Here is a 72,089-nt window from a genome sequence, read left to right on the forward strand (position 1 = left end):
CTTGATGTCATTCTCCCCTTTCAGTGAGAAGTCGGGGGGGCTAGGAGGGGAATATTTGTTTTGCTTTTACTTCCATGTTTGATCAGATAATAATGGAAGCAAAGAGGTCTCCCTCAAATATCACATGCCCACGAGACAGTGTGCTTTTAGCAAGTGCATCTTCATGTAACAAAGAGGAAGCTCGTCAGAGGTACATACAGGGAAAAGAAGATGGGACAAACCTGGCCAGTATTTTCTGACATTTGCTTCATTAATGTCTGCTGCTGTTCAAAAAGGCTCTAGATGTCATAGCAGTCACTGCTGCTGTGTCCAAGGACAATCTAACTTCCTGACACTCTCATTGCAGGGTTTCAAAAGCACTGAGCTAAGTAGTCTTTAAAAGCTGTGAAAGAATAAAGGGCAACTATTTAAAAACAATACTAAGTTTGACTGTGGTGAAGTGACTGCTGAAATTTTTGCTGAAATTTTGAGACCTTCTGGTTCTCATCCTCACTAATACATTGATACAGCAACTACACTGCTTTGCTGGGTTTTTCTGAACAGTAACCATTCTCTGAATGCTGTGTTTTGCTACTACTCGGTGGAGTATCCTATAGAGATGGTCACTGCCTTGACACTGCAAGTTTTAGTCATGTTGGTGCTGCATGAACTGCAAAATCTGGTGACCTTGCCACATGTGTAAATCTGCTTCAGTTGTCTGCTGTGGCTAAAAGCTCCATGATGGGACAAGGCAGGCAACTTCCTCACTGTTCCATTTTTCCACTGAGCACTCATTACTAAATGGCAAATGACTAACCTATACAGAAGTTACTTTCAGTACAGCTTGTAGAACTGGGACTTACAGGTCTGTAAATGTTTGAAAGACTACTGCAGTTTGGAGGGAGCTAGGTACACAGTTTATTATTGTATGGATTTTTCTACTCTTTAATTTCACACCAGAATGTGACTTAATCAGAAGTACCTCACTGCTTTTCATTTCCAAGCAAAATCACCTCTGTTCAGAGCTGAGCAGAAGTGCCCAGTCTTTGGTATTCTCTTCATAAAATGAAAAGAAGCTACCAACCGAGAATGTTTAATTATCGTATTTCAGGAATATTACTCTTACTTGCTTTCAATCTATAGATGCCAGGAAACAAAGTACCAATTCAAACTGCAAATCTCTTGTAAACTTGCAAATCGCTAAGAAGCTTAGTCTCCCTTGTACAGTTCTTTGCATACAACTCATTCTCACTTAAAAGAGAAAAGGAGCACTGTTAGGAAAAAAAAAAAAAAAAAAAGAAAAAGCAATATCTATCAATATCCATGCTAATAAACAAGAAAAGCAACATACAAAGAGCCCAAATATTAAGCACCAATAGAGATACTGAAGCAGTATTTGTAGCATATGGTCTTTAGGAAAAATTATTAATTGCAGCAAAGAGTTAAAAAGTGGAATGGAGCTATAAAAATGAGCTTGGTCCCTTCCTTACAATCATAAAATCATAGAATCAGCTAGGTTGGAAAAGACTTTTAAGGTCATCAAGTCCAACCATTACCCCAGGACTGCCAAGTCCATCACTGAATCATGTCACTGAGGGCTTCATATACACGTTTTTTTAACACTTCCAGGGATGGTGATGCCACCGCTTCCCTGAGCAGCTTGTTCCTGTGCCTGACTAGTCTTTCCGTTAAGAATTTTTTCCTAATACCCAATCTAAACCTCCTCTGGTGCAGCTTGAGGCCGTTACCTCTTATTCTATCACTTGTTACTTGGGAGAAGAGACCAACCCCCACCTCGCTACAACCTCTTTTCAGGTAGCTGTAGAGAGTGATAAGGTCCCCCTGATTCTTCTCTTCTCCAGGCTAAACAACTCCAGTTCCCCCACCAGACTTACTCCAGACTCTTCACCAGCTTCATTGCCCTTCTCTGGACCTGCTCCAGCACCTCAATGTCTCTCTTGTAGTGAGGGCCTCATAACTGAACACAGGATTCGAGGTGCAGCCTCACCATTGCTGAGTACAGGGGGATGATCACTGCCCTGGCCCTGCTGGCCACACTATTTCTGATACAAGCTAGGATGCTGCTGGCTTCTTAGCCACCTGGGCACAAGTTGCTCATGTTCAGTGGCTGTCAGTCAGCACCTCCGGGTTCTTTTCCACTGAGCAGATTTCCAGACACTCTTCCCCAAGCCCATAGTGTTGCATCTTCCTCCTTCCTTCTTTCCTTCCTTTTTGACCTCCTTTCCTTCCTTCCTGCCTGCCTTCCTGCCTTCTTCCTTCTGTCTTCCTGCCTGCCTTCCTGCCTTCTTCATTCTGCCTTGCTGCCTTGCTGCCTTCCTGCCTGCCTGCCTGCCCTCCTGCATTCATGCCTGCCCTCCTGCCTGCCTACCTTCATGCCTGCCTGCCTGCCTTCTTGCCTTCCTTCTTCCTTCTGCCTTCCTGCCTTCCTGCTTCTTGCCTTCCTTCCTTCTGCATTCCTGCCTGCTTTCCTGCCTGCCTTCCTGCTTACCTGCCTGCCTGCCTGCCTTTTTGCCTGCCTTCTTCCTTCTTCCTTCCTGCCTTTTTTCCTGCCTTCCATCCTTCCTGCCTGCCTGGCTGCCTGCAACAATTTCACCCATGGTCTTATACTTAAGGATACAAAGGTATAAATGTAATCCAAGATTTAGTTTATATTTTAATTTACTTGTCAATGTTGGACTTAAAAAAATCCAAATACTTTCAGGTTAGACTTTTTCTGTTCTAGTTTCTACCTATTAACAACCTAATGCTTCCCCCCTCCCCAAGTTTTCTATTAAGAATAAAAATGATTTAAATATATTATGCCTATATCCAGGCCTGCATTTGTTAAGAAAATAAGATAAACTATTTTCGTTATGTAAAATAAGTTCTTCGTAAAAAAAAGTTAAAAAAATTTATGTGTAAGTAACAGTCATAATATTCTAAGCTTTGTGATGCCATGGTAGAACAAGTAATGACACTGTTTGTCTTTCCTTTTAACTTTCTACATAATGACTCCTATTTTCCATTGAAGAATATCTTTATTGTGTAAAACATTATACAAAGATAGGACTTAAATATCATTAGCTGATGACCTCCATATGATAATGAGACACAGTATGTCCTTTATTCACGTAGCAACTCATGATATATTTTCACAGAGTGAATCTGTATTACTTTGTGTCACTTGATCAGTCACTTGATAAGCTTCTCTTGCCAAAGTTCTTGTCTCTTTTCACTTTTTATCTTCACTTCATAGGAAAAACTTTCTTCCTTTTCTCTCTTTTCTCTCTCTTCCTCTTTGTCTTTCTCTTTCTCTTCCTCTTTCTTTTTCTCTCTCTCTTTCTCTTTTTCTTTTTCTCTCTTCCTCTTTTTATTTTTCTCTCTCTTTTTCTCTTTCTCTTTCACTTCCTCTTTTTCTCTTTCTCTTTTTCTCTTTCTCTCTCTCTTTCTTTTCCTCTTTTTCTTTTTCTCTCTCTTTTTCTTTTTCTTTTCTCTTTCTCTTTCTCTCTCTCTCTCTTTCTCTTTCTCTTTGTCTCTCTTTTTCTCTTTCTCTTTTGCTCTTTCTCTCTCTTTCTCTTTTTCTCTCTCTTTCTCTTTCTCTCTCTCTTTCTCTTTCTCTCTCTCTTTCTCTTTCTCTCTCTTTCCCTTTCTCTCTTTCTCTCTCTCTTTCTTTCTCTTTCTTCCTCTTCCTTTCTCTTTCTCCTATTTCTATTTCTGTTTCTATTCCTATTTTCCTCCTCCTCTCCTCTCCTCTCCTCTCCTCTCCTCTCCTCTCCTCTCCTCTCCTCTCCTCTCCTCTCCTCTCCTCTCGTCTCCTCTCCTCTCCTCTCCTCTCCTCTTTCTTCTCTTGTCTTGTTTTTTTTCCTTCTTCTCCTCTTTTTTTCCCTCTTTTCTTCTCTTTCTTTTTTTCTCTTTCTTTTCTTTCATTCTTTTCACATCCTTATCATCCACAATAATAACATCATGATAATTAAAATTGCTTTTGAGTTCAGTTCATGTTTGGGATGAGGTTGGAAATTTCCAAGTGGAAGTTGTCAGGAATATCAACATCTTCAGCCAATGCAGAAATAAAAGTAAAAAATGCATACTTTGCATTGGTAGCACACACTTACTCTAATTTACCAGTGTGTTCTGACTGATAGTGAGATTATCTTCTTTTTAAAGAAATAACATATTAAAGTCGCTTTTTCAGAAAAATAAATCCAGCTTGATCAATCATTAACAGAATCAGCAACATCCCAGATCCAAGCCCACAGCAAGCAGGAAAGCTCACTAGACAGCAATTCAAGATGGGCGTTTTTTTCCCCAGCTAGAAGAAGACTCCCAGTACCATCACATACACTCTTAGTGGTGTTGCATGGTTTGGGCTCAGCTAGATCTGATGTATCTCCAGGCTAAGCTTTCTGTCACTCACCTACTACTAGGTTCAGTGCCTTGATAGCAGATGAACGGAAAAGATCATTATGGTCAGTAAATGGTTGTCATCAACTGAAGTCACGACAAGGTTTTGGCTTTTATGATCACAGAACCTTTGAGGTTCTGAGGATCAAGAACTGCTAGGGAGGGATGTGATAGCTCTGGCAAAGTGAGGCAAAAGCAATTTTTTCAAAGGCAGGCCAACCTGAGGAGAACAGCTTTAAACTCGGAAAGTGGAGAGTGAGACTAAAGAGATAAACAGTAAAAAGAGTGGGAAGCAAAAGGTGCAGAGCTTAGGTAACAAGAAAGCTAAGGAATGATGAAACAGGTGTCAAGGTCTGACTAGATAAAACCCAGGTTGACATATTTTGTTCATGATCCCCACAGTGAAATCAAGACCCAAACAAAGTCAAGCACTGCAATTGCTCAGTTAGTTTATTATAAAAAGATTAAGAGATTATTATTATAGAAAAGATAGCGATAAGACAGGTTGAAAAAAAAAGATGGAAATTAAGCAAGAATTTGGAGGGCAGAGAGAGGTAGTCACCATTGTGGATCCAGCGGCATCCTGAGGATCCGTAGTTGCTGTCTTCAGTGACATGGGTGACCCCATGGTCCATAGCCATCATCGGAAGTGGGTGGCCACAACAGTGATTACTTTTTCCCCTTTTATTATATGTTGATGGGGGTATCTCTGTTCTTAATGTCACGTACTACACGTTTCTGGTGGATCACGTGCATCCAGTTTCACTGGTCTTGCAGCCAGCTCTTCAACTTCACATGTCTGTTGCAATCCTTGGGATAATGGGCAGCAATTCCTCACACCAGTCCTTGAGATCATGAACAGTGGAGTCCCATCTCAGCTCCTCACACCCATCTTCAAGATAGTGAACCTCAGCTTCTCATAACAGTCTTTGAGACAGTGGGTGGTGGAGGCTAATTTGAGTTCAGTCTCTCACAACAGGGTGAAAGTGGACCAACCGCAAGTACTGGTCCATAAACATAGTGCAGGCTGAAAGCAAGCAAGAGTGACTAGAGCCCCAGCCAGGCAATTGGGATGTTGTTTGAAAACTGAGATATGATAGGACAGATGCAACATGCAACATGCATTGAGCGATGGACAGGTGCAAGATCTTCAAGAGAGACAGAATAAGGAGAAAGGCTGCCCTTACTGTGAAGGACCAGTTTGGATATATGAGGCTCCTCTCTGAGACAGGGAAGAGAAAGGGTGAGAGCTCACCAGGTCAGGTCAGAGGATCATGCCAGTAAGGGTGACACCACGGTGGGTTTGTGTCCACCCAACCAAGGTGAAGAAGTGGATAAAGCTTTTTCAAACCATAGGAGGAAGTTTCTCTGTGACAAATCCTATATCCCCTGGGGGACTGTAAATTGCCTGACATCTGCTAGCAGGGCAGTGCAATGAGCTTTAAGCAGTCAACTGTTCACTAAGAAGAAAGAACAGGTGGTGGATGTGATAGCCAGTGGCTGGCTTGTCTGTAGTGAGCATAATATAGCTGAATGATTATGAAACACAATCTAAACTAATTTAGTCTTCCCAGAAAGCCATGACAGTGCCAGAGCAAATAGCGCAAAGGTATGTGTTAGTCTGTAAAGGCAGCTGACTTTTTCACTCTAAAATTTACCAAGTGATTACATAGTTATAATTATATGCTCAGGTCACGGTTTTCAAGATCTCCCAGGAGCCACGTGGGGTTTAGAAGAGTAAAATAAAATAAAATAATAATAATAAAAGAAAGAGGTTCAGCTTGGAAGAAGGATTTCTTAACATGCAACAACCCAATGAAAAGTCTGTCATCTATAAGGTACTGAAATGGCAGGCCTCCTTTGTTGTTCTACATGTGCACATAGTATGTGTTGCATTTTTAATAATTTTTATTTTCATAGCAAGGGTTACTCCCTTGAAGCCACATCAGAATCACATAAGGACTCTCATTATGGTTTACTGCATTTAAAGCTTTGTTTAAGTAAATTAACTGTGTTAATTTCTACTTATGAGAGGTAAATAATCTATCTTGGTTTTTTTCAATAGAAATAAGAAAGTAGAAGAATTTTGGGCAAAAGACACTGTGAAAGTGCATTTACTTACTTATATGCTTACATAGGAATACATTATGTTCCTAAATGAAATACAGAACTGTTTGTACTGAAGTCTCACAAATACTAAAAATCTTCAGAATCATAGAATAATAGAATTGCTTGGGTTGGAAGGGACCTTCAAAGATCATCTAGTTCCAAGCCCTCTGCCATGCACAGGGATATCTTTCACTAGATCAGATTGCTTAAGGCCCCACACAATCTGACTTTGAACATTTCCAATGATGGGGCTTCTACTTCTCTGGGCAATTGGTTCCAGTGTTTCAACACCTGCATCATAAAAAATTTCGTCCTTATATCCAATGTAAATCTACTGGCTTTCAGTTTAAAAACATTGACCCTTGTCCAGTTACTACAGGCCCTGCTAAAAGATTTCTCTCTCAATTTTTATTATAAGCCTCCATTTATATACTGAAAGGCTGCAATAATGTTTCCCTATAGCTTTCACTTCTTCAGGCTGAATTTTCTCAGCCTTTCTTCCCTAACTCTTCAGCTCTCTCCACCAATCTTCACAGGAGAGGTGTGCCATCCCTCTGATAATTTTTGTGGCTCTCCAACAGGTCCATGTCTTTCTTGTATTGGGAACTCTAAAACTGGATGGAGTACTCCAGGTGAGTTCTCACAAAAGTAGAGGCATAGAATTGCCTCCCTACCTAGCCACACTTCTTCTGCTGCACTCCCAGATGCTATTAGCTTTCTGGGCTGCAAGCACGCATTGTTGGCTCATGTCCAATTTTTCATCTATCGTTATCCCCAAGTCCTTCTCTGCAGGTCTCCTCTCAAGCAATTCATCACCCAGCCTCTACTGATAGTAAGGATTGCCTCAACAAGATGCAAGACCTTGCATTTGGCCTTGTTGAACTTCATGAGGTACTTATGGGCCCAGTTCTCAAGCCTGTCAAGGCACTTCTGGATGGCATCCCTTCCCTTGTGTGTACCAACTGCACCACTGAGTTTGGTGTGATCCACTTGTTGAAGTTGACTTGTTGAAGGTAGACTCAATCCCACTATGTCATTAATAAAGATATCAAATAGTATTAGTCCCAGTGTGAACCGTTGAGTACACTACTCACCATTGGCTTCCATTTGGAGTTTGTACTCTACCGGTGCCGCCATCCAGCCAATTACTTATCTATGTTACAATCCATCAATCAAATCCATATTTCTCCAATTTAGAGGTAGGAATTTTGGGGACAATATCAAAGGTCTTACAGAAGTCCAGGTAGATGACATGAGTTGCTCTTCCCTTGTCCACTGATACAGTCACTTCTTTGTAGATGGCCACAAGATTAGTCAGGCACAATTTGCCTTTTGTGAAGACATGTTGGCCGTCTCTCATGTCTTCCATATGCTTCAACATAACTTCCAGGAGGATCTGTTCCATAATCTCTCTGGGCACAGAGGTGAGGTTGACTGGTGGAGAGGTCCCAGGCTCCTTCTTTTCACCTTTTTTAAATAGGGGTATTGTTTCACTTTTCTCCAGTCACTGGGTACTTAGCTTGACTGCCATGATTTTTCAAATATTTTGGAGAGCAACTTGGCAACTACATGTGCCAGTTCCCTCAATATCCTGAATGCATTTTGTCAGGTCCCATGAATTTGTCTATGTTCAGGTTCCTCAGGTGATCTTGAACCTGATCTTTTACAATGGATAAGAATTTCTACCCCCAGCTGAGGTTCAGTGCCTCGGAGATATAAAACTGAATACCAGCAAAAACTGAGACAAAGAAATTGTTGACTTTATAGTCTTCTCCATGTCATTGTCACCAGTTTTCCTGTGAACAGGCAGATTGTTTTCCTTTGTAAAGACTAGAGATTTAACTATTGTGATGCTAAAATGGAAATCTAGGATAGAATTTAAGCAGTTGGATACAATGATATTCTCCGTATTCTTAAAGATAGTACATATATCTTCACTGCATTGGCACAGCTATAGATGCAGTGAGGATTTGAGTAGAAAGTTGCTGCAAAATGAGTACAAATTAGGATATGTTAATTGATAACACAACTAAAGCTGTTTTGGCACAATCCTATGTCTACAATGAATTCAACTAAATAAGGTCACAAATAGAAAATTATCTTTTCAGTTTTGTTAAGTGCCTTTACTGGGAAAAGAATAAAGTCCACACAGTATTTCTTAATATCTATAAAGCACAACTTTTAAATGCAATTGTATTATAATTGTAAAAAGCACTTATTTCCCATCTGATTTGGAAAATGTGTTTCATTTATGTTTATATTTGTTCAAAAAATATTGAGAGACTTTTGGTCTTTGTATTCTTTGTTAATATAAGAAATGTATGGAGTTACTTATGCAAGAATTGCTGACTTGCATAAATGTCTGTCTTTGTCTCTTCTGATGTCTTTGTTTCAGCCATTATCAAACTGATTTTTTTTTTTTTTTTTTTGTCGTTCTGTGTCACAGCAAGTCTCATGAGAAATCAAACATACTTTTCCTTTTGGTATTCTTGACAAGAAATCCATTTGCTTATTTCTATGAGAGATGATGTGCTTGAGCAGAATAAGCACAGTTCATAGAATGACAGAATCATAGAAGAGTTTGGGTTGGAAGAGACAAGCAAAGCTCATCTAGTCCAACCCCCCTGCAATGAGCAGGGACATCTTCAACAAGATCAGGTTGCCCAAATTCACATCCAGCCTGGCCTTGAATATCTCCAGGGATGGGGTATCCACCACCTCTCTCAGTGACCTGTGCCAGTGTTTTATCATCCTCGTAAAAAAATTTCCTCCTCACATCCAACCTGAATTTACTCTTAGTTTAAAACCGTCACCCCTCATCTTATTGCAACAGGTCCTGTTAAGAAGTCTTTTCCCATCTTTCTTATAGGCCCCTTTAAAGAACTGAAAAGCCACAATCAGATCTTCCCTGAGCCTTCTCTTCTCCAGGCTGAAAAAGCCCAACTTTCTCAGCATTTCCTCATAGAAGAAGTGCACCATCCCTCTGATCATTTTTGTGGCCCTTCTCTGGACCTTTTCGAACAGGTCCATGTCTTTCTTGTACTGAGGACTTCAGAGCTGGACACAGCACTCCAGCTGAGGTCTCACCAGAGGAGAGCAAAGGGGCAGAATCACCTCCCTTGACCTGCTGCCACACTCCTTTGGGTGCAGCCCAGGATAAAATTGACGTTTTGGACTGCAAGCACACACTGCCAGATCATGTCCAATCCTTCTTTCACCAGTACCCCCAAGTCCTCCTTCTCAGGGGTACTCTCAATCCATTCATCCCTCAGCCTATATTGATACTGGAGAGTGCCCTGACGCAGGTGCAGGACCTTGCACTTGTCGTTGTTGGATCTCATGATGTTCGCATGGGCCCACCTCTCGAGTCTGCCCAGGTCCCTCTGGATAGCTTCCTGTCCCTCAGGCATGTCAAAAGCACCACTCAGCTTGTGTCATCTGCAGACTTTCTGATAGTGCACTCAATCTCACTGTCTATGTTGTTGATGAAGGTATTAAACAGTACTAGTCCCAGTACACACCCCTGAAAGACATCACTTGTCACTGGTGTCCATCCAGACACTGAGCCATTGTTCACTACCCTCTGGATGCGACCATCCAGCCAATTCCTCATCCATCAAACAGTCCACCCATAAAATCTATCTCTCCAGTTTAGAAAGAAAGATGTTGTAGGGGGCTGTGTCAAAGACTTTGCAGAAGTCCAGACAGACAGCATTCGTAGCTCTTCCTTTGTCATCATTCTGTTCCTCACCGAACTCACGGTCTTGAAGTATATTCTATGGCACAATGACAAATCCCACATGGTAAGATTAGAAGATAATATACTGATAGTAATCTATTGCAAGTAGTCAGTTTTCTTGATCAACAGTAATCTAATTACACACCCACTGAAAAATAAACTTTATTATTTTTGTTGTTCTTGTTATTATCACACTTACCATAATATTCCATGACTTTTCCAGTATGATTATTACACTGGAAACAACAATGGAAATGCTCTTCATTTTTCTTACTTAAGTGACTAAGTTCAAAAGCTGATTATGATACTCATACATTTGACATCCTACAAAGCTAATACTTGAGCCCTAAATACAGTGTAAAAATAGCCCCAAACAGCCCCTTTTTTTTCCATAGAAGCAGAATCTGACTGCTGGTAGGTTATCTCTTATGGTAGGTTTCATCTATTACTTTGAATCTTGCCTAAAATATACATAGCTCCTTTGTATTATTATATTCTGTCACACACTACAGCTTTATTTAACACTGCTTTGGAATGACAAAGCAAACACAAGCTGTTAATTGAAAAAAGTTGGAGGTCTGAATGCTCAATATCTTTAAAAATCAGAGATTCAGTGTTCAGAAAAAAAAGAAAAAGTAGCATAATTTATGATTTGAAATTAAAGTTAAGCCAGATAGCAATCATAGTAATAATATAATATTATTAATAATAATAACTAATTTTTAATTAATAATAATTATACAATTCTAGTTTAGCCAGGTTTAATTCTGTCACTTGGAAAAGAGAACTCATTTCTACCCATGAGATGACCTTAGCATTAATGGTGATTACTACAGAGACTTCTTTTATGGAAAATAAGTCAGATCTTATCATAGAGCATAATACAAAGGTTTTTTTTCAAATCTACTTTCATAAAAATTAAAAAAAAAAAAAAGAAATGTACTGCTTAACTTAGTTTTTAATGAAAAAGCCTGTTTCACATGTTTCCTTTTTGGTATTCTGCAATAAACCTTTTCCATGAGATAAACTCATGACTGGTGTCAATGCCTGCCCATATCTGTCTTAATACCTGTAAGAATTCCAATCTCCTACTCCAGGCACCACATGACCCAAAAAAACCCACTCAATGTTTAATATCTACAGTGAACATGTACAATTTCTGCCAGTGTTCAGGAGTTGAAGTATGGCATTTACACAAAATAAGGGAATAAAAAAAGTAGTGGAGTAATCAGCAGGTTTAATTATTTAATAATATTTAGTATTTAATAACAAAATTCTTTGAAATATTTCATGATGCAAAATAAGACAGAGCTTAAAACAATTTTACAAAGCTCCAACTTTTCTCCAAAACAAATATATTCTAAAAGCTTTAAACCAAGATTATGTGTATCTCCCAGCAAATTTAGCTTGCATTAAGTTTTGCTGCTCTTTAGCATTAGTCTGAATCAATTTATACAGAATTTATTATTTCTCATATTAGAGAAAAAAAAAACGAAAAAACAATTTTTCTTTGTGTTACTTTCGATCAGGGAAAAGTCTTATTTAGTTTCAAACTTTATTCTGCTCCTGTTAGGTGGAAATAATAATGCGGCTTATTTTACCCTTTTTCTTCCCATCCTCTACAGTTTAAAAGTGGGGTATTTCAATGTTTAAAAAGTGGCTTCTCTAAAAAAATTTCTTTCTTTTTCAAGTCTCATGTTTGGGAGATGGGAGTGCCTAGGAGGAGATATCACATACATATTGGATGGGAAAGCTGAAAACAAGGAAGTTTATGCTACTGACAGGTACTAAGGTGGCACCCTTGCAATATCCAGCACATCCCAGTTTTTTGCTTACACTTGGATTTGATATGGCTTAGCTGTCTGCTTGCTCATTTCCTGAGCTTTTGCATCAAACACTCTTTGTGGAAGAGAGTCTGCATACATTTATTTATTAGTCAGATTTTTTTTCCACCTACACAGGCCTTGAGCGACATGTTTGCTGAGGAACACAAACCAGAACATTATATGGGAGACTGAGTGAAAATAGAAATTTTCTTCTCTTTTTGCTCATGCTGCAGAGAACCAGTTTGATCTCTCACTCAGATTTGTCTCACGGGCCCCAGGCTGCACCACCATTAACTTCTCAATGTTGGCTTTATCATGATGCTTTAATAAACTACCTTTTACCCCACTATATTCCTTAAACTTATTTTAAATGTTTTCACAAAATTTTGCTACCCTAGCAGCAATTGTTTTTGTTTCATTTTCAAATATTGTGCACATCAATCGCTGTCAGTATTTTTCAAGAATACAGATATTCAGCTTATTGTTTGAGATTATCATCTATTTTTTCATTTTAATCTTTCCATTATTACAATGTTGTTTAGATGAAAACCAGGTAATGATACATATTTCGTTTTTTAAGATGTATTGTCATAATTCTTGACAGTTATTGAGAATTAAGTGGATATTGCATAATAGTAATGGATTACATTGGCAAAGACAATCCTTGCTGGAGCTATCTGTTAAGATCTGATTAATTTGATCAGAGAAATATGAAACTAATCTTACTGCATCTTGTATAAAACAGAAATAACTTTCCTAGAATTTCACAGATGTGTAAAATATTAATTTGTCATATCATCGCTGCTCAAAGGAGCAGTCTGAGGCATACTTTACTGATGTAAGTCAAAAGAATGACACTGCTTTCTTCTTAGCACTACCTTTATATTATGAGTAGAAATGATAAAAGTGTTGCTTACTTCAAAAGTGTACGAACAAGACCAAAGTAGTAATTTTTTTTCTTTTAACTCAAAGATTTTTAATTTTTAATATGTTTCATGTGACTTTGAATAAAACTGAGAAATGTTCAAAGGATTTTCTTCATGACCAGAAATATGTATATTATCTTGTTTTAAGTAAAGCACCTCTACATTTATTAATATTCTAACTCAATACAGGAATTTGCTATAGAAAACTGGCTCTCTTCCCCACAAGGATACCTCTTGCAGTTGGACCATTTGCAGACAAAGACTTGGCCAGTCCCCTATGGGGAGACCAGAAGACAATCTCTCCATAGGGAGAAGTAGGTCTTACACAGAAGAGAGTAAGTCCTAGCATACTAACTGGACGGTAACACTGAAGGCTCACCCCACAAGCCTGACACCTGCCTGCTCTTTGAAAACAGTTGTATAACTTTCTCCATGAGTAAGTGGCTGTCATCCTCCAAGCATTCAAGACAGAGAACCTTTCTGGGCCTTAAAACTTATAGTTTTAGCCCATCACAAATTATTACAAGTGTCTGCTCTTTCCTAACACTTGGGAAAGCTTCAGAAATCCTGTAAGTAACTAACCTAGCTTGAACTTCATGAGTTGAAATATCAGCGTACTTTCTGGCTTTAGACTGTTCCCCAAATCTAAATAAGGCAGTACAAACTGCTTATGTTTATGTAATTAAGTATTATTTATTACCATTTCCTTCTATGTGTTTTATGTTTTAAAGTGTGCCTTTTAAGCTTAAATTATGGGAGTTATCATAATAATAAATTACTTCGTAGAGAAAAAACAAACAAACAAAAAATTATAATCTCCTGTTATTATTCATCACTGTATTCTTCAAAAAAGACATTTTCAGGCCTTTATAAAGCGTATTGCACAGAATCTCAGGATGACTGAGGCTGAAAGGGACCTCTGCGGTTGTGTGGTCTAAACTGTCTGCTCAAGCAGGGTTACCTGGTGCTGTTGCTGCTGTCTGTGTCCAGGCAGCTTTTGAGTATCTCCAAAGACAGAGAGTCTAGAGTGTCCCTGAGCAACCTGGTGTAGTGCTCAGTCACTCCCACTGTACTAAAGTGATGTTCAGAGAAATCCTTCTGTGCTTCAGTTTGTACCAATTGCCTCTTGTCCTGTCAGTGAGCACCAGTGAAAACAGCTCTGTCTTTACAGTCGCACTTCCTTAGCTACGTACTTACATTGAAAAGATCCCCCTGGGCCACCTTCTTCTCCAGGCTGAATAGTCACAGCTCTCAGCCTTTCCTTGTAGCAGAAATGTTCCCGTCCCTTCAACATCTTCATGGCCCTGACTCTCTCCAATATGTTCATGTCTATCTTATACTAAAGGACACCAGACTCCAGGTGTGGCCTCACCAGTGCTGATGAGAGAGGAAGCATCACCTTCTTTCATCTGCTGGCAAAACTTCATCTAATCATTCTAGGATCCCATTATGCCTTCATTGTGAAAAAGGCACTTTGCTGGCTCGTATCTAACTTGATGCCTACCAGGATCCCTAGGTCCTTTTCTGCCAAGCTGCTTCCCAGCTAGGTTGTCACATTTACTAGCAAATTCCATTTAATCATTGATTCGCCAGTGATATCCCAAAATATTTCCATTTTAGAATGAGATATTTCATACTGAAAGTACCTATTTCTTTCTGCTGACTGTAAAAGGAGCTTGAAGTGACTAGCTCAGATGTTGACATCCACAGCTGGACTTGAAGGCTGAGGTTCTTAATGACTTCTTTGCCTCGGTCTTCACTGGCAAAGGCTCTGACAGCATCACCCAAGTCTTGGAAGGCAGACACGGGACTGTGAGAATGAAGACCCTAGGCCCACTGTAGGAGAGGATCTGGTTCGAGGCCATCTTAAAAACCTAAACGTACACAAATCCATGGGTCCTGATGAAATCCATCCACAGGTCCTGAAGGAGCTGGCAAATGAAGTTGCTAAGCCACTGTCCATCATATTTGAAAAATCATGGCAGTCAAGTGAAGTTTCCGACGACTGGAAAAAGGGAAATATAAGCCCCATTTTCAAGAAGGGGAAAATGGATGACCCGGGGAATTACAGACCAGGCAGTCTGACCTCTGTGCCTGGCAAAATCTTAGAGCAGATTCTCCTGGAAGGCATGCTAAGGCACATGAAAAACAAGGAGGTGCTCGGTGATAGCCAGCATGGCTTCACTAAGGGGAAATCCTGCCTGACCAATTTGGTGACCTTCTATGATGGGGCTAGGAAACTGATGGACAGGGGCAGAGCAGTTGATGTCATCTACCTGGATTTGTGCAAAGTCTTCGACACTGTCCCGCATGACATCCTTGTCTCTAAATTGGAGAGACATCAATTTGATGGGTGGACCACTCGGTGGATAAAGAACCGGTTGGATGGCCGCACGCAAAGAGTTGTGGTCAATGGCTCGATGTCCAGCTGACGACCGGTAACGAGTGGTGTTCCTCAGGGATCGGTGTTGGGACCGGTCTTGTTCAACATCTTTGTCAGTGACATGGACAGTGGGATTGAGGGCGCCCTCAGCAAGTTTGCCAATGACACCAAGATGTGTGGTTCGGTTGATACGCTGGAGGGAAGGAATGCCATTCAGAGGGACCTCAACACGCTTGTGAGGTGGGCTGATGCCAACCTTATGAAGTTGAACCATGCCAAGTGCAAGGTCCTACACCTGGGTCGGAGCAATCCCAGGCACGGCTACAGGTTGGGCAGAGAAGAGATTCAGAGCAGCCTAGCAGAGAAGGACTTGGGGGTGTTGGTCGATGAAAAAATGAACATGAGTCGGCTTCAGTGTGCGCTCGCAGCCCAGAAAGCCAACTGTATCCTGGGCTGCATCCAGAGGAGCGTGACCAGCAGGTCGAAGGATGTCATCTACCTGCATTTGTGCAAAGCGTTCGACATTGTCCCACAATACATCTTTGTCTCTAAATTGGAGAGACATCAATTTGATGGGTGGACCACTTGGTGGATAAAGAACTGGCTGGACGGCTGCACGCAAAGAGTTGTGGTCAATGGCTCGATGTCCAGCTGGAGACCGGTAACGAGTGGTGTCCCTCAGGGATCGGTGTTGGGACTGGTCTTGTTCAACATAGAATCATAGAATCATAGAATAGTTAGGATTGGAAAAGACCTTAAGATCATCAAGTTCCAACCCCCCTGACATGGGCAGGAACACTTCACACTTAACCATGCCACCCAAGACCCCATCCAGCCTGGCCTTGAACACTGCCAAGGATGGAGCATTCACAACCTCCCTGGGCAACCCATTCCAGTGCCTCACCACCCTAACACTAAAGAATTTCTTCCTTATAGCCAATCTAAACTTCCCCTGTTTAACTTTGAACCCGTTACCCCTTGTCCTGTCACTACAGACCCTGATGAAAAGCCCATCCCCAGCATCCTTGTAGGCTCCCTTCAGATACTGGAAGGCTGCTAGGAGGTCTGCACGCAGCCTTCTCTTCTCCAGGCTCAACAGCCCCGACTTTCTCAGCCTGTCTCCATACGGGAGGTGCTCCAGTCCCCTGATCATCCTCGTGGCCCTCCTCTGGACTTGTTCCAACAGTTCCATGTCCTTTTTATGTTGAGGACACCAGAACTGCACACAATACTCCAAATGAGGTCTCACGAGAGCAGAGTAGAGAGGCAGGATCACCTCCTTCTACCTGCTGGTCACTCTCCCCTTGATGCAGCCCAGGATACAGTCTTTGTCGGTGACATGGACAGTGGGATTGAGGGCGCCCTCAGCAAGTTTGCCAATGACACCAAGATGTGTGGTTCGGTTGATACGCCGGAGGGAAGGGATGCCATCCAGAGGGACCTTGACACGCTTGTGAAGTAGGCTGATGCCAATCTTATGAAGTTGAACCATGTCAAGTGCAAGGTCCTACACCTGGGTTGGAGCAATCCCAGGCACAGGTACAGGTTGGGCAGAGAAAAGATTCAGAGCAGCCCTGCAGAGAAGGACTTGGGAGTGTTGGTCGATGAGAAACTCAACTTGAGCCAGCAGTGTGCTCTCGCAGCCCAGAAAGCCAACCGTATCCTGGGCTGCATCCAAAGGAGTGTGACCAGCAGGTCAAAGGAGGTGATCCTTCCTCTCTACTCTGCTCTCATGAGACCTCACTTGGAGTATTGTGTGCAGTTCTGGTGTCCTCAACATAAAAAGGACATGGAGCTGTTGGAACAAGTCCAGAGGAGGGCCACGAGGATGATCAGGGGACTGGAGCACCTCCCATATGAAGACAGGCTGAGAAAGTTGGGGCTGTTCAACCTGGAGAAGAGAAGGCTGCGTGCAGACCTCCTAGCAGCCTTCCAGTATCTGAAGGGAGCCTACAAGGATGCTGGGGATGGACTATTCATCAGGGACTGTAGTGACAGGACAAGGGGTAACGGGTTCAAAGTTAAACAGGGGAAGTTTAGATTGGCTATAAGGAAGAAATTCTTTACTGAGAGGGTGGTGAGGCACTGGAATGGGTTGCCCAGGGAGGCTGTGAGTGCTCCATCCTCGGTGGTGTTCAAGGCCAGGTTGGATGAGGCCTTGGGTGACATGGTTTAGTGTGAAGTGTTCCTGCCCATGGCAGGGGGTTGGAACTTGATGATCTTAAGGTCTTTTCCAGTCCTAACTATTCTATGATTCTATGATTCTATAACTTCATAAATCCTAGCCTTGGTGCCTGATCTATATTTGCTATCATGTTAGGCCTTGGCAAGTATTTTTGTTCTTATATATAAAGTTTCATACTCATTCAATTCAACCCCTGAATGCAAAAACAGTTTGAAGAAATAGATAATATTAGGAAAACACGCAAACCCCAAAACTTGGCTGCTTTGAAACGGAAAATTGCTTTTCTATCTTACCTGTAATACAGAGACTACAAAATTCAAGTGTGCTAGTAGCTCTGAATTGTCAGAGCCTTCTTGCAGAAATTGCTGATCAGTGATAAACAGCTGCAATTGCCTTTTAGTACCAGATGACCTTCCAGACTAATGTTGAAACCTATTTAGACAGTTCATTGTAATTTTAAGTGAGGAGGGCAATGAGGCGCATACTGTGAATAAAATCTGTGCCACTCAAGCAATCCTATCTCCAGGACATCTCACTGAAGAGGTCTTCATGAATTCCATTTATCTGTCCATACATCTTTCCCTTTTTTCCACCTACTCCCTAGATAATCGCATGGTTTCAGAAAGGTGTGTAACAGGCCTTATTCTCTGTTGAGTTGATTAAATTTTTTCTGACAGTTTTAAATTCCTATTCTTTCAATAAATATCATTCTGAAAGGTGATACAAAAGATAGGTATCTATCCTGTTTCTCTCTCCAGTAATAGTAAAATTACATATATAAATTACATCTATTTAGTTTCACTTTTTCTGACCACTTTCATTTATAAAGACAGACATGAAAAAACAAAAAGTATCCAGTGAAATATTGTGAAAAAGCCTTACCAAAGTCTATCCAATCATCCCATCTCAATATATATTGAGCTAACAATCTAAACTCATTACATTACTCCTGCATGTGACTTTTGCTGTCAAAATGATGTCAACTGCATTCAAAGCACTCAGTGGGCACAGAAGTGATCACTAGTCACTCCTTTGGAAATGTCCCAGTGAGCAACACTCCAAAGCATGTCACTATTTCTGAAAATTTATACCTTTTTTTTTCTGAAAATGTCGTATCTTGTCCTAATAAGCAATAATTATGTTGGGGGCCCCAGAGCTGAACGCAGTACTCAGGTGCGGTTTCATGAGAGTGATTAGATGTGGAGAATCATCTCCATCAACCTGTTGGTCATGCTCCTTTTGAAGCAGCCCAGCACACAGATGGCTTTCTGTGCTGCGAGCTCACATTGACGTCAGCTCAAGTTGAGCTTCTTATCAACCAACATATCTAAGGTCTTCTCCTAAGGGCTGCTCTCAATCCATTTCTCTCCCAGCCTGTAGTTATGCCTAGGGTTGCTCCAACCTAGTTTCATAATAATAAATTAATTTAATAATTAATTTAATACCTGTTTTATTTTATGTTTTATTTCTCTTTATAGAAATGGCAAACAGTGTTTAAATGCATTGTCCATGTATGTGTTACAGTGGACCATGGTGACACTTTGTTCTGTATGAGAAAAAAATCTAGCTTTACTCAGTCTCAACAGTTTTCCCTGTCTTTCAAATTCATTATAGATTTAACATATCTGCAGTAGGTGATCAGTGATAGAATTGAGTCTTGCTTAGATTGTAAATCAGCTTTTAAATTATCAAGCAACTTTTCAAATAATGGAATCACTTTGTCAAAACTGACATGTATTCTCAGACATTCAGGTATTTTTCTCCAATTTACATAATGTTATTCCCAGTGGTACACTCCCTTATAAATACTGTGTTTCTCTATCAGTAGGACATAATGAAATATATTTGTCTAAATTAACTCAGTAGTTACTGCTATTTATTCTGGGGACAGCAGTGAATAATACTTAATGCAGGTTGAGTACCAAAGCCTTTTGTATTGCACATAGACACATTCTATATTATTTACAACCCCTACTTTAGCCATTTCACAGGGTGATGGTTGTGGAGATTTTTCTCTTTAATATGAATATATGAAATTTGCAGATAAGAATGATATTTAAACACTACATGGTCTTTGTCTAATTTAATGTCAAGATTTTTTCATCCTTTGCATTGATTTCTTTGCAATATTAAACAAAACCTAATATTTATCCCTTGAAAGAACCTTCCCTGCCTGTTTATCTCCCTACTGACCATTTTTCATTCACTATTAAGAATGGCCTTGTCACATATTTTTATCTGCCCACAGGGTAAGACATCATTTTCCTTCTTTTGAATTCATTCTGTTTTCCTTTAGGTTGTCATTCGGACTTGATAGGATCACCTATACACACTTAGTATTTTTTCATTGATTTTCTTCAAATTTTCGTAGCTGTCCACTAAAAAGACTAGTAATAGCTACCCTGCCATTCTTGTGAAGCTACACCTTTTTAGCATGACAAATATTGTCCTCTGTGAGTGAGGTGGGGTTTTGTTTGTGGTTTTTTTTTTTTTTTTTTTTCTGCGTATCTACGGTTTCTTTTGTCAGGTTTGATTTTTTTCCTTTGTTTTTCACAGTATCTGATACCATTTGTTCCAAGGCAAGGCTTCTAAATGCAATAATAAGAAAAACTAATTCATCCATTCATCAATGAACCAGTGCTACCCACACCCTGGCTTAAAAACATGGTATGAAATGTGATCGATACACTTGCAATCTTATGGGAGGAAGCAACATAGATTAAACAGTGAACCAGGAGAGGAACTTTCCTAATATTAGGAAAACTTTCTTCACAAAGAGGCTTGATCAGGTATTGGAACTCACTGCCCATAGAATTGGTGGAATCACCATCCCTGGAAGTGTTCAAAAAATGTGTAGATGAGGCGCTTAGTGACATGGTTAGTGGTGGACTTTACAGTGCTGGAATAATGGTTGGACTTGTTCAATATCTTTGTCAGTGACATGGACAGTGGGATTGAGGGCGCCCTCAGCAAGTTTGCCAATGACACCAAGCTGTGTGGTTCGGTTGATACGCCGGAGGGAAGGGATGCCACCCAGAGGGACCTTGACATGCTTGTGTGGTGGGCAGACGCCAACCTTATGAAGTTGAACCATGCCAAGTGCAAGGTCCTACACCTGGGTCAGGGCAATCCCAGGCACGGCTACAGGTTGGGCAGAGAAGAGATTCAGAGCAGCCCTGCAGAGAAGGACTTGGGGGTGTTGGTCGATGAGAAAATGAACATGAGCCGGCTTCAGCATGCACTCGCAGCCCAGAAAGCCAACCGTATCCTGGGCTGCATCCAAAGGAGTGTGACCAGCAGGTCAAAGGAAGTGATCCTTCCTCTCTACTCTGCTCTCATGAGACCTCACTTGGAGTATTGTGTGCAGTTCTGGTGTCCTCAACATAAAAAGGACATGGAGCTGTTGGAACAAGTCCAGAGGAGGGCCACGAGGATGATCAGGGGACTGGAGCACCTCCCGTATGGAGACAGGCTGAGAAAGTTGGGGCTGTTCAGCCTGGAGAAGAGAAGGCTGCGTGCAGACCTCCTAGCAGCCTTCCAGTATCTGAAGGGGGCCTACAAGGATGCTGGGGAGGGACTATTCATCAGGGACTGTAGTGACAGGACAAGGGGTAACGGGTTCAAAGTTAAACAGGGGAAGTTTAGATTGGCTATAAGGAAGAAATTCTTTACTGAGAGGGTGGTGAGGCACTGGAATGGGTTGCCCAGAGAGGTTGTGAATGCTCCATCCTTGGCAGTGTTCAAGGGCAGGTTGGATGAGGCCTTGGGTGGCATGGTTTAGTGTGAGGTTTCCCTGCCCATGGCAGGGGGTTGGAACTTGATGATCTTAAGGTCTTTTCCAATCCTAACTATTCTATGATTCTATGATTCTATGATCTTAAAGGTCTTTTTCAACCTAGCTGATTGTATGATTCTATGATCTGGCAAATGAAAGACGTAGCATTTCCAAAATGCTGCAATGCAGTCCAGAAGCCTTAGAAAGTATAAAGAAATACCAACATTAGAAAGGAATTTTATTCATCTCTTTTACTAGAACAAATGCCTTCTTACAAGAATAAATATTTGGGGAGACATCTCACATTTCTTGCATTGACATTATTTTGTTTGGAGGTAAAGTAATTGTGTTTCCTGTGTGAAAGTCTCTTCCTAGATGAAGAAGAAATGTTCTTTATATGGGCTGAAAAGTTTTGCGAAATGCACGTAAATCACTAAATTCATTGAAACAAGATTTTGCTGATCATAAAGGCTTTGCAACGTTCAAAACCAAATAGTTATTGCCTTTAAAAACAAGACTGAAAATTCTGTAAGGGATAATTTCTGCTTGGGATTCCAGCAGGTAGGAAGTGTACTGATGGTGAAAGAGTAAACAAAAGTTAGGATGACTAAGCTGGTTATACTCACATCAAGCCCAAGGGGAAAAAAAAAAAATGGAAAACTTAATAAAGTAATTAAAAAAAAGGTAAAATAGAATTGTTGGAAGTCTATATCAATGTAATAATCTTTAAAATATTTTTTCCTTCTTCCAAAATCTATCACAAGTGAATGAACAAGTTCACTTAAAAAATACAGATAGCATCCTGGTTTTGCCTGGAATAGAGTTCACTTTCTTCCTAGTAGCAGGTACAGTGCTGTGTTTTGGCTTTAGTCTGACAATAATGCCAATAACACACCCAAGTCTTTCTCCTCGGGGCTGCTCTCAATCTCAAATCTCAAATGCATTTGCAGTAATCACCTTCCTTAGGAATATTTCCTTCAGCAAATAGTTCAGTGTTTGATGTATATGTCTACCCTCATTAAACACATATTGGCCCTACATGCTTGTTTGATCCTGTTCAGTTCTTTAGTCAGTTGTTTTGTTCAGAATTTAACACAAAGCCTTTGAGTCAATAGAGAATATTATAAAGTTTTAAAAGACATCTGTGACATACATACCAGTAACTCTTTCTTCATGTTGGATACAGTGATGTTTATGGCAGTTAGAAGTAGTCTGTGATCCTTGCCTGAAATGCATATATACGGTTTTGACCATTAGTAGTGGAATCAGATTTCAGAGCTGATTTTTTCTGCAGAGTGAGACCCCATAGAATTTAGCTTTAATATCCTGTCTCATTTTAAAATCTTCATTCGGTTAAGGGTTTCTGAGCAATTGGTAACAGCTTCACCATCACAAATATTTTATCACGTTTTCTTTTATTAGCTGCCCACAGAACAGAATGTGAGTCAGCATTTTTTTCTGGGTTGCTCAGAGAGATTTTCTTTTTAAATACTATTTTTTAATACAACCAAAGCAGAGCCCTAAAGCCACCTCGACAATACTAAGAAATAGAGTAAGTATGTTGAGAAGTTAAAACTTTATTCCTAGCTTGTTAGATTTTTATGTATAGAGTTTTTATTTTGTTGCAGTATCTAATGTTTTTTCAGACTAAGATAATTCATAACATACAGTAGGTGATGATAAGAATATCCTGTACAGATTATCAGGTACATCAAGGGTTTAGATCTCGTCTGTGACCTTGAAACTACCAAGTATTAGATTTTTCAGGGCTGCTCAATAATTAAATTCCCAAGGGTTTTAGTTAGAGTTATGGGACTTAGCACTCCCTAACACCAATTCTTAACATATATCAACTGTAGTCACAACTGGAATGAAACACTGCCCCATTTTCAGAACGAATGTCTCAGTCACAGCACCATAAAACATTCTGCATCATGAAATGAAGTATCCTATTTGACTGAAAATACTGAGACACCTTAAATGGGTATAATGCAGTTTTTCAAACTAGTGTTGATCAAGGACTCTGGCATTTTGTTGTAAAATAAAGTGTCAGTAGTCTCTGATATTCATAAATAACTTCAGTTTCAAAATGGATCTGCAGATATCTCTTCAAGTAAGTAAAAAGTTAGCACTGTGCAGTGTCAAAGGATAGTCTTAAAGGACAGACTGCCACTGGGATGTCATTCACGTTATCACTCACAGCAGCCCCTTTGCTTTTCCTCATATATTTTGACTAAGTTGTGAAACCTGATCTAGCGTAACAATTAAAATGCAAAATAACGCTTTTTATAGTGATGATTCGGGGTTTTTTACATGATAACAAATACCTCTTTTTTTCCCTCTAATCAGAACCATTTCATTCAATTTCATTTATGTCTTTTAATCTTGGTTTCTAATGCTACTGTATGAAGCTCTATCTCAGCAACTGAAAACACTTCCAAAGCGGTTGGCATGCCAAAAACATCAAAAAGTTTACTTAAGAAGATCTTCACATATTTAGCCCATAAATGTTAAGTGATTTTCATCAAAGCTATTCAACTAACTCAGAAAGTTTGGCGGGGGGATTTAACATTCTCTTTCTTAGAGCAAGCCATTTGTGACTGCATATTAAGAATTTCTGTTAGTCACGATGGTCCAGCAAAGTCAAAAGAAAGAGTGCTAGTAATTTTGGTGGGCTTTGAGAAGAGCACTGACACTGGATACAGTAGCTATTGGATAGTTGTGTCTTCTCTACAAATAGCTAAGTGGCTTTCCTTAGACCATGCTTCTGTTTTCCACATACTTTGCAAATATGTCAGTAATTACTCTTTAAAGATAATTTACAAAGCAATAATATATTAGTTTGGTACAATAATTATGGTGTATCTTTCTCTGTTAAAATTAAGATACTGATCAGTACTACTCAGTACATTAATTATTTGCTTCAGACCAGAGCTATATGGCTATCAATGGAATAACAAAAATTTAAGAGAAAAATAATCTTGTGCTAACACTTTTTTCATTTTCAAGGTCTGAAACATGACAGTAAGCATAATCTAACAGGTGTTTCACCTCATAACATTGAAAGATTTTCTTATAAGCAAAAAACAAAAAACACTTTAGCAAAAAAGAAAATACTATTCAGTTTCTTGAACCACAGAGGACTTGATTCTCACTAAATATAAATCACTTTAGCTTCTTGGACATGAAGGCCACATTCTCAACAGTATAATTTGTTGATGCTATGACAGTTTACTCCAAATAATGATCTGGCCTCTTGGGCCTTCAATTTCCTGGTACTTTATAATGGATAAAATGTGTCAAACAAACATTATCTTCATCCTTGAAGATGATTCTATCTTAAAGTACAGGAAAGAAGATAATATAAATCAACAGAATCAGCTAGCTTGTTTTCGGCTTGTTTTACTTCAGGTTTGCTTGGATTATGGTTTTTATATTATTAGCTTTTAAATCAGTAGCAAAATACCCATTTACTTCAGTAGCTTGGGATCTTGCCCAAAAGACATTTAGAATAAAAATAAAGCCTATAATGCTAACCCTCTTGATAATTAGCTCCTCAAGCAGTGGGAGGAGAAGAAATTTTCTGAACACTGAAAGTGTCTGAACACACTGGCAGGTAGATACAGGAGAGCACAGGGTAGGGTGGCACTGTTGGTGATAGATGTCTTAATTACTGTGAACTCAATCTCTGTGTGCAGAGGTAATCCCCAGGCTGCATCAACAGCCATTCTGGTTTCCATGACCATATGAAAGTATGTGAGTCAACTTCCTATATTAAAGTTAGGAGTTTTACATTGCTCAGCTGCCATTCTAGCGTGCCAATCAAAACAACATCTTCACTGTATAAGCTTGCAACACAAATCCAGCTTAAATATCAAGTTTGTCCCTAGATATAGAATCAAGTTTGTGCCTTAGTTACTTCATCTTAGGCTGATAAAAAAAGTCATATTTCATCAGCAGTCATGTACAAGTAAAAATCCTGACTCCAGATTCATCATATGTATCTCTCTTTGAATTCATAAGGGGAAAAAAAAAAGGACATTCTTTCTACTTTCTGGAAGCTCTACCCAAGCCTTTGTCAGTCAACTGTTTCTCTGAAATACTGTTCTCAAATATTACCTATATCTTCAGGAGGCAATGGTGATATGTGTTATTTTGGAACTATTTCTAACTTCTAGACAAGTGCTACTTATTTCCATTTTATGTCTATCTATCTGCAACACTCTTCCAGACCTAACTCATTTCTCGGTAGGCAGTCATTTGTCACCTCCATTGCTTTATTTTGAAACTGCACATCTTTCTCTAGGCACTAGACTGTGTTTGGTGAAAGTAATGAAGACTCCAGTCACTTACATAAGTTTTCCTGCTGAAGGTGAACTCTTGAACTACAGACATAGAACACATTTTCTGCACTTTGCTTTGCAGAAGCCACTGCAGGCCAGTTTCATCTTTCAGCCATACTTATGCTTGTTGGCATTATTTCAAAATAAGAAACATGAGAGAATGTGGAGAACTTCTTCACAAATCATTAGTGTTATTATGATACACATGTAAGTATGGTGGCTAAAACTTTTGTCTAGTTGAATGAAACAGTATTCAATACACTTTATGAGGTAGATATGACTGAAATTACTTACCCTGTTTTAAAATATTTATAGCCCATATGAGACTAATTATGAACATTTGGTATTTTAAGAAAAGTAGTAACAAATAGTCTAAAATATCATTTGACTTGATTTAATATTTTTTACTCAGGATATCCAAAACTTCAAAGAAAAATCTTGTCCTTTGCCTTATTTTTTTTTTCCTATATATGACTTTATAGTTGGTCCAGCTTTCAAAAAAACTCATATACATTTTCTCCCAATGAAAAAATATTATCATTAATCACAATTGCAAGATTACTGTGGAATACATAACTACATAAATACATATATATTTATGCATACAGTATCCATTTGACTTTCTAGAAAAAAATAATTATATTGCTCTAAGTATGAGATTTACGTAGGCATGGGCTTTCAAAATCTGACACAACAAAAGGAAGACATGAGAAAGAAACTAAACAAATTTAAGGACTGTGTAGAAACCTCATGTATAATCCAAACCATGAAAAACAGCTTTTTTATTTCTATTCTATTATTTTCAATTAGGTAAGGTTGCACTAGGTGACTTTTGTGTTGACCACTGCTATGACTTTCAATTCTCTAGCAAAAAGGGACAGAATATAGGCTAGGAGAAGTAACTGGGAATCACTGTAGTTTCTTTTAATAGGTAGCATTACTTTTGTAATGTTTAGTTGGCAAATAAGCTAATAAAGGTTAGCCTACGCAAATTAACAAAGTCTTCACTGTAAATTGTCAAGCTCCCTCAGGCTCACTTTAATTCTATACGTTATTAAAGCCAATGGAGCTATGTTGATTTGCATTATCTGAGACTGACACAAGTCTTTATCATGACAGCAAACTGGTTATCTGTCCTGGGTTCAGCAGTAGCAGTCAGTTTTTCTCCTTCTTAGTAGCTGTTGCAGCACTGTGGTTTTGACTTTTGGCCTAGGAACAAAGCTGATAACACCGATGTTTAGACTGACCAAGGACTTTGTGAGTCTCATGCTCTGCCAGGGAGGAGGAGGAGGGGCCGGGAGGGAGTGGGGACAGGACACCTGACCCAAACTAGCCAAAGAGGTATTCCATACCACAGCACGTCATGCCGGGGGATGTAACTGGGAGCTACCCGGAAGGGCACGTCCTCTTTCTGTCGGGCTCTCTTTTCCGGCAGGCGGTATCGTATTCTCTTCCCTTGTTATTTCTCTTATCATTATTATTATTGGTGGCAGCAGTAGTGATTTGTGTTATACCTTAGTTATTAAACTGTTCTTATCTCAACCCGTGGGAGTTACATTCTTTTGATTCTCCTTCCCATCCCTCCAGGAGCGGACGGAAGAACGGTGGGGGGGGAAGTGGACTTTGTGGCTCTGATTTACGGCCTGGGCTTAAACCACGACAGTTCTATTTTGGCGCCCAACGTGGGGCACGAAGGGTTGAGATAACGACAGATCTGACCGGAGTGTGTCTAATCGTATTTGTGATAAGCATTCAGTGTTTTGGATTTATAGTCACTCGTCACAATGCTGATTTATTGGCTCTCAAAGTTGTTGGTTTTGATCTCACAGTCTCAATATGCCGTAGCTTACTTAGAGCCAGTATTTGCTGTGTTAGTGTTTTTCAAGTGTGGGGCTTGGGCTAAGGTTATTGTCTCATTGTATTTTATGGTAATGACTTGTAATACAATAGAAAAATTGATCATGAAACTGATCTGGCTTATGTTCCCAGTGTGGTCACCACCTTTATACTTTGGGAGGTATATAATACAAATGCTTAGCAACTATACATCTTTTTTCTCCTTCCTGGGTGGTCAACCTAGGAAGGAGACATTCTCTTAGCCTCCCAGTGCCCCTCCCAGACCCTTTACAGCATCGTTTGAGAGTTTTGAAATTTTTGAATGGCCTTTTAATGTTGTTGAGACCTGTTTGCTGATTGTGATGGGGGTCACCATGTTGGCACGCATACAGAGTGTGTTTTGTCCACAACCATTACGTCTGATCTCAAGAGTTAAGCAGAGTCGGGTTTGGGTCTTGTCTGGGGTTAGACGACAAAATAGGGGGACCGAGAGATTTTCCCCGAGGCTGGACAGCCATGAGTGGCAGGGTGTGTGGGATAGTATGGGCAAGTATTTAGGTCAGTTGGCCCCTCCAGTGTTTTGGAATTTCACCACCGAACAACTGCAAAATCCAGAAGAATCAGTAAAACACTTAAATGAGGTGTGTTGTCATCCTGGTCATACCAGAGAGGGACAAATCATGTCAACGTGCTGGGGCTTGGCCTATGCTTACCGGGCCTTGTTCAACACTATCCAGCACCTTCAAAAGGAAAGAAATGTCCCTGGATCTGAGGGTGAAGCAACAGACAGCGCAGCTACTCCAGCTCCGAGCACAGCAGCTACACCACCTCCAGCTACAAGTACAGCCACTACTCAAACTTCGACTGCAACAGACAGTGCAGCTACCCCAGCGACAAGTACAGCCACTACTCAAACTTCAACTGCAACAGACAGCGAAGCTACCCCAGTTCCGACCACAGCAGCTACACCACCCCCAGCGACAAGTACAGCCGCTACTCAAACTTCAACTGCAACAGACAGCGAAGCTACCCCAGCCCCAACCACAGCAGCTACACCACCCCCAGCGACAAGTACAGTTGCTACTCAAAGCACAGTGATAATGACTGCAGCTAAACCAGAGGACCAATTCGTACCAATATCGATTGCCCCCATACACAAGAGAAAAAGCAAAAAAGAGGCAAGAAGGGTGAAGCAAGATGAAGAAACAATGTATTCACCACCCGGGCCACCATCTGATCAGGAGTCATCATCCCATGACGAAGAAGAAGAAGAAGAGGTGACTTCTCGACCTCGGACCTCAACCGAGCTACAGAATATGCGAAAAGATTTTACCCGTCAGCCAGGGGAGCACATCATCACCTGGTTGCTACGATGCTGGGACAATGGGGCTGATGGTCACGAACTAGGAGGTATGGAAGCCAAGCAGCTGGGATCACTTGCTAGAGAAGGGGGAATTGACAAAGTAATTGCAAGAGAGAAAAAGTCCCTCAGTCTTTGAAGGCGGCTCTTGGCAGCTGTGAAAGAAAGGTTTCCATACAAGGACGATGTTACGAGTCGTTCAGCCAAGTGGACTACTTTAGACAAAGGCATCCAGTCTCTGAGGGAATCAGCCATCGTGGAGATGATCTATCACATCAAACCGAATAACGGAGATGTATCCATAGACCCAGATGAAGTCGAATGTACACGACCCATGTGGCGAAAACTTACACAGAATGCACCGTCATCATATGCCCATTCATTGGCAACAGTAACCTGGAATGACATAGTACCACTAACAGTGGATGAAATGATTCATAAACTCCGAGAGTTTGAAGACAATCTCACCCCTTCCATCATCTCAGCTGTGGAAAAACTGTCCAAGGATGTCAGACAATTGAGGGACGATCTATCTGATTTATCCAGCTCCTCACGTGTACCAACACACGTCTCAGCTGTTAACAAAAGACGTCCTATTGTTCAAGACAGAAGATATAGAAGACAAACACCACGGGCCACCCTATGGTTTTACCTGCGGGATCATGGAGAAGACATGACGAAGTCGGATGGAAAACCTACTTCAGCTTTGGAGGAACGGGTGCATGAATTGAAAATAGGAACAAGGGTCAAGACTAATCATCCCATGAGAGCTGCGGCTTCAGTCTCTGGTGAGGAGGTTCCCAGATGGAGCGGAAGAGCTGATTTTACTCCAGCTCCTGTGATAACGAAGAATAATCCCTTTCAATACGACTTAGGTGTCCAACGTTGTGATGACTATTAGAGGGACCCTGCCTCCAGCCAGGTGGAGGTAGGGGACAATCGGATTTACTGGACTGTGTGGGTCAGATCGCCTGGCGCATCAGTCCCACAGAAGTATAAAGCTCTCGTAGATACCGGTGCACAATGTACCTTGATGCCGTCAAGCTGTCAAGGGGTGGAACCCACCTATATCTCTGGAGTGACAGGAGGATCCCAAGAGTTGACTGTACTGGAGGCTGAGATCAGCCTGACTGGAAGGAAATGGCAAAAGCACCCCATTGTGACTGGTCCAGAGGCTCCATGCATCCTCGGCATAGATTACCTCAGGAGAGGGTACTTCAAAGACCGAAAAGGGTACCGATGGGCTTTTGGTATTGCTGCTTTGGAGACTGAGGAAACTGAGCAGCTGTCCACCTTGCCTGGTCTCTCAGAGGATCCCTCTGTTGTGGGGTTGCTGAAGGTCGAAGAACAACAAATGCCAATCGCGACCACAACAGTGCACCGGCGGCAGTATCGCACCAACCGAGACTCCCTGATTCCCATCCATAAACTGATCCGTAGTCTGGAGAGTCAGGGAGTGATCAGCAGGACCCGCTCACCCTTTAATAGCCCCATATGGCCAGTGCAAAAGTCTAACGGAGAGTGGAGACTAACAGTAGACTATCGTGGCCTGAATGAAGTCACACCACCATTGAGTGCTGCCCTACCGGACATGCTAGAACTTCAGTATGAACTGGAGTCAAAGGCAGCCAAGTGGTATGCCACGATTGACATTGCCAATGCATTCTTCTCAATTCCTTTGGCAGCAGAGTGCAGGCCACAGTTTGCTTTTACTTGGAGGGGCGTCCAGTACACTTGGAACCGACTGCCCTAGGGGTGGAAACACAGCCCTACCATCTGCCATGGACTGATCCAGAATGCACTGGAACAGGGGCAAGCTCCAGAACACCTGCAGTACATTGATGACATTATTGTGTGGGGTGATACAGCGGAAGAAGTCTTTGAGAAAGGGAGGGAAATAATCCAAATCCTGCTGAAAGCTGGTTTTGCCATAAAACGGAGTAAGGTCAAGGGACCTGCACAGGAGATTCAATTTTTGGGAATAAAATGGCAAGATGGACGTCGCCAGATCCCTACAGATGTGATAAACAAAATAATAGCAATGTCTCCACCAACTAATAAGAAAGAAACACAAGCTTTCTTGGGTGCTGTGGGGTTCTGGAGAATGCACATCCCAAATTACAGTTCGATTGTAAGCCCTCTCTATCATGTAACCCGGAAGAAGAATGATTTTAAATGGGGCCCTGAGCAACAACAAGCCTTTGAGCAAATTAAACGTGAGATAGTTCATGCAGTAGCCCTTGGACCAGTCCGGACTGGGCCAGATGTGAAAAATGTACTGTACACCGCAGCCGGGGAGAATGGTCCTACCTGGAGCCTCTGGCAGAAAGCTCCAGGGGAGACTCGAGGTCGACCCCTCGGCTTTTGGAGTCGGGAATACAAAGGATCTGAGGCCAGCTGTACCCCAACTGAGAAAGAGATACTGGCAGCCTATGAAGGGGTTCGAGCTGCTTCGGAGGTGATTGGCACTGAAGCACAGCTCCTCCTGGCACCCAGGTTGCCCATTCTGGGCTGGATGTTCAAAGGCAGGGTCTCCTCTACACATCATGCAACCGATGCGACATGGAGTAAATGGGCTGCACTAATTACACAACAAGCTCGAATAGGAAATCCCAGTCGTCCAGGCATTCTAGAAGTCATCATGGACTGGCCAGAGGGCAAAGATTTTGGAATGTCACCAGAGGAGGAGGTGATGCGTGCTGAAGAGGCCCCACCATATAATAAACTGTCAGAAAGTGAAAGGCAGTACGCCTTGTTTACTGATGGGTCCTGCCGTATTGTGGGAAAACATCGGAGATGGAAGGCAGCCGTATGGAGCCCTCAACGACAAGTTGCAGAAACTGCTGAAGGAGAGGGTGAATCGAGCCAGTTTGCCAAGGTGAAAGCCATCCAGCTGGCCCTGGACATTGCTGAACGAGAAAAGTGGCCAGTACTTTATCTCTATACTGACTCATGGATGGTGGCAAATGCCCTGTGGGGGTGGTTGCAGCAATGGAAGCAGAGCAACTGGCAACACAGAGGTAAACCCATCTGGGCTGCTGCACTGTGGCAAGATATCGCTGCCCGGGTGCAGAACCTGGTGGTGAAGGTACGCCATGTAGACGCCCATGTGTACCCAAGAGTCGGGCCACTGAGGAACACCAGAACAACCAACAAGTGGATAAAGCTGCTAAGATTGAAGTGGCTCAGATGGACTTAGATTGGCAACATAAGGGTGAATTATTTTTGGCCCGGTGGGCCCATGACACTTCAGGCCATCAGGGCAGAGATGCAACATACAGATGGGCCCGTGATCGAGGGGTGGACTTAACAATGGACACTATTGCCCAGGTTATTCATGAGTGTGAAACATGTGCTGCAATTAAACAAGCCAAACGGTTAAAGCCTCTTTGGTATGGAGGACGATGGCTGAAGTATAAATACGGGGAGGCCTGGCAGATTGATTATATCACACTCCCATCAACCCGCCAAGGCAAGCGCCATGTGCTTACCATGGTGGAAGCAACCACCGGATGGCTGGAAACATATGCTGTGCCCCATGCCACTGCCCAGAACACTATCCTGGGCCTTGAGAACCAGATTTTGTGGCGACATGGCACCCCAGACAGAATTGAATCAGACAATGGGACTCATTTCCGGAATAACCTTATAGACACTTGGGCCAAAGAGCATGGCATTGAGTGGGTATATCACATCCCCTACCATGCACCAGCCTCTGGGAAAATCAAAGGGTACAATGGGCTGTTAAAAACCACACTGAGAGCAATGGGTGGGGGAACTTTCAAGCATTGGGATACACACTTACCAAAGGCCACCTGGTTGGTCAACACCAGAGGATCTGCCAACAGGGCTGGCCCAGCCCAGTCAGAACTTTTACATATTGTAGAGGGGGACAAAGTTCCTGTGGTGCACATGAAGAATTTGCTGGGGAAGACAGTCTGGCTTATTCCTGCTTCAGGTAAAGGCAAACCCACTCGTGGGATTGCTTTTGCTCAGGGACCTGGATATACTTGGTGGGTAATGCGGGAAGATGGGGAAGTCCGATGTGTACCTCAAGGGGATTTGATTTTAGGGGAAAACAGACAATGAACTCAATTGTACGCTGTTGCCTGCTATAGCCCATCAACTAGAAGTCTGCAAGGCACCAGCGACTGGCCCTGACTTCCCTCCGACCATCATCCCAACAGAGAATGGACTTTGATAGAACCGGACGAGTTCTACAGTAAAGGAATGATCAGCATCAGCAGGCAACGATCCAACACTGCACACAGCCTCTCCTGCCCTGAAAGACTGTTACAAGAGATGGAGCCCCAACATCATGAACCGAATGGACTCAGTAGCTTTATAGGAATTGGTCCGTGCACTAAGATAACAGTGCACTGAGATGAGAGTGGGGGTATATGGAAAATGTGGGATCTGAGCATGATGTGAATGGTATGGAATAAGGGGTGGATACTGGCCTGGGTTCAGCAGTAGCAGTCAGCTTTTCTCCTTCTTAGTAGCTGTTGCAGCACTGTGGTTTTGACTTTTGGCCTAGGAACAAAGCTGATAACACCGATGTTTAGACTGACCAAGGACTGTGTGAGTCTCATGCTCTGCCAGGGAGGAGGAGGAGGGGCCGGGAGGGAGCGGGGACAGGACACCTGACCCAAACTAGCCAAAGAGGTATTCCATACCACAGCACGTCATGCCGGGGGATGTAACTGGGAGCTACCCGGAAGGGCACGTCCTCTTTCTGTCGGGCTCTCTTTTCCGGCGGGCAGTATCGTATTCTCTTCCCTTGTTATTTCTCTTATCATTATGATTATTGGTGGCAGCAGTAGTGATTTGTGTTATACCTTAGTTATTAAACTGTTCTTATCTCAACCCGTGGGAGTTACATTCTTTTGATTCTCCTCCCCATCCCTCCAGGAGCGGACGGAAGAAAAGTGGGGGGGGGGAAGTGGACTTTGTTGCTCTGATTTACGGCCTGGGCTTAAACCACGACATTATCTAACACACCACTAAGGTTTAAAAGTTTATAGTTGCACTCCCCAATTCTAGTTGGAAAGTATTTACCAAACCCTGAAGTTTCTGCAGGTAGGAGAAACAAGAATTTTATGTGCTCCTGATGAGTATGTACTTTTGGATCATAAATGTCAGTAAGACCACCATGTATCTGTTTCACTGCATATGCTACCCTGAGTAAAAGATTTCCAGCCATTTCCCATTGGCTGCCTTTTCAATTCTAAACAGAAATTTATCTACTTTACATCAATTAATATCAGTGTTGCTTGTTGCCCTGTCATTTCATAATTTGTTTAGAAATTCATACTCTGCTGCATCCACATGTTCTGAAACTCCAGCACCATTTCCTGAAATCTGGTTAATTGGTGTTATCTCTGCAGCTATCTACTGATGGCTGGAGACAGTAGTTTTGACTGCTTATTGCTTATTGTGTGCTAGAAAAACAAAAACAATAACATGATAGGCTGTTCTTTTATTTTATTATTTCCACTACTTTTCAGGAAAAAAAAAAAAAAGGGAATTTTGCTTTGCTTTACTTTAGCCTTGGTTTGTGTTGTTAGGATGCACCATAAAATTAGAAGAAATTAGAAACCTCAGAATGTAATGCACCTGTTCAAATGTGCAAAACCAAACAAGCCTATGGCTACCGAAGAAGTGCAAGGAGATGGTTTACAATCTTGTTCCACTACATATTCTCTATGAGTTTGGTTGAAAAGCATCCTGGCACTACACTTTAAAGATTCTTTCAGGTACTGTTTCACAGGAATAAAAGTATGTGAAGCAATACATTACAATCACGTCTTTTCATGTGTTCAGGAATGGATCTTATGAATGAACACTGCACTCTCATACTCTAAACAAGCTGATGCATGTATTCGAGCTCCAGACTTTCTGCCTACTTTGAAAAAGTAGTAAAAAGCATTTGTCAGTAGGCTGCTGTAGGATAGGTGAGCCTTTCATCTGAGCAATGTCTTTTACTCCACATCCAGTCTTATTTCAGAGAGAAAGTGACCTCACTTAACTGGCAATGGAAGGTATTCAGTGTGTTCTTCATGGCCATGTGTTCTTCAGTGCTGCGTACCTTTTTGGTCTCAGACACTTATGATGAGAAATGCTGAGCTGATCTAAAATCAAAGCATTTGAGTGAAAACAATAGCACTCTTAAGAAGTCTGTTTACATTTTACAGTAAAATCTATGAACCTAGGAAACTTAAGGGGAGGGTGAGGATGTTACAAATCAGTTAGTATAAAGTCTAGGCTTCACTTGAACAAGCGATGATCGGAGATTTCTGAGAAAGGAGATGTTAAAAACTTATGATAACTGATAGCAGGAGAAGGACTTCTGGTATGCCTTGAAAACTTAATTTTCACAAGTGGTATATTGTTCTGCTGACAAGAAGCGTACGCAACAAAATGACCACACACTGGCTGTAGAACATGCACAGTTTATTAAATAAGCACACTAAAGTGAATAAGCACACCAAAGGAAACAAGCACACTAACGCGAATCGGGTATATATCTCTCTCTATATAGCAAATAAGTACAATAAAACAAATCAGACAGATATAAGTAAAGCACAGAGGAAAATTAGCAATGAATCAAATCATTGCTGCATAGAAAGAACAGAGATTAAGAAGAAATACATCATCAATTACCATTGAATCATCATCCAGGCCCACACTTCAAGCTGGGAAGCCCTGTTGCTGCCGATGCTGGGAGTCTCAAGTAATTGGATAAATTCCTACACAGTGCACCCACCCATAGGTGAAGCTTCAGATTCAGCCACAAGAGGGTCCTGCTTTTATACCCTTAGAAAAACAACCAACTTTATGCCAGCTCAGTAATTGTTTACTTGTGAGGCCATGCAGTTTCTCATGGTCTCACTGTTGTCCACACAGACAGTGTTACCTAGGTGGCCCGGTGCAGCCAAGTATTAAGTTCATAGACCAGCTGCACACCTATGCTTCTCTGTCTTTTTCCAACAAACAGTAATGGTAAAGATATATACTCTATCAAATACAGTTTGATAAAAAAAAAAACAACTTTGTTATGTCTCTTAGTCATGAGAGGGAATGAACTAGATTCCCATCCATTACATGGAGTATACAAATAGTCAAGAAAGTGTAGTAAACTCTGTAGGACATGTTTTCAGAGCCCATTGCACCTAAGCACTGAGCACAGGAATTAAAAATGGGAGGTGGCAGTGGTTGGATATTCCTTCCAGCAGCGAATGGGATACCCGTATGCTGACCTTGCATATTATCACAGGTTATTTTTTGATAGCCAGGTGCTCATATTTGGGACGTTGGAAAGATACAGCCAAGGCCTACCTATGTTTCAAACTAATGCTGTTTGTTTGACAACCACAGGGCAACAATGGGCCAAAGATTGCCTAGTTCATTTCACATAAAATCCTAGATTTCTTTGTTTGACAACCACAGGGCAACAATGGGCCAAAGATTGCCTAGTTCATTTCACATAAAATCCTAGATTTCTTCCGATTACTGATATAAACAGGAATTGCCTTATAGTTAAAACTGTAAAAATAAATTCAAACATATTCATTTCTGAAATTCCTTTTTTTTCTTCCCCAAACTGAAATTTATGTAATTCTTTGCTTTAACAGAAAAATGCTTTTCAAAGAAACATCTTACGAAAAATCATATTAGAATTAATGAACCCATGTTACCTCCTGTGAAAGATGTTGCTTGGCTGTCTCTGAAACTGGTACCATAATCAAGACATTTAATATAATCTGTGGCTTAAATTACTATATTTTTCCTGTGGACATAAACATCTCTTTGGGGATTGTTAAAGCACAAATCGTTACATTCACCACTTCAACATTTGTGTGTGTGTGTGTGAGATCTCACATAATCTTTGTCAATTTCAGTTATCTAATCATGCAACATTACACTGTAATGACTTATATAAATACGCAAACATTGCTACTGAGGGATGCCCAAGCACAGCTCATGAGTAAGCACAGTGCAGAGTCCCAGTTTCTGCCCCTGGGTAGCACAGAGCAGCCGTCAGGCTTAGAGCTCAGTGACACACAGTGATGGAGGCACAAGGCTGGAAGGTAAAGGCGTCAGAAAGAAGCAAGGGCTGGCTTTTCACCATGGCAGAAGAGAGGGTGAATGCCAGCCAGCCTGGGCACAGACACAAATGCTAAGCAGCTGTGACAAGGCTCACAGAGGGACAGCCTCTGCTGAAAAGCAGCTCCTCAGGGAAGGAGGGCAGACCAAGCTTCCGGCTTCTTATCAGTGATGTAGCTGACCTTCAACTTGCCCTACAGAGCACCTTAATGTGTGCTGCTGAGCATCTGACTGAGATCCCCATGAGCGGGGTATGTACCCATGGTGCTGACAGAGCATGGGATCTTGCTTAAATTTTTCACAAACATTGCAGAGGTTCTGCTAGCTTTACTGGATGAGATGGTCTTCCATTTTTGCCTGCTAATATCCTTAGGGAAACTCTGCAACGTCAATTGAACTTTTTTATTTGGGGAAGAGGAACTGTTAAAATTACCTTGTTTCTTTAACTTTGAATGTAAAAGCCTTATTTAGTGAGAAAAAAAAGAAAAATATAATTTCATAATTTCCAGTATATAAATCACAAGTTATGACACATCTCAAGAAATACTGGCATTTTCAAGCTGAGGTAAAGGTTTTGCAGTACTATATGATTCACCAGCAAATTCTAGCATACCTTCTATCTCAGTTAATTCCTTTGCATGAAAAATGCAAGTTTACTTTTAAAAATGATTGACAGAAGCAACTTTCTTCCAATACTCTTTTTCTGATAACTTGCCTGCAGTTTCAATAAACCTTATTTTATTTATGTGTAGCTATAGAGCAAAGCAAAAGTGAACGATCTGTGTTAACAGTAGTAACAACTTCTTTATAAAGCACTGGAACTGTCTATCATGTTCAGTGAATATAAATATCAGATTTATGTAAAAATATCTGAAATTATATTTTCCAGTTCAAATGAAAAGATGACACTGGCTTCTCATACTCATTTTAATTATTTTAGAATCTAATGAATTAAAAAGCACTTTCCATGAATCTTATTATGGAATACATATAATTCCATTATGGAAAACTATTTTTTTCACATTTTCACATCTAGACACAGAAGATGATCAAGTGTGCTCTAGTAAATTGCTTTTCACAAAGAAAGATCACATGTAGCATTTGGGTTCATATGTGAACCCAAACCTGAATATTTGTCTTTGTACTGAGGTGTTTAGAAATAGGAAACAGAAGGTCAGTTCTGATTTATCTTCAAAGCCCCCACTTACAATATAAGTGATATTTAGCTCCTCTCTTTTGATAAAAGCAGCACTATTTTCTTCTACTGTGAAGGAAAAATAAATTCAAAACAATTCAAAGCTGGCTTTGTAAACTGAGGAGCTGGCTTATTTTGTGAAAAGATTGACTAATGATGGTACTTACAAGAAAAAACAAAACCACTCAAATGTGACAAAAAGAAGCTAAAGCATGTAAGACTTAGCCAAGATCCACAGGTGATGTAAAGCATGGATCAGTTTACACCAGTTGAAGATGAGGCTGTTGGTTTCCAAACCTTCACAAGGTTAAGATGATGAAGGCTACCACAGTTGCACCTTCATTTCAGATGCTCATATGCCCACTGCCAAATTCACTTGACTACTCCAGCATTCAGCTTACAAATACCTGTACTGTGGTGTCATCACACCAAGTGACACACATGTAACAGTAATAACATTAAATTACTTCCCATGCAACTTAGGCAAAGTTGACAAAGTCGAATTTTTCTAGGGCTCTACATGTCTGGAATAAAAATCTTAGTGAACTACAGCAGCTCTCAAAGCACATAATAGCTTAAAGAATTTGTAAATCTTGGGTACTCACTAAAGTAGCTCCCAGAGAACTGATGACTGACTGTATAGCCAGCATTAGGTGAATCAGAACCAGCACATCAGCTTTCATCACCACTCAAGCACAAATACAACTGGCTATATTTTCATACTTTCTACAGTCAGTTAGGCTATAGGCCACAGCTAAACTTCATGCGGCTGTATGTTCCCAGCATCAAGAACTAACGTTTAACACAAGGAAAATTGTGCAGACTACATGCAAATGTCTAGCATATTTTAACTAACTCTCTGCAGGAGTTTTAGTATGCAGGCAATTAGAGGTTCACACCCCAACTTCTTCCCCATTAATTGGCTTAGGTAGACAAGCCCTTTCTGAACAGAGCCACAGAAACAGAGATGATGTGCATTTGGATAAATTCCAAGGTCAAATTTTTCCAGACACAGTAGGGGAGCAAAAATATAAAAATAAAAACTATAAAACGGATTGCATACCTCCAAACTGTTCAGCAAGATTTCCAGCAGGAAACCCAAGGGAACATCTGGGTGCAAAGAAGGGAAATTATGCTCAGCTGTGCAGCTCTTGCAGTCTGCTGAACAAAATTCATAAGTGCTGGCTACACAGGAGGCTTACAAAAGGCCTACATCATGTCCACCATTATAAGGGGAAGTTTTATAATGCCAAGCAACTCTAGTCAGTATGTCTGTTTGCTCTTTTTTATTGGGCATTTGTCTAAGGAGCAGGATTTATCTCTTCTAAGATTATTATGAATTTGCTGGTTTTGCTAAATATTCATAGCTAAAACCTGGATGCTTCTTGTTTGATCTGGGAGTTGTTTTCAATAAAATCTCAAGAGTTTTTTTATTAGCTCTGTTTTATCTTCTGATGTGGTAACAGTGAATTTGTGCCTTGTGTCCCAGTAGACATGTTCAAAGAGAAAAAGTTTAAGCTTGGAAAGATGAAGGATACAGAATAAGTTAGGAAAGGAGAGAAAACAGGCTCAAATGGCAAATAAAATGAAAGCTAGAAAGAGTTTTATTTAAGGATTATAACTTATTCCTGTATATATATAAAGTATATATATATAAAATATATATAGAAGTAGTATATTATATTTACCTATATCTATATATTATAGAAGTGTACTAAAAGCCTTGGTCCTACACTGAAGCAAGCTATTGCATGTTTGGTTATACAAGCCACAGATAAAAAGATTGTACTGTGCTCCATGACAGGTTGGCAAGAAGAAACACACAAAAAGACTTTCTGTGGCCTGTCAGAACTGGGTGCACTCTCACGTTTTGACTTGCCTATAGAAAAGCAAAAGGAGTAGGAAACCCATACTCTGCTCCATGTCAGTTACACTGTGGTTGAATCATTTCCCAGAAAACTCATTAATATTAATCTTGTCTGGTTTCAGTTAAGATGATACTTGACCAAATGTCCTCACCCCACTGAAAGCCATCCTTACTAACAGATCAGAAAGAGGGTAAGAATGAATAAGGGAAGTTCTGCTCAGCTGAAATCGTCCTTGCAAGGAATCGAGAATTCTGTTCATTTCAGGGGTTATTTTTCTCTCTTTCTTTTTTGATTACCCTTCATAGCACCTGCTCAGAATTTAGAATTTTAGCATACTTCAATATAATCACTGTCTTTTCATTTTATCATCAAAATAAAGAGTTAATCTGAAATCTTTAAGTTTGAGTGTTTAATTTTCTAAATAACTTACCTTTGTCACTTAATTTGGTCTGATCTTGAAAAAGATATTTGAAGATTTTTAGGAGGTTTTTTAAATGTCTGTTAAATGTGAACTTCCCCAGTGTTCTTTGTCTGTTTTCAAGCAAGTCTTTCTTCACACGTAATTATATAAAAAAAAAAAAAAACCACAAAAAAACCCCCACCACAACACAGTTGTTCTGTTTTGAATTCAAGTATTTGTCTCTGACCTTTGCAAAACTTGTAAAATCACAAGGAGATAAGCATGAAAGAAATCATGTGCTATTCAAGTACTTAAAGTCCAGAGAAATGCACTGAAGTAGAAAGGGGATTAATAGAAGAAGGAGGGTGAGGCCAAGCCATACAGTGTTGGTAGAAGAAGGATTAGTAAGCACACTGAACCAGGAGAGAAATTAGCAGTGTTTATTAGGGTTAGACACAGCTGTAGATAGAACAGAATCTCAGCAGAGGAGAGGCACCAGAAAGAGAGAACAGGTACAATACATGAAGTATTGCAGCTTCACTTTCTGGGTGGAACTGCTATTAGAGAAAACATGGGAACACAGAGGGAAACTGCTGAGTAGAGAGCAAGATACAATAGTTAAACACAGAAAAGGAAGGCATGGGGGTGGGGGAAGGCATTGAAAGAAAAGGTTCAAAAAGCTGGTGCCTTAGACAAGTTTTACCTTTTTGTGGTAATGAATTAAATCTGGCTGGTATATATACAAAGTGAGTGAACATTTGGGAAGCACTTAGAAGTCAATGAGCTCTAGATGGTTACTCTCTTTTGTGCAGATCATGAGAGAAGAACATTAGTGTCTGCAGCCAGATTTGTTCGCTTTTCCAGTTAGAGTGTTGAACTGCAGGGTTCTGAGGCATTTCTGGGGGTGGAAGGGGCAGCCTGGAGGTTTGTATTACTTGTTTTTATTCTTCTCTCTCTCCACTCATCCTCTCTCTTCTCAACTCCCCCCCCCCCCCCCCCATCCTCCCTCCCCACCCCTTCTCTCTCTCTTTAGTGCGAGCTGGGTATCCCATCACAGGACTGGGGACATCAGCGTGCGCAGCCAGACAGCTCTCAGGCAGAGCCGGCTCTGCTGGATCTGCTGCCATGCAGCTCCTTGGGCTGCTGCTCCTCTCTCTGCCACCACTGCTTAGCCTGCTCGGCCAAGCTGGAGCTCAGTTCCCTCGCCAGTGTGCTACAGTTGAGTCCCTGCGGAGCGGCATGTGTTGCCCAGACTATTTCCCTGTGTTTGGGCCAGGTACTGACCGGTGTGGTGTGTCTACGGGCCGGGGCCGGTGCGTCCAGGTGACTGTCGACTCACGACCCCATGGTCCACAGTACATCCATGATGGGCGAGATGACCGTGAGCAATGGCCAATACGCTTCTTCAACCAAACCTGCCAGTGCAACGGCAACTTCTCTGGTTACAACTGTGGGTCGTGTCGCCCTGGCTGGACCGGGCCCACCTGTACCCAGCGAATCAATATAGGTAAGACCATCAGAAATATGATATGAAAATTGCCTACTGGCAGCGCTTGCTTCTAATTGCACGTAATGTATTTCTTTTCTTTAAAAAAATAATAATAAAAAAAAATGCCCCTTATATTTATTCAGCAAATGTACATTGCCATAAGGGTCATTTAGGCAGCTGCTAGATGAATTGTTGAAACCTATATTTACTGCCTGATAAAAGGAATACACAAAACCTGTACTGTAGTGCACGACTAGGATCAAGTCCATTAAAGAATAGAACACTTAAGCTGAAAAAATTGTATTCTTTGGAATTATTCAAGAGCAAAACAATGTCTATTGTGTGTATGCACATGTGTGTAAGTGTGTTTGTGAGCATGTCTGGGAATAATACATATCTAGATATCATGTTTAATACCTTGTGACTACTTTAATTCTTTTGATTCAAAATCCCTTTATACATTTCTAAATGATGGGCTTGGCCTTGTAAATTTTTACTTAAATGCTGCTGTCCATGTCACTAAAACCTTAGCTCCTGACTAACAGCTGTTCAGATGAATAAGCACAGGGGCTGGTGGCCATTTCTGAGAGTTTGCCAGTTTTGGTTTAGTCTAGAATATCAGTAAACAGATGTCGAAATTTTTTTGAATGGTTATGAAATTCTTGTGGGACTAGAAAATACTGAATATTTTTGGCAGATTGGAAAAGACAAGCAGGCTTGGGGACAGCTTGTTGTTCTCAAGTCAAAATCATCTGAATGGACAAGATTTCAGTCTTTATTAGTGAAAGTTTGAAGGTGTTATTGAAATCTTGTAAATTCCATAATCCCCCAGATGAGTGATAGGTCCTGTTGACATGAGAAACAACGGACACCTCACACAAATGTACAGTGTCTCTTGCAGAAACAGAAATAAGCACCACCAGTATTTTCAGAAGATAGGAAAACCTCCATGTATGTGAGTGCTTGTTCGAGCAAGGATTAATAAAGGACTGCTTATCTATTCAAAATCTTAACTATAAGATTCCTTAAAAACAACTTATTGAGGGCTGTGGCAAAGACCTTAGGATTTTATTCATCCTTTGAGCTCCAAGAAGCAAACTAGGAAATATGATTCATGAACTGGATTTGCTAAGCCAGGTTGCACCCTCTGATGTGCTGGCCCACTCTCATTAACAATGCTGTTAACTCAGAAAAATAACCAAGAAATAAATGTTAATATATACACAAATTTAGCAAAGTAAATCTGGAGGTAGGCAAAAAGCAGCGTTAGCTGATTTTCTAGGGCATACAAGAGCAGTTTTTACTTTTCTTGCTTATTAAATCCTTTACTACTCAGTCAAATGCAAAGAAAATCAGATTTATCATGCATGACAACATGGATGTCCTGGGTTCAGCTTTTTCTACTTCTTAGTAGCTGGTGCAAGTGCTGTGTTTTCAACTTTAGTTTGAGAACAGTGCTGATAACACACTGGTGGTTTTAGTTGTTGCTAAGTAATGCTTACTTTGATTGATGACTTTTCAGTCTCTTATGCTCTGACAGTGAGGAAGGGCACAAGAAGCCAGAAGGAAACAGAGACAGATCACACGACCCAAACTAGCCAAAGGGATATTCCATACCACAACACATCATGCCCAGTATACAAAATGGGCAGAGTCACCCAGAAGGACCCACTGCTCAGGTCGGGCTGGGTATTGGTCAGCGGGTGCTGAACAATTGTATTGTGCATCACTGGTATTTATTGTTTTCTTTTCCTTTTTCCCCTTTTAGTTTTATATTCTTTTCCCTTGTTATTCCCCTTATCATTATTACTATTGGTGGCAGCAGGAGTAGTTTTGTGTTATACCTTATTTACTGGACTGTTCTTATCTCAACCCTTGGGACTTAAATTCTTTCAATTCTTCTCCCCATCTCTCCAGGTGCAGGGGGAAAGAAGGCAGGGTGGAACTGAACTAATGGCTGCATGATTCTGAGTTAGTGGCTGGGCTTAAACCATGAAAGTCCTAAACAGGGGAAATTAGCTTCTTATTATGCTTTGAGTTTCCACATAGAAATTACTATGTTTGCCCATCCATGGAACTTGACCCAGCTACTCAGACTTCAAAAAAAACCATTGGATTGCTGTTGGCATATCCACATAAAATAGCTGTAAAGTGTAATTTGGTGCCATTGTATCTTCTAAATTCATGACTAACTTAAATAATAGTCGATTTCTTTTATTGTGGTTCAGGCTCATATTTTGAAAAATGAAAAGGTTAAGGTGCCTACGTAAACCAAAATTAGATGAATATTTTTAGTGCTCTGCTTAAAATCAGCAACAAAACCCCTTCAGTGACCAGGGCTAGCCTGTCAGTTCAGTAGTTCTACAAAACAGAAAAACATGTATAAGGATACAGAGTCCCTGGATGAGATTTATGTTTCATAAAAGTACTTCTATAAACTCCAATGAAGTCAAAATATCCCCCACTGAATTAACTTCATATAGTGAAAAGTAATTCAGTTTTTTTCTTCATACTGATTCATGCTGAAAACTTGTTCCTTCTTGTATCAATACAGTCAATCTCTCATTAGGACAACTACAGATATTACAGTATTTTTTGTAATGAACATGAGTGTATGTTGAGGAACAGCTGTGAGTTCTACCTGTGTCTTAGTCTAAACTTCGTCCAAAATCTCCTCAGTCCAGGTGAAAGAGTGGTGGATTGGAAGCAAAGTGATGTGAATTCTGTTCCTCTTGATGATATACTGGTATTTCAACAAGTCAATTTTCTTCCTTGTTTCACTATGTCTGGACAATGATATTTTTAAATGGCTTTGAGATATACTGCTAATAAGGACAAATATATGGCTATTGTTTATAATGTCAGGTAATGACACTAAAGACAGATGTTGTACTGTGTGAAATTCACAACTTATAATTCACTGATGAATCTGCCATTTTTCCTGCAAAGTTTTAAGCATAAACAACATACTGCGCTAAACTGTCATGTAGCAGAGCTTCTGATTATTATGAATTGCCATATAGTATTCTTTTCTTGCAAAGTATTACCACAGGAAACCTTCATGATATTAGATGAAGTTCCAATGACAAAAACTGTCTTTGTTATTTCTCTCACAGGATGGAAAGATAATCTGTAAAAAGCTTCTAAAAGCACTAACCCCACAAGTTTTGGGGGCTCACTTTTATTTCGCTCATCCTTTCTGATAATAAATAACATTTTCTATTTATGCTCAATATTCTCTGAATTGTTTTAATAAAAATGGATGAAAGCTTGAAGAAAAAAGGGACTTACCTGGAATTATTAGAAGCAAAAGTAATTAGTCCTGTGAGATTAGACTTAAATGTTTATTACTTTAGTAACCTGCTTCTTCTATATCCTTACAGTCAGGAGGAATCTTTTGGATCTGAGTGCAGAAGAAAGGAGGCGTTTTGTGAATGCTTTACACCAAGCCAAGGTGACAATCCATCCTGATATTGTTATCGCCACACGAAGACGTGAGGAAATATTTGGACCAGACGGCAACACACCACAGTTCGAGAACATCTCCATTTATAACTACTTTGTGTGGTCTCACTATTATTCTGTCAGGAAGACTTTCCTTGGTGTAGGGCAGCAGAGTTTTGGAGGAGTGGATTTCTCTCATGAGGGACCAGCTTTTGTCACATGGCATAGATACCATTTACTGCAGCTTGAAAGAGACATGCAGGTAAATTTTGTGTTAATGTTAAACCATGTGTTCATGCTATGTTTTGTACAGTTAAAGAAGTTCTCACATTCCAATAGGCAAAAATCATAGCAGTTCTTTCTATGCATTGAAATAATTCTGCTTCAATTTCTCTAACTCTTTTGGTATACTAAACTATGCATTTAAGTTTTAGACTGTCATTGTTACAGAGATGCTAAAATATTTCAGAGTAATGAAAAATGTAAAAGTTACATTAAAATCTCCTGTAAAAATAGATACAATTTCTAGAAATATCCATAGAAGGCATTTTATTGGACCAAGAATTGTTATTGTCAGTGTTATTTTTAATATCAAGGCCCTGCTTTTGACTAAGTTAGGCTAATAAAAGCAGCAGTATTTCTAAAGAAAAGTACTACAGAGATGTCTTGGGGATTCAGAATCACATTTTATTTGTATAATTAGTGTAACTGGTTAGAAAAATCAGTGTTTTGTTATACTCTGTTCCACAAACCAGTGATTCCCTGTCTCCTTTTTCTTGTGGGGACCTATCTATAAAAGGAAAACAGTATTTTATGAACCATCACGCTTCTTAAGAAGAGAGCATTAAGTTTTCAAGGTCAGATTTAAACAGTCTTTGAAGTCGCTTCAAGTGTTTCCACTAGCTTCAATGGCTCTGCCTCAGGCTGAGCCACAAACTCCCTTCAAAAACTCATATTTGACATTAGTGGCATTTAATTATGTGGAAGTCCTGAGGAGTTCTAGATCTCTGCAATATAACATATATTCCTATTTGCATTGGTAAACTTGATCATTAGTTAAGCTACTCTTGCTGACCAACACATCTTGGTATACAAATACTGGAAGCCAGGACACAGAACACAGCCAGGACTCCAGAACTGTTTAACTCCAACCCATACTAGAAACAAACAATGACAATTTGAAGGGCTAGTAGCCCTTTTCCTTATTTTTCCATTTCCTCATTTTTTCCACAGTTGTCTTAGATATTCTGTGTGCTACAAACACTGCTGCTGTTGATGGGCCTTTCGATATGTTGGGAAATGGGGTATCAGTATTAATTGATGTTTCTTACTACTCACAATATGGTTTCATGGAAGAATTACTGTCTTATTAATGATGGAGACCCATAACTCAATGCAGTAGTTTAACTACCTGTTCTTTGGAAAAAAGGCATCAATGTGAAAACCTACCTAAAGCTTTTAAATAGAATTCATAGATTTTCCATAGATTTCCTCTCCTCCACAGAGGCAGGACTCTGACTCTCACTAAGATGTATTTTTAACATCTGTCTAGCAATGAATATTATAGCTGTCTGGGTCACACATATATTAAATGTCATATTTGTGTGGTTTAGAACATGCTTCAGGACCCCACTTTCGGACTGCCCTACTGGAACTTTGCAACAGGACAAAACATCTGTGATATCTGCTCAGACGACTTGATGGGAGCTAGAAGCAATTTTGATGTTTCTCTTATCAGCCAGAACTCAATCTTCTCTCAGTGGCGAGTGATATGTGAAAATGTAGAAGACTATGAAACTTTGGGAACTATATGTAACAGTAAGTATGACTACTGGCAGATATTTGGAAAGAAAATCCTTTTGATCATAAATAACTATAATAATTTACATTGCAATGGCTTTTTTCAGGAAAAAAAAAAGTATTAAAGTGGTTTTGAATATTCTAGATCCAAGTTTCATCAGTCTTCTGAGATAGTACATACTTATCATCTGTCTTTCACTGAGGCTCCAAGCAGTTCAAAATTCAGTCAGGAGCTTGTAGCAGAGGAAGACCTAAATGCTTTGACTTCCCTTTTTATACAGCATCTATTCATCTCCTCTGCCATAAATAATTAAATCTGGCAGTGTCATTTCTTAACTGAAGCCTGAGTTTTCTTCTGACAACTCTGACAACTCTATTTATCACTTTCATGGAATTCTACTCCTAAAAAGAGAACTAATGAATCCCCATGTTAACTATGTGGAGCATATTTTCAATGTGAAGAATACTGAATCCTAAAATGTTTACTTCAGCTGCAACTAAAAAATTGCAGCAAGACTATTGTATATTCATCACCTGCAAGCCACAACTCAGCATCTTCATGGAAATAGGGGGGGGAAATATGGAAAACACCACAATATTTGGTTAGTTACCTAAAGAATTAGCTGTAGTCCTTTCTTCAGCTACTCTCTCAAGACATCCTTAAAACTTTTTTTCTGAGTCTCATCAAGAAATCACATTGAAAAACTATAGAAAAATTTCCCAGAGCACTTACAGAACCACAGATTTCAGTGAGAGGCTTACCAATGTTTTGGGTTTTTTTAATTCTTAGTGCAAAGGACCCAGCACGTAGGACCCCATGAAGATTCAGATTCTTTGCCTGACATGAGGAACTGACCTATTCATACATAATAAACACCATTTTGGGGGGGCGGATTTTCTATTTCTTCTTCCTGGTTCCGTCATTAGAAGGATGCATTCTGCAGCCTACAGTTTAGCACCAGTAGTTTCCTCTCTCTTCTCTCCATCCCAGGCACTGAGGGTGGTCCCATTCGAAGAAATCCTGCTGGAAATGTTGCACGGCCTATGGTACAGCGTCTCCCAGAGCCTGAGGATGTTGCTCAGTGTTTGGAAGTTGGTGTATTTGACACTCCTCCTTTCTATTCTAATTCAACAGACAGTTTCCGTAACACAGTAGAAGGTAAACATAGCAAATAAAAGGACCTAGAACATAGCAAATAAAAGGAACTAGAACAATGATAAAGAAACCAAGGAAGTAGGCTTGCCATTTTTCTTGTTGGAAGTATGGGTTTGGAAACAGTCTACTGGATAGTAAGAACACATTGTTCTTAAAATTGAGTATTAGCTTAGTATTAAGTGGAAATAACCTCTGGGTAACTTAGTTCATAACTTACGTCAGTTCTTTAAATGCATAAAAGCCTGAATAGTCTGTCATTGGTGTACTATGTAGCTGAGATCAGGTCCTTACAACCCAATAATAAGTTGTCATTGCTGAAAACAGACAGCCTTTGTCTGCAGATTGATGCAGATGCATCCTTAAATGAGGCAAAGAAGTGCTCAGAGCAGTTACCCTTGTATCTCCAGCTCTTTTGAAGAGGCATAACTCCTAAAATGGGGAGGATCTGCTCCACTTTCTTTTTCTTGGAGAACAAAAAACAAGAGTCTGAACCAACCATTTAAGTATCATAATCAAAGAATCACAGAATGGTTTGTGTTGGAACGGACATTAAAGATCATCTGATTCCAGCACCCCTGCCATGGGCAGGGACACCTTCCACTTGACCAGGTTGCTCAAAGCCACATCCACACTTCAGGGATTTCTCCTGTTTTCAAGTTTGGCCAAAGCTTGAAAACAGGAAACGTTTTAACAGCACTTCAGATTCTGACATCAGACATGAGGGTTGAGACTTGCTGGGTACTAACAGAGTTACATAGGGTATCTTCACTGAAAAAAGAAAGTTTATGAAGCTATCTGAGATGTGTTCACAGTAAGCATGGAAACGATGTATGGAAATATAACAGCTGCCTCATTCGAAAACATTTAGAAAACACATGCAACTATTTCAATTATGTTGAAAGATATGTAGGTCCCAAATATATACCTTTATTTTCATGCTATGTTTTATATGGGGTTTTGGCCATTTTTCAATTAGAACCCAGCAGCCTCGCACTCCACATTCTCAGCATTCTCTTGGAAAGGCTATTGAAGTCTAAAAATTATGCATGCTAGGGACATTTCTCAAATTCCAGTACATAGAGAACTTGTTAGCCATTTATGTTAAGCAAAGCAACAAAACAACATAGCATTTCAGAGGGAAAAGGGTCCAGATGGTCTGCAAGTCTTCACTGGGATTTTTTGTGTTCTTTGTTTGCATATTCAGGTTACAGCGATCCTTCAGGGAAATATGACCCAGCAGTTCGAAGTCTTCACAACTTGGCTCACCTATTTTTGAATGGGACAGGAGGACAGACACATTTATCACCAAATGATCCTATTTTTGTCCTCCTGCACACGTTTACAGATGCTGTGTTTGATGAGTGGCTGAGAAGATATTCTGCAGGTAAGATGCTGTCATGGACAGAGATGGTATGGGTGGTTGTCGGTCTCGGTAGACACATGAGCTCAGCTGCTTCTTGTGGGACAGAAAGATGCCCCTAAGATTAGGAGAGAGGACTGGAATTTTAACTAGTTAGTATAGTTAACAAAGACAGTAACAACAAGCAAGTTCCCTTCCTCACCCCACTGACACACATTTTCAAATCACTGTCTCTGAAGACACTTGGCCAGAAATACCAAGTACAATTCAAGAAATCGGAATGTGCAGATATATCATCTCCATAGAGCAAAGACAGCATAACCATGGAAGGTGCAATTACTTCATGGACATTCCGTTATTGTAAATAATGGAAAATGGAGTAAATACCTATGTTTTTGCCAAGCAAGATCAGATATCATGCACACCCCAAGAATTAATTTTGACAACTTTTGTTATTTACTGCCAGCATTCCATAACCATTTCCATATCCTTTCAAATGATGTTTACTGTTTCTGCTCTTACTTCTTTAACTCCAAAAAGAAGAGTGAAAAAGAATAAGAGATGAAGTGGAGGAGAGGGAAGGAGGAAGGAAAGACAGAACCACAAAATCACACAGCATCACAGAATGGTTGAGGCTGGAAGGGACCACTGGAGGTTATCTAATCCAACCTCCCTGCTCTGGCAGGGTCACCTGGAGGACATTGCTCAGGATTGTGTCCAGATGGCTCTTGAATATCTCCAGTGTAGGAGACTTCATAATCTCTTTGGGAAACCTATTCCAGTGCTCGGACACCCCCACAGTAAAGAAGCTCTTCCTCATGTTCAGGTGGAACTTCTGGTGGTTTAGTTTATGCCCATTGCCGCTTGCCCTATTGCCTGGCACCACCAAGACAACTCTGGCCTCATCCTCTTGACACCCTCTCTTCAGATATTCACATATATTTATCTGATTTCCTCTGAGCTTCTCTTCTCTAGGCTGAACAGGCCCACCTCCATCAGCCTCTCCTCATTTGAGAGATACTCCAGACCCTTAATCATTCTAGTAGCCTTTCTCTGGACTTGCTCCAGGAACTCCATGTCTCTCTTGTGCTGGGGAGCCCAGAGCTGGACACAGTACTTCAGGTGAGGTCTCACCAGAGCTGAGTAGAGAGGGAGGATTGTCTCCCTTGAGCTGCTGGCAATGCTCATCCCGATGCAGCCCAGGATACCACTGGCCTTCTTGGCTAAAATAACACATGGCTGGCTCATCAACTTGTTGCCCACCAGGTCACTCTCCACAGAGCTACTTTCCAGTGGGTCAGCTCCAGCCTGCACTGTTGCATGGGGTTTCTCCTCTCCCTGTGCAGGACCCTGCACTTTTCTCCAGTTTCAAAAGGTTCCTCTCTGCTCATCTCTCCAGCCTGCCCAGACCCTTCTGAAAGACAGCACAGCACTCTAGGCTACCAGCAACTACTCTTGGTTTCATATCATCAATAAACTTGCTGAGGAGGCACTCTATCCAAGTCACTGATGAGTAAGTTAAAGAATACTGGACCCATTATTGACCCTTGGGTGACACCAGTAGTTACAGATCTCAAACTAGACTCTGTACCAATGACCACAACTCCCTGAGACCAGCCATTCAGCCAGTTTGCAATCCACCCCACCATCAGCCTCTTTGCAATCACCTCATCCAGCTTACCTATGAGGATGTCATGGAAGACAGTGTAAAAAGCCTTGCTTGAAGTCCAGGCAGACAATATTTACAGCTCTTCCCCTCATCAATCCAGCCAGTTGTCCCATATTAGAAGGCAAGCAGGTTGGTTAAGCATGATTTCCCTTTAGTTAATCCATGCTGACTACTCTTGATCACCTCCTTATCTTCCACATGCTTAGAGATGGCCTTCAGGATGAGCTGTTCCATCACCTTTCCAGGAATTGAGGAGAGGCTGGCTGGCATGTAGTTCCCAGAGTCCTACTTCTTGCCCTTGTTGAAGACTGGGCTGACATTTGCTTTCTTCCAGTCCTCAGGCACCTCTCCTAATTGCCATGCCCTTTCAAAGATGATCTGCACATTCTGATAACATCCCTATATTAATCCCAAGTGCCTGCCCCTGTTTTCACCTCCTGTATATCTCCTGCTTGTATGTGAGTTTTGACAGGAGTTCCTTGTTCATCCATCGGGTCTCCCCTTTTTTTAATTTCTTTCACATGGGTATGCACTGTTCTGGAGCCTCTGGCTAGAGGAAGTGGCCTTTGAACTAGCTCTCCTGGACCTTTCTTCCCTGCAGGGACCGTTCCCATGGGATTCTTCCAAGAAGGTCCTCAAAGAGACCAAATTTAGCTCTTCTGAAAGCCAGGGTTGTGATTTTATTTATTGCCCCACTTTCTGCTTGCATGATAATGAACTGCACAATCTCATGGTCACAGAAGGAAGGAACTCCAAAGTTAAAAAAAAAAAAAAAAAAGGGGAGATTGGCATCAGTGAACTGGGGAGAGAATTCTGTGTAAACCTAATGTCTATGAATTAGCTTGCACAAAGCAGCTGTATTCCTTTTAGGACAATCCAGACCTCTTCCTTCTACAGAAGACAGCTTCTGTTGCACAACTGAGACTTCTTTGTACAGCTTCCACGACCTGCCTCATGTATTTTTCCCATGTCAGAGAGCAATTTTATCATAACATTGCAAAAAAATTCCAGCGGAGTTCATATCAGCTGCCCTCCTGAACTGCATGAAAGAGCTCTTCAGATTGGCAAAAAATCTCTTCAGATTGTAGCAAAAAAGTTTTCCAATATATGCATATTTCTCCTTTTCCATGCTGAAGAAAAGACCAATAAAGGCACAAAGTTTTACAATTTACTGGTGGTTTCTGTTGAAAACCAGGGTTATCATTAGTGATCTTGCTTTTGGACAAAGCAGAGCCATTCACTCTGGATCTGTCACACTGGAAAACCAATCCTTCTGGATTAACTTCAGTTAGGAACAAAAGAAAAAAAATAAAAATAAAATTGAGGTACTCAAAACCCTGGCTCACTTTTCGAAAAATAATGAAGTAGAGCAAATTATTTTGATTTTATTTACCAAAATGCGATTTGACTTTCATTTTAGATATCTCAACTTATCCACTGGAGAATGCCCCTATTGGACATAACCGACAGTACAACATGGTGCCTTTCTGGCCTCCAGTTACCAATAATGAAATGTTCGTCACTGCACCGGAAAACCTGGGATACAGCTATGAAGTTGAGTGGCCAGGTAAACTGTCCAACCTAGATGCTTCTTTTTTTCTCAACACTTCTTTCTCCCTTGAAGTTTATGCATCATATTAACAAAGTTGTTTCAAATTTCACAAATAATACTTGACGCCTTTGTAAAGGTTTATTTCTCTTTACTTTCCTTTCTTTACAAATCAGTATGTTTGGGATTTAGTACAGATATATAGCTACTGATTACAGATTGTTCCTAAATGAAGCGCCCACTATCCACTTCAGTTTTTGGAGAAGTTCTCATTCGGATCTAAACCTTGTGGAAGGTCCTTATTCCTATAACTTATGCCTCCATTAAATTACTACAGAGAATGCAAATCCCTCATAAACCATATATCAGAAGAAATATCCAGGACTGTTTTTAAACTCTAACACAAGAGACTGAAATTTTCCCATATTTTGGACAAAAATATTATCAACCAAAATTTTAACTAGTTCTACTTCACAACTCATGAAATAATGACAGATATAGAGCTTTGGTCTCCTTGGTCTGATGTTTATACGTATACTTCACATTTACTTTTAATAACTTCGTTTTTGCTTTGCTTCCTGTAGGTCGGGCTCTCCGTGTCACAGAGATGATAACTATTGCAATAGTGACTGCACTGGTTCTTGTTGCAATTATCTTCGCTGCTGCTGTGTGTATCATACGTGTCAAGAAAAATAAGGATGAGCTGCATCAGCCTCTTCTTACTGACCAGTATCAGCACTACTCAGATGATTACGATGGTATACCGACACCAAGCCAGTCTGTTGTTTGAAGCACTTTTCTGCATCTGACCGAAACTGTTTATTTTGCTGTATTTCATATATAGTGGTCATCCATTTGCTTTAAAATAAAGAGCATAAACTGCCTGCTGTCTTGACATGTTTGCTTCAGACTTCACATCCTCTTATCCTCTTTCATCACACCTAGGAATGAATAAGTCACTTTTGTAATACTAATTCTGTGTTGGTTTTAATAGAATTCCACTAGTTTTTTAGGGCTGCAAGCCTTTTTCATGTATATTTCTGCAAAATCTGGTAAAATTTAGTTAACTTGGTTACAGCCAATGTCATCTGACCTAGCCATTACACCCAGGTACTTTTGTGAAATGGTCAAGTCCAAAATGGGACAGAAGCAGAGTCCAAAATACGAGTAAACACCTTGCCTAGGTGAGTGGAAATGTGTTTCAAAATAGCCAGCATGCCAGGTAGGGAGCTACAAAGGAATTCTGAAAGCAAAGCGAGTTCGGAATCAAACTTTATTCACAGAATGTAGTTTTGATCTTATTGTTGCTTTTAGGTAGATCTGTGAAAAGAGATTCACCACTGAGAAGACACTCCAGCATTTGGATGCTTTAGCTGTATGTTCGAACACAGCTGTCTGAAGGGGACATTCATCTGAAAGGACAGCTGGGAGCAGCCTTCTTTTTATTTTGATTTTTCACTCTCTTGCTCTCTTCCTCTCTTCTACTGTCCCTGTGTCAAGGCATTCTCCTCAGCAATGAGAGACCTTGCTTCAATTCTCTACCATGGGAATTTAAACCCATACCTCTTGTACTTTGAGAGAAGGCCCTACATATTATGTTGTAGAATAGACTTGGAAAAATAGTCATATGCAACTGCTGTTGTATTTATTCAGCATAAGCCAGTAGGAGAGTAACAAACTGACATTTACCTTTTTACAGCCTGAGGTAGGGCTTGAGCAATTTGGTTTCAAGACTCACCTCTTCTCTCTCATTATAATCGGGTACCAATATATCATCTCTCTGTCTTCCTATGATGGCTTATTGAATCTAATTTAGCAGTTATTAGCTGACATACAGAGACATTCCTGAGTTCAGACTACTGAATCACATATCATGTACTGAACCCTCTAATTGTCAGACTATAAGGTCAAGATGTTGCTTGTCTCTCTTTCTGCCTAGCCCTAGCTTCAACAGACATGGCAAGTAATCTGGTTTCACAGAATCATAGAATAGTTAAGGTTAGAAAGGACCTTAAGATCATCTAGTTCCAACCTCTCTGCCATGGGCAGGGACACCACACAATAAACCATATCTGTCCAACCTGGCCTTGAACACTGCCAGGGATGGAGCATTCACAACTTCCCTGGGCAACCCATTCCAGTGCCTCACCACCCTCCCAGTAAAGAATTTCTTCCTTAGATCCAATCTAAACTTCCCCTGTTTAAGTTTGAACCCGTTACCCCTTGTCCTATCACTACAGTCACTGATGAATAGTCCATCCCCAGCATCCTTGTAGGCCCCCTTCAGATACTGGAAGGCTGCTAGGAGGTCTCCACGCAGCCTTCTCTTCTCCAGGCTCAACAGCCCCAACTTTCTCAGCCTGTCTTCATACGGGAGGTGCTCCAGTCCCCTGATCATCCTCGTGGCCCTCCTCTGGACTTGTTCCAACAGTTCCATGTCCTTTTGATGTTGAGGACACCAGAAATGTACGCAATACTGCAAGTGAGGTCTCACAAGAGCTGAGTAGAATTTCAATCTAAGGCAGCTCTCTTAGACACAAGTTATCAGGCAAAAGCAAGGGTCATGCCTTCTGTGCACTGGGTTAAGCTCAGAGGTTTCAGTGAGTACCAGCTGTGCTCAAAGTACACTTAGTTGAAAAGAGGTAAGTAATTGATACATTGAGAATGATGTAAATAGGAAGACAAGTACTCTTGGCTAGGTGAGTGGAAGATAGGTTATAATCTTAACTCATTTTACCAAGCATGAGGCAGGGACAACAACAAAAATTTACACACACAACTGATGTTTATGAAGGAAACTTTCACCTGTGGCACTCACGGCACCAAGGTAAAGTAGACATAGGTCTTTAGTTGCACTCTTGGTTTTACTTACAGTCTAGCCAATCAGTCTTTCAGGTACACAAGCAGCAGCTTGGATTTCAATTTAAACATCTGTCTCTGCCATTCTTGCTTGTACTGAGCACCAACTTAACAAGACATCCACTTTAGGGATTTCAGTGGATTAAAGTAGGGTGCTCTAATGAACTCTGGATTTAGGTCAAGAGACCTGGATTTTATTCTTAACTCTGTTACTGACCTGTTGAATGTTCTTAGTTAGCATATTTTTACCTCTGGGACTCATTAATGAAGTGAAGATAATACAGCTTCTTTTGTAAAGTGTTTTTACTTCAGTGGATGAAAAGAAGCTTACTGAAGCTTGATAAGAGAAGGAAAATGGCATGAGAAAATCAGAACTTGTGAAGAGGACATGAGGTATTGCAGCTATTCAATTCACAAAGCAAAAGCATACACTCATGTTTTGAGCAGGTCATAAGTCTTGTAGGTCAGAGAAAGAGAAAACATGACTGCTATAAACAGCTGCCACACATTAATAAAGGAAGCAAGATAGATTTTTATAACAGGCTTAAATAGAAAATGAACAGCAAGCACAGGAATTAAAGAGGGAGGGAAAGTGGAGAACTGTGTGTGTGAGACCCATTATTGTTAAAAGTCTCACAAGTCCTTCCTTCTTTGGTCACTATTTGCAGTACTCTGAACTATGTCTAGGTATGGGTAAAAAGTTCCTGCCATTCATTGAAGCTGCATGGTGTTCTTGAGCTAATCTGATGGGGAAAAACTGTTTTAGGTTTGCAATCTGAAATGGCCAGCATATGAAAAAGTTGAAAAATAAAAATAAACACCAGAAAATTGAGTGTGTGATAACTATAGCCACGGAGCCACGAGGAGCAGCACCAGCTCTGACTGGTTAAAAACCTGCTCCTGGGACCACGAGCGAACAGGAGTGCGGCGAACAGGGCGAGTCGAGGCAGTTTGCGTGGCAGTTCGAGTGGGACTGGTCTGGGAGCTCTGCTCTGGCTGCCCCAGTGATGGCCAGCGTAGGCACCCAGACAGAGCCGATGAGAGGGGAGGCTGCAGTGCAGAGCTCAGAGTGTAGAGAGTTCCTGCACTGGTCTTGTGCGGGAACGGTGCACAACGGGCAGGGCTGTACTCGGTGCTCCCTGGTGGAGGTCCTCCTGCAGCAGGTGGCTCACTGCGGGATGCTGTCAATAGGCTGCAAAATGTCAGGGAAGCTGAGAGGAAGCAGAACTGCCTCCTCCAGGCCCAAACTGTGCAGGGGCCTCAAGCGTCCCCTACAGCTCATGGAGCAGTGGAGGAGGACGTCAACCCAGGAAGCTGGGAAATAGTAACAACAAAAAACAACCAAAAAAAGAGGAAGAGGACAATTAAAAACAAGGGGCTTCCTCCTAAAGCTGTTGTCCACACTCAGAACCGCTTTGCTGTCCTGCAGGGGGCTAACAAGGAAGGTCACTTGCACCAGAAACAACCGTCTGGTGCACCAGTAAAGAAGATCACCACTGGTGCTGCCAGGAAAAAGAAATGGGTCATAGTGGTAGGGGACTCTACTTTGAAAGGGACAGAGGTACTCATCTGTCAGCCTGACCCGGTCTCGAGGGAGGTGTGTTGTCTACCTGGGGAACAGATCAGGGATGTTGCAGAGAGGCTGCCTGCTCTAGTGAGTCCCACAGACTATTACCCACTTCTGGTGATCCATGTGGGTGCTAGTGATGTTGATAGCAGTAGCCTGGAGAACATAAAGAAGGACTACAGAGCCCTGGGAGAGGTGGTTAAGGGCTCTGGAGCTCAGATTGTCTTTTCATCAATTCTCCAGGATACAGGGGAGGACCTTCCAAAAGCTAGGAGTACTGGCCAAATTAATAAACGGTTAAAAGGGTGGTGCCATAGTCAGGGGTTTGGGTGTTTTGAATACGGGACCCAAGTTAGTAGGCCAGGTCTACTGGGGGCTGGTGGAGCTGATCTGACAAAGAAGGGGAAGAGTGGTTTTGGTAGGAGGCTTGCCAGGCTGGTCAAGGTTTCTTTAAACTAGATGTGTTGCAGGAGGGGGGCATCGTTCCATCCCATCACACCCAGTCAGTTGCCAGCACCTACAATAAATGCTCGGAGCGATGCAGAGATATTCCAGCCACTCCAGCCAATGAGCCGGCTTCATTTGGAGCTCTGCTCTGGTGCCTCTATACAAACGCCCGTAGCATGGGAAACAAACAAGAGGAATTAGAGATGTGTGCACGGCTGCGGGAGTATGATATAGTAGGCATCATAGAAACATGGTGGGATGGGTCCTGCGACTGGAGTGTTGGAATGGAAGGTTACAGGCTCTTTAGAAAAGACAGGCCTGGCAGGCGGGGAGGGGGAGTTGCTATTTATGTTAGGGATAGGGTGGAGAGTATGGAACTCTGTCTGGGAACGGGTGAGCAGTCGACAGAGTTTGTGGATCAAGGTTAAAGGGAGAACAGCAATGGCGGACATTACTGTGGGGATCTGTTACAGACCGCCTGATCAAGAGGAATCTGTGGATGAAGTGCTCTATAGACAGATAGGAACAGCCTCACGCTTGCAGGTCCTCGTTCTCATGGGAGACTTCAACCACTCTGACATCTGTTGGAGTGAAGGTACGGCCCGGCACAAGCAATCCAGGAGGTTCCTCGATTGTGTGGAAGACAACTTCCTTCTGCAAGTAATAGAGGAGCCGACAGGGAGAGGTGCCATGCTTGACCTCGTGCTCACCAACAGGGAAGGGCTGGTTGGAAATGTGACGCTCCAGGGCAGCCTTGGTTGCAGTGAACATGAGATGGTCAAATTCGAGATCCTCAGGACAGTGAGGAGAGCGTGCAGCAAGCTCATTGGCCTGGACTTTAAGAGAGCAGACTTTGGCCTCTTCAGGAACCTGCTTAGTAAGGTTCCATGGGATACAGCCCTAGAGGGCAGGGGGGGCCAAGACTCATGGTTGTTATTCAAGGATCACCTGCTCCAAGCTCAGGAGTGTTGCATCCCAACTAGAAGGAAGTGCAGCAGGAGGGCCAGTAGACCTCCTTGGATGGATAAGGAGCTGCTCAGGAAAATTCAAAGGAAAAAAGAGGCTTATAGAAGGTGGAAGCAGGGACAAGCAGCCTGGGAAGAATACAGGGATGTTGTCCAGGAAGCTAGGGACCAGGTGAGGAAGGCTAAGGCCCAGTTAGAATTGAACTTGGCTAGGGATGTTACAGATAACAGGAAGGGATTCTATAGGTACGTAGCGAATAAAAGACAGACTAGGGAGAACGTAGGCCCCCTTCGGAAGATATCGGGAGAACTGGCTACCCAGGATTTTGAGAAGGCTGAGTTTCTTAATGACTTCTTTGCCTCGGTCTTCACTGGCAAAGGCTCTGACCGCACCACCCAAGTCTTGGAAGGCAAATGCAGGGACTGTGAGAATGAAGACCCTAGGCCCACTGTAGCAGAGGATCTGGCTCGAGGCCATCTTAAAAATCTAAACGTACACAAGTCCATGGGACCTGATGACATCCATCCGCGGGTCCTGAAGGAGCTGGCAAATGAAGTTGCTAAGCCACTGGCCATCATATTTGAAAAATCATGGCAGTCAAGTGAAGTTCCCGACGACTGGAAAAAGGGAAATATAACCCCCATTTTCAAGAAGGGGAAAATGGATGACCCGGGGAATTACAGACCAGTCAGTCTCACCTCTGTGCCTGGCTAACTCTTGGAGCAGATTCTCCTGGAAGGCATGCTAAGATACATGAAAAACAAGGAGGTGCTTGGTGACAGCCAGCATGGCTTCACAAATGGGAAATCCTGCCTGACCAGTTTGGTGGCCTTCTGTGATGGGGCTACAGAGCTGATGGACAGGGGCAGAGCAGTTGATGTCATCTACCTGGATTTGTGCAAAGCATTCGACACTGTCCCACATGACATCCTTGTCTCTAAATTGGAGAGACATCAATTTGATGGGTGGACCACTTGGTGGATAAAGAACTGGCTGGATGGCCGCATGCAAAGAGTTGTGGTCAATGGCTCAATGTCTGGCTGGAGACCAGTAACGAGTGGTGTCCCTCAGGGATCAGTGTTGGGACCGGTCTTGTTCAACATCTTTGTCGGTGACATGGACAGTGGGATTGAGGGCGCCCTCAGCAAGTTTGCCAATGACACCAAGCTGTGTGGTTCGGTTGATACGCCGGAGGGAAGGGATGCCATCCAGAGGGACCTCAACACGCTTGTGAGGTGGGCTGATGCCAACCTTATGAAGTTTAACCACCTATGTGGTACTAGTGTAAAAACAGAGAAGGCTATTGTTCATATGATGAAGCATAATTTTTTCAATAAATGTATGTGTATCCTAGAAATTTAAAAGATGCTATAAGTTGGCTGCCTACAATACAATAAAGGCAGCATCTGGGAGAAATTTTCCCCTGCAAACTGGTATTTCTACACAAAAGAAAAGGTTTTCAGCAGCAAATCGAAGACTTTAATGGAAGCTGGTGGGTGATTAAGCTGCCCAGTTAACTACCTCTTAATGGGGGGTAGTAAAATCATAACTTGCATGAGCATCTGCTTTGGACACAAAGCTGAACTGGTTTTGTAACATTTAAGAAACATTTCTAACCCCAGATGTTTCTTCTATCTATGTGTGGAAGAGCTAAGCAACACTGGTTAATAATGGTTTTACATTGGCATAGAATTGGAATAACTCCCAAAACAAGATTTATTGCTTAAGTGTTTCCAGTTTGTCATCTTATTGCCTTTTACTGTCCAAAATAATACCTCCAAGCTAAACATTTGACCACTGAAAGAATAATCTGGCAAGGAAGCTGATTAAAACTGAGGTATTTATTTTCAAAATACTATTTTGAAGCAAAATGTATGGATCTCATCTCTCAAAACTAAATTTTAACTTGAAATCTCATTTAACCTCCAATTAGAATGAAAGTTCTGGTTTTTGTTCAGGCGCTGTTTTATAGTAAAGGAAAGAGAAATGGCATTCACAGTATTTAGTTCTTGCTGCTCATTGGAGAGAATTTAAAATGACACAATTCCAAGTAAAATAAACCGTTAACTGATTTCTGTGTAGATTTTTACACTGAGAGCATACTGTGCATTACTTTTTGTCTTCCTGCCAATCCCACCCTTAATGCCCAGAGGATTCTAAGATAAGCCACTGCCAGTTCCAATTATGTGCATCTCTTTTCCCCTTCACCCCTGAAATGCTGCGGTCAAAGGAGGGGATCTAAACAGTAATGTTACAGTAAGTTAGGGTTGCATGCACCTAGGAACTGATTTCAAGACCTTTGGCAGTCAGACAAGAGTGTACTTGTAACTAGTAAGAGCTCTCCAAGGAATAGAACTGGTATCTTGCTGAAGTCAGTGCACGTGATCAGCACAACAGGGACCCGTGGTCCTTTGCTTGAAGCAAAAGAAGCTGTAAAGGAAGACAGAAGCAATGCTGCAGAAATAAACACCCTCGGTTTGAGGCTGAACTGGCGATACGATGACTGCCTAAGAGGATTTTAAGCTGTCCACACAACCTGTTTGTTTACTACTGGTGCTGAGTTTCATTTTGCTGCAGGTCAGGAAGTCTGAAAGAAAACTACTGATATGGATAGAAAAGGCCTTGTGCTGAAGAAAATTTTTCCAAAGAAAAGATCTCAAGGGAGAAGAAAGGAGGAGGAGAAAATGTTTGTTTAGAAGCTGAAAGTTGTGTTGTAGCTGAAATGGTCTCAGGCTATTAAGCTTGAAGTTTGCAGGAAAAACAATACTGCTCCCTAGACTACCAGATAATATACCAGAAAAAGAGTAGCTCCAAACAATATCATTGCCCCTAAGGCCTCCAAGTGGAATTTTGTTTTTCTATAACACCTTCTACAAATCAATATAGAGAAATGATTCTCAGTATGAGCAGCAAAGATAAAGAGTGAAATAAAATTAAATAGTATCAAGTGATTGAATTATCATGTTATGCATGAAGTAAAAGTGAAGATGCTGGTTTCAACTGGACTTTGAACGACAGGGATCATCTGTACTAATCTCAATTTATATGGCAAGAAATATGTCACCCTTGCTAACACCTACTAAGCAGCTGCTTCTACTATGAGCATAAAGCAAAAGCCCAGCGCCTAAAATAAGGTGAAATTTGGCTTTCATCTCCTGAAGAAGCGTATCCTGCATTACCACATGGCTTCAAGGTTGCTCGCAGCACAATACCCCCGTACTGTGCCCACACGCAAGCAGAAAGCGGGGACGGGTTTGCTGCCTGCCACCAGGTGGCGCTGCGCCAAATGCTGGGGCCGGTTTCTAACGCGGAGTAGAACGACTCTACACTAAAAAGTCACTCCAGGATCTAAACACAGCCTTCTGCAAAGCGCTTGTAACTTTTGTGCCTTCACTTCCTATTCCAAAAGAAGTCTTGCTTCTTTTTCTTTAGGACAGTATTTAAACTGTTGCAGGCTTATTATGTTGAAAACAAACCCTTGACAGAAACAATATATGCCAGTCTTGTATCTGCAATTACTGCTTAACAACAGCAAATAAATAAATGATATAAAATAAATGCTGCCCACTGGGAAAGGTAAATTTTTTCCTCTTTTTTTTCTTTTTCTTTCTTTTTTTAACGGGGCAGGGAAGTGATTGTAATATCATCTTTTTTTATCCCTGCATCTACAAGTTAGAAGAATAAAAAGAATGCCTACCAAACACTGATACAATTTGATATTAGCACCTTATGATGTGAATTTGTCCTCTTAGCACTGTTAATGTATTTCTTCTGGCAGCCTTGGTAGATAAATCAGCAGCTGCAGCTGCAGGGCCTGCTAAAACAGCACCAGTTCTTCAAGTGACTAATAATTCAGAGAAGTGATGCTGATAACAGTCAAGCTGGCAAATAAGTGGCCAGATAAAATTTATCAGCTGGACACCATCACTCAATAGCCTGGTCTGTACTGGATTTTTACCTCAGCTTGGCTTGGGTGTAGGTGCTGGCGGTAATCTAGAGCAACCCCAACACTTTGGAGTGGATCTGTTTGCTGAGGCCTTCTGCAGACCACCATTCAGCTTTTGCCACTACACCTTTCCCCTGTGGTATTCTCTGCAAGGGTGAGCAAAAGAGATTGCAGCCTCACCACATCAGAGGCCGGTTCACCCATTCTTGAAAAACTGTATGGTATTATTAATCAATGATAATTTGGGAACAGGCTAAAATTAGGCAATGAACTACAGAAAAGAGATTGAAACAGTATTTCTTTGATGGCATCTCCCTTCTGAATAAGTTTACCACATGTTCAGTCACCACTTTGAGGCTTGTTGTAATTACCTTTAATGGGTTCTTTAAAATGTCTGTTTTAGGAGTGGAGATTTGTGGTCAGAGAGGAGAGTACTTCACATCTCAGCTTCATCTTAGGCAGCAAGTACAGCAAAAGATTACCTCGAAACTATTTCTAATCCAGAGGCAAATAGCCATAAATGTAAATAGCATCTCTTACCCTTCACATGTTAGTGAAGTCTGTCCTCTAAGCTATGGAAGAAGAGATGAGGTAAACAAGGGTCAACGAAGAATAATGACATCGAAAGCAAAGTTCATTGGTCTTAGTAATCAACCAATAGTGGATACCTGGCACGAACGCTGTGAAGCTTGACATCTCAGGGTCATGTCCGGTATCATCCTCAAGAGTTGCATTTGACATCCCGTGGAACAGGAGCCCCAGCTCTGACATATGCCTGAGTCGTGTAAGGCTGTAGGAGATTCCCCAGTCTGATTGGGTGGTGTCCAGTTGTTCACCATCTTTTACCTTGAAAAGACTCTTCTTGTTCCACCTCCTCTCTCGGTCCTTACTTGGATGCAGAGCATCAGCGCTGAAGCTAATGCGTGAGACCATAGAAGAAGGGGCAGCTTGCTCTTCAAATATGTCATCAGCCTGCAGGTTGGAAACCTACAAAGAGTTGCTGGTGATGCCAGTGTTGGAGAGCTGGGAGGTCAGGAGAACTCCATAAACAGGGGAGAGAGAAGAAAAATTATTGCTGATTTATTCAGGGGAATGTTATCTTTGTGCATGATGTCTGCTCATGACCTAAGTTTTCAAAGGGCTTGTGATAGTTGACATCATGCCTTGCTGATGCTGCCTTCTGCATGTAAATGAACTTCACTTATCTGAGGGGACATTTTGCCTTTTGGTAAAATATTTTCATCCAATGTTTTGACTTGAAAATTTCCATCTGAAGTAGAATAATTGATTGTTTTTCTGGCAAATGAAAAAGGAAAAGAAAAAAAAAGAACAAAAAAAAGTAAAATTAAGAAAAATTGAGGGATGGCAGGCCATAAAGGCAGAAGAGAGCTAAAAGGTAAATTAATTTTGCTTGTTTATATCAAGTTTCGGGAAGATGTTTAAAAGAGAACTATTAAGTATTCCATTGTGGAAATATTTGCCTGTATTTAAACAGCTGTTGTTTTCGTCTTGCATAGGCCTTCCTGTACAAGTGGTTCTTAATCTATCATTCTAGTACAGCATTCTTTCCAGGACAGCAAACAATCTTATTTATTGTTTGGCATCTATGTGTTTTGTGCAAAAATTAATGTGCTGTGCCTTCTAACAACTTTGTCAAAAGTTCCAAATCCAAACTGAAACAGCCTCTTCTAATCAACCCTTTCTGCAGACAATAACCCAGGAGGAAAAGAGCATAGCACTGGATGTCCACAGGTCTTCCCTAGGAACTGGATGTAGCAGTCAGAGCAGCTCTTGTCTCCTTCAGGGTTGGAGCTTAGGACTCTCCAGTTGCCCAGCAGCAATGCAGGTTGGGTGGCTGCAGAGGAGCTAAGAGTCCCTGAGCCTGGTTCTGGTGCCAATGCCCTGTCCCCAGCATGCCACGAGGTAGTGGCATTTCAGGACACTGCTGTGGCTAGGGGTCCTGAAAAGGGCTCTGCTGCCTGTGCCTTGCATCCTCTGACTGGTGCCAGTGCAGCTCTCCAGCCCTTTCTGCAGAGTACTTTATTTCTGCTTTTAGCAAGCAGGTTAACTTCAGATCCTGTGTTCTGGTTTTTCAATTAGCTTGCATTGCATTTCCATCCCAGAGAAACAAATGCAGACCAGCACCTCTCAAATAAAATCGCATTCCTTTCCCAGGTATGCACAGTCTGGAAGAGAGGAAGGAAAATTTTATCATCTATCACTAGATGTTGGTGACACTGAATACTCACTTGAAGCTGCCTACGGGATACCTTCCTGGTAATCCCTGAGAGATGGGACTATTCGTCATTACACATATCATCATTACAGATGCTATGTGTCGACATGACTCCTTTGACACATGATGAATGAGACCAAGATAGCAAGGAAAGGGCGAGATCATGATTGCATTTTGACTTACAGCTTTGCTTTCTCCATAGCAAAGAGAGTCTGAAAGGATATCTGTGACACCATAAAAGTAGCCAATGGGGTATCGTATTTCCTTCTGGACTTGCACTTAGTGAAAAGGGTTTATAGACCGAAAACTGTATTTTAAAAATAAAACAGAATTTCAGAATAACACTTTGTGGTCTTAAAAGCCAAATGCTTGTGTGACTATTTACTTGACAACACCATGTATTTTTAAGTGAAGAGATGCTTCCTGAAAGGTTCAGTTTTTTTGAATTACTTCATCATTGTATAAGGAAATGCCATTACTGTCTAAGTCATAAGACTTTATGTCTAAACAATACACAGAGTCAGCCTTAAAACTTCCACATTGCTCTACCCCAGGCTATTTATTGGCATAGACCATGCTTCTGGGTCTCTTTTCATGAAGCGCAGAGGTTTATTTCTATACAAAGCATAAAGATAATGCAAATTCTTAAGTTATTCTAGTGTTCGAATTTGGGCTGACACATTCTTCAACTATGGCTGGGAACGGCATTCTTTCATATAAAACTAGTGCTTTCAGACATCACCTTGATAAATGAAGTTTATCAGAAGAAACAAGGATAAGATGATGCAGATCACCTAGGGGAAAGTTTGGTGCTAGAAGATCCTCCATGAACCACAGTTAGAGTTCATGAGGACAAAAAAAGTAGGCTTGAGATATCTGACTATATTTAAGATTTCACAGACACACCTGGAGCCACTTGACAAAATTTATATTCGTGGTGGTTATAGTCAGGTGGCTGCAACTAACCTTACCCTGAAATCAAACCTAAATGTGATAACCTGATATTTAGACTTGGTCACCTCCTCAGTGCAATCTGGCCCCTCTCCAAGGTGGCACAGTTTTAATTAGGACAAGGAAATACCCAAAGAGGTGATTTAGGCTACAGTTCCTGCTAGATAACTGATGCTATCAGGGGCTATTAATTTTCTTATTTGCTTTATTAAGGAAAATTATGGATTAATCAATTCAATCCAGTATGAGGGGATCAGTTGGAATTAGACAGGCTTTGTATGGAGGGGCTGTCTAGATTAGTTTAATGTTCACAGTGGCTTATGTGAACGATATAATTTTAGGTCTAGGCCATGCAAGCACTAACTGCTAAGGTAAAGCAGAAGGGATGATATCACAGTGCATGTATATGTAAATCCAGATTACTGCTGACAGGCTAAATTTAGCAGGGTCAGCCCTGCTCAGTATATTGGGATGGACACTGCCACAAGAGTGCAAGAAATGAGAATTACTTGCCACTGCTGCAACTGGAGACTTTACTCAGACCTGAGTAATTGTGTAAGGTATTATAACTGATTTGGAAGATTTCCTCCAGGTCTTGCCTCAAATTATAGAAAGCTGATGGGTTAAACCAATGATAGTATTGGGACTAACATTCATGTTGGCAGGGAAGATAAGCAGCAAGAACCACTTCTTTGAAGAGTTTTCAAGACTAGATCTGTGCTTAGGGAAGGAGAAGTGGCTAAAGTCATCAAGAAGCATTTAAATATAAATTGTTGTATTGGCTTGGATTGCTGAGTATATGTTAAAGTGGATGCCTTTAAGGGACACTTTGTAGGGAAGTGCATGCTAGGTTATATATAATGTCTGGGGCAAGTTTGCAAATCTGGATTAAGGTTGTCTGTCTAAAGAAAAACTACTAAATCAAATCCATATTAAAAGGAATAAACCAAATTCTAAAAGCCACAGGGACTGTGTGACCAGGAGTCACTGGTTTACTCTCAGATTAGGGCTAAGACCAGCAACGACTGATCTGCTGTTTTGGCAGCCAGAATTTGCATTAGCAGAATTTGGTTTAGCAGCTGAAAATATCACAGAGGCTAAATCTATGTCTGAGGTGTGTTTGGGTTCAGAGAAAATGACACTGCTAGACCCAAATACAAAATGGCAAACAGAATGGCTGAAGGGGGGGTTAGAGCTGGCCAATGGGGCTGGGGGCAATCAAGGACTGACGTTCAGATAAACAGGTAAGATTAGGTTGATGGGGTCATTGGAACTGACCTAAAGATTACCATGGTTGAACTTCCTGGTTGGCTGGTGGCACAGAGCCACCATGCTTAAATGAGGGTGGAAGTACGCCGCATGTTTACTACAGTTGGAACAGATTTCTACTTCACATGAAGCCAAAGAGCATCACTGACACAGAAGAACGTTTTGGTTGACCTTAATGGATACTGGTGTTTTCCATAAATCTGTTTAATTAATTTGTTAATTAATTTGTGTCAAGGCTGAAGACTTGAAATCTTCAGCTGATAATTGTGTGTAATCAAGTTGGGAACGTGCTAGAGTTTTTGGTGTGCTTTACCTATGTAGGCAGCAAATAAATCATCTTAGGAACTTTTTTACCCCTTGATCCCTGCCTATAAATGTTAGTGAAGTTACTGTTAAAACCTGACAACAGGAAGGTTATTGATTCTACTTGTTTGTTCCATGTTAAATATTTTCCCAGTAGAACTGGGAGGCATAGAAAGCAATTCAAGCCACTTAGAATAATGAGCTATTTCCTCTCCTTCCAGCACTTGAAATAATTGTCTTGGAGGAGGGTGAGGAGTCGTTCCTGGCAATAACTGAATGCGTTCTCTTCATTTCATTCCTTTCAAAGATATCAGAGTTGTCTGTACCAAATGACTCTTCTACACCTGGCAGTTTTGATAACACTGTTCACTCCCCGTAACACATAGCATTAGCCTTCAGTACCACTTTCATAGACATTTATCTTGTGACACTATGTTTTTTATCAGTGCAAGGCTAAACACAGACCTTACCCTATTTGTGACAGGTCTTGAGCCTGTCTGCATAGCCACTACTGTAGTAAACATCTGCCCCCTCTATCTAATATGCAATGATTAGCTGACATCAAGTGGTGTGCAAAGGGAAAAAGGGGAGAGGTTGCACAAGGACTGTCTTTAATAAAATGTCAGAAATGAATCTTTCAACAGCAAGATAAAAAGTAGGACAGCAATCATGACCTCCTCTGCATGCATCTTCTGACCTCCCATGCTCTTCCACCGTCTGCCCGGGGAGGATGAGAAGCCTTATGCTTTGAATAGGAAATATGGTGCCTTTGCTAGGAAAGCCCAGAAGACTTGTGCCAGGTCTGGGTTTGGGTTGCTATCATCTACCTGGGAGACTATTTATTTGGAAAACTCAGAATTCATAGCTAGTAATATGTTTTCAATGAGAGTACTGATGACCTAGTTCAGAAGATAGATGCCTTTTGCTATTTCTTGAAATTTCTGAGGATTGAAGGTTGGTCTTAGCACCAAGTCACATAATTTTACGCACATCATGAAATCCTGTAAATTCAAGAAACTATTTAGAATCACAGAATCAACTAGGTTGGAAAAGACCTTTAAGATCACCAAGTCCAACCTTTACTCCTGAAAATATGCATCTTCACACTACTCAGTTTCATGTGATACAGAAGTTTCAGGATCCTGAATTTCTTCAAGGTGCCAAAAAGCAGTAAAACACTGCAATTGGCTTACAAAGCCACAAAGTTTTCCCTGTCCAGCCAAGACAAACAAACAGAAATCTGAATGACTTTGCAAGTTATGTGTTCCTTATGAATCAGTCTAATAAACAGAATCTCACGCTACTTTTTACTTACTGGTTAGATTAGCACATGTTGTGGTTTAAGCCCAGCTGGTAACTCAGAACCACAGGGCCACTCGCTCACTCTCCCCACTTCTTCCTCTGCTTCCACTTCTTTCCTCCTGCTCCTGGAGGGATGGGGAGGAGAATCGAAAGAATGTAACTCCCACAGGTTGAGATAAGAACAGTTTAATAACTAAGGTATAACACAAATCACTACTGCTACCACCAATAATAATAATGATAAGGGACATAACACAGGAAGAGAATATCAAACTAAAAGGGAAAAAAGCAAAGAAAACAATAAACCCAAGTGATGCACAATGCAATTGCTCACCCGCCTACCGGTATCAAGCCCGACCCGAGCAGTGATCTGCCCTTTCAGGTGACTCTCCTCAGTTTATATACTGGGTATGATGTGCTATGGTATGGAATATCCCTTTGGCTAGCTTGGGTCAGGTGTCCTGTCTCTGCTTCCTCCCAGTTTCTTGTGCCCCTCCTCACTGGCAGAGCATGAGAGACTGAAAAGTCCTCTATCAGGGTAAGTGTTACTGAGCAACAACTAAAACATCGGTGTGTTATTAACATTGTTCTCAGACTTAAAGCCGAAACACAGCACTGCACCAGCTAAGAGAAATAAGTGTTACGGCTGAACCAAGGACAGCATAACTGTATGGGCAATTATTGCAGCACTTTTTTTGCATAAATGTTCTCACTTCCCATACTTTTTCTTTTCATCTCTTGCTCCAGGCTGGATTCAAATATTTCATTCCATTTTCCAGGTAAACAGAATTTCAACAGAATACTCCCACTCAGTTCACTCAGGTGGAAACTGGCGTGGTTTCTATAGCTTAGCCAGTAAATTGGACCTAAGTGGCCTCTGCTTGAAACAAATACTATTTAGCTCCTCCGGCATTTCTCAACAGTATTAGAATGGCTGAGCTCCCAGGAGCTGTTTACTGAGCCTACGAGCTCCTTTATCAATTCTTTAAGCCCTGAATATCTTCAGATTGTCTGCAGTCAAATTCTGTGCCAGCAGTAGCGATAGGCACAGAATTTCTTAAAATACAGCTTTTCTTCACCCCTGATTATCTATATGTCTATATACAAATATCTGCAAATTAGTATGCAAACACTGACATCTGGTATAAATGGCTAGCTCCTTAAAAAACTAGTTGGTTCAACTTCTCAGCAACGCACTGTATCCCAGAGGCACAACTTCAGCCTTTTATTCCTAATTCTTTCCAGGGTCAAAACACAAATCCCAAAGCTACAGAAAGCTTTTTATTTCTAAAAATCTATTACAAACTCTAAACTGTTTCACAGTACTAAACCAATGAGATTGTCATGCTTGACCAACCTCATAGCCTTTTATGAGGGAATAACACAGTGGATGGATGATGGCAGAGCGGTGGATGTGGTCTACCTTGACTTCAGCAAAGCATTTGACACAGTCTCCCACAGCATCCTCATAGCTAAACTGAGGAAATGTGGTCTGGATGATCAGGTGGTGAGGTGGACTGCAAACTGGCTGAAGGACAGAAGCCAGAGAGTTGTAGTCTATGGGACAGAGTCTAGTGGGAGGCCTGTATCTAGTGGAGTGCCTCAAGGGTCAGTACTGGGACCAGTATTGTTTAATATATTCATCAACGATTTAGATGAGGGAATTGAGTGTACTATCAGCAAGTTTGCTGATGACACTAAGCTGGGAGGAGTGGCTGACAGACCAGAAGGCTGTGCTGCCATCCAGCGGGACCTGGACAGGCTGGAGAGTTGGGCAGGGAGAAACTTGATGAAATATAACAAGGGAAAGTGTAGAGTCCTGCATCTGGGCAGGAACAACCCCAGGTTCCAGTATAGGTTGGGGAACGACCTGTTAGAGAGTAGTGTAGGGGAGAGGGGCCTGGGGGTCCTAGTGGACGGCAGGATGACCATGAGCCAACACTGTGCCCTTGTGGCCAAGAAGGCCAATGGCATCCTGGGGTGTATTAGAAGGGGGGTGGTCAGCAGGTCGAGAGAGGTCCTCCTTCCCCTCTACTCTGCCCTGGTGAGACCGCATCTGGAATATTGTGTCCAGTTCTGGGCCCCTCAGTTCAAGAAGGACAGGGACCTGCTGCAGAGAGTCCAGCGCAGGGCAACTAAGATGATTAAGGGAGTGGAGCATCTCCCTTATGAGGAAAGGCTGAGGGAGCTGGGTCTCTATAGTTTGGAGAAGAAGAGACTGAGGGGTGACCTTATTAGTGTATATAAATATATAAAGGGGGAGTGTCACGAGGTTGGAGCCAGGCTCTTCTCGGTGGCAAACAATGATAGGACAAGTGGTAATGGGTACAAACTGGAACACAAGAGGTTCCACTTAAACTTGAGAAGAAACTTCTCAGTGAGGGTGACGGAACACTGGAACAGGCTGCCCAGGGAGGTTGTGGAGTCTCCTTCTCTGGAGTCATTCAGAACCCTCCTGGACACATTCCTGTGTAACCTCATCTAGGTGTTCCTGCTCCGGCAGGGGGATTGGACGAGATGATCTTTTGAGGTCCCTTCCAATCTCTCGCATACTGTGATACTGTGATACTGTGATTACCAGATGTCTGGACAATTCCAACAGCAAGGCTGGAACATGTGATAATACTGGCAACATCATAAAGGTAAACAAGTGCAATAGATAATATGATGGATATTCTAGGCTGGCCAAGGAGCGTCAGGCGTGGAATTGATATGCCCTTTTGGCCTGCTGAGCACAATCACCTACAGTAACCTCAGGTAAGTTTATGGAGCTTGACGTCTATTAAGATAGTAGATTTTTACAGCAGCTACTGAAATAAGGGAAGTTTTGAATTTGGGGTTTATTTCTCCTTGTTAAACAGAGGAGAGGTAGAAGACATGTGAAAACTCAGTCAAGAGGTATAAGAAACAATCCAATATTTTTCACCAGGCAGAAGAAAACGGTGGAAGGACTAGGAAATATAAATAAATTAAAAAAAAAAAAGAACCAACAAACTTCAAGTCCATTATTTTATGTTTGGATACATGCATTAATTTTCCTCTCAGAAAGTGTTGTTTCTCCTCTAGCGCCTCTTTGCTTTCCATGTAAAATATGTGTAACACACCCACAAAGCTTATAGACTGGACTGTTGTTGAAAAGGGTACCTTATCTCTGCTCAACTGACTTTCTCCGCTCCAAATTAAACCCTCAATGATTTACGCTCCCTCATGGAACATGTTCCCTCAATGACCAGAGGGTTTTGCTCTATATCCTTACAACCAAGTGCAGTGAGAAGGCACATACAGGTCAGTCACTGACTGTTAGGACAGATCCTGATGTTTGCCTTTGACTTAAGTGGAGTCAGG

The 72,089-nt window shown here is 41.3% G+C and overlaps 1 protein-coding gene across 1 annotated transcript; it reads left to right on the forward strand.

The window, feature by feature from the left end:
* Positions 1 to 41,556: 41,556 nt before the first annotated feature.
* Positions 41,557 to 53,688, forward strand: TYRP1 (tyrosinase related protein 1; the record flags this gene model as incomplete). Its single annotated transcript, XM_080638057.1, has 7 exons — positions 41,557 to 41,938; positions 45,304 to 45,626; positions 46,978 to 47,182; positions 48,156 to 48,323; positions 49,525 to 49,704; positions 52,770 to 52,916; positions 53,483 to 53,688. The coding sequence occupies 7 exons, from the start codon at positions 41,557 to 41,559 to the stop codon at positions 53,686 to 53,688; spliced, it is 1,611 nt and encodes a 536-aa protein (XP_080494183.1).
* Between the last annotated feature and the right edge of the window lie 18,401 nt (positions 53,689 to 72,089).

This window comes from Psittacula echo (genome assembly GCF_963264785.1).
Source record: "Psittacula echo genome assembly, chromosome: Z".
NCBI classification, from domain to species: Eukaryota; Metazoa; Chordata; class Aves; order Psittaciformes; family Psittacidae; genus Psittacula; species Psittacula echo.